General features: G+C 36.9%; 5 protein-coding genes and 2 long non-coding RNA genes across 11 annotated transcripts; 1 reads left to right on the top strand and 6 right to left on the bottom strand.

The window, feature by feature from the left end:
• Positions 1–16,876: 16,876 nt before the first annotated feature.
• On the bottom strand, positions 16,877–19,216 carry LOC149393120 (pentatricopeptide repeat-containing protein At3g22670, mitochondrial-like). Its single transcript, XM_089616379.1, has 2 exons — positions 19,131–19,216; positions 16,877–18,882 (listed from the first exon to the last, which is right to left on the bottom strand). Exon 2 carries the CDS (start codon positions 18,804–18,806, stop codon positions 17,235–17,237), a length of 1,572 nt encoding a protein of 523 aa, XP_089472505.1. The 5' UTR covers positions 18,807–18,882; positions 19,131–19,216; the 3' UTR covers positions 16,877–17,234.
• Positions 19,217–19,314: 98 nt separating this feature from the next.
• On the top strand, positions 19,315–20,820 carry LOC149393119 (protein RDM1-like). 2 transcript variants are annotated; one of them, XM_089617530.1, is made up of 3 exons: positions 19,315–19,402; positions 19,839–20,021; positions 20,305–20,820. In XM_089617530.1, exons 2-3 carry the CDS (start codon positions 19,841–19,843, stop codon positions 20,679–20,681), a joined length of 558 nt encoding a protein of 185 aa, XP_089473656.1. In that variant the 5' UTR covers positions 19,315–19,402; positions 19,839–19,840; the 3' UTR covers positions 20,682–20,820. The 2 variants fall into 2 exon arrangements, with proteins under 2 accessions (XP_089473656.1, XP_089473657.1); XM_089617531.1 differs by having other exon boundaries at positions 19,819–20,021.
• Positions 20,821–24,437: 3,617 nt separating this feature from the next.
• On the bottom strand, positions 24,438–28,010 carry LOC149393118 (uncharacterized). Its single transcript, XM_089617910.1, has 9 exons — positions 26,908–28,010; positions 26,848–26,863; positions 26,505–26,677; positions 26,258–26,372; positions 26,128–26,212; positions 25,010–25,608; positions 24,731–24,838; positions 24,595–24,643; positions 24,438–24,550 (listed from the first exon to the last, which is right to left on the bottom strand). The coding sequence occupies exons 1-9, from the start codon at positions 28,008–28,010 to the stop codon at positions 24,438–24,440; spliced, it is 2,361 nt and encodes a 786-aa protein (XP_089474036.1).
• A 386-nt stretch (positions 28,011–28,396) lies between these two features.
• On the bottom strand, positions 28,397–31,741 carry LOC149393117 (LOW protein: PPR containing-like protein). Its single transcript, XM_089617782.1, has 2 exons — positions 30,149–31,741; positions 28,397–29,619 (listed from the first exon to the last, which is right to left on the bottom strand). The coding sequence occupies exons 1-2, from the start codon at positions 31,709–31,711 to the stop codon at positions 28,657–28,659; spliced, it is 2,526 nt and encodes an 841-aa protein (XP_089473908.1). The 5' UTR covers positions 31,712–31,741; the 3' UTR covers positions 28,397–28,656.
• Positions 31,742–35,284: 3,543 nt separating this feature from the next.
• Positions 35,285–40,447, bottom strand: LOC149393116 (homocysteine S-methyltransferase 2-like). 2 transcript variants are annotated; one of them, XM_089617506.1, is made up of 7 exons: positions 40,110–40,447; positions 38,469–38,525; positions 38,139–38,368; positions 36,124–36,253; positions 35,812–36,015; positions 35,665–35,716; positions 35,285–35,556 (listed from the first exon to the last, which is right to left on the bottom strand). In XM_089617506.1, exons 1-7 carry the CDS (start codon positions 40,284–40,286, stop codon positions 35,534–35,536), a joined length of 873 nt encoding a protein of 290 aa, XP_089473632.1. In that variant the 5' UTR covers positions 40,287–40,447; the 3' UTR covers positions 35,285–35,533. The 2 variants fall into 2 exon arrangements, with proteins under 2 accessions (XP_089473632.1, XP_089473631.1); XM_089617505.1 differs by having other exon boundaries at positions 35,645–35,716; positions 40,110–40,445.
• Positions 40,448–56,328: 15,881 nt separating this feature from the next.
• LOC149393115 (uncharacterized) lies at positions 56,329–56,880 on the bottom strand. The gene is made up of 3 exons (XR_016299678.1): positions 56,786–56,880; positions 56,621–56,683; positions 56,329–56,484 (listed from the first exon to the last, which is right to left on the bottom strand). It is a non-coding gene; the product is annotated as an uncharacterized LOC149393115 (long non-coding RNA).
• A 4,620-nt stretch (positions 56,881–61,500) lies between these two features.
• On the bottom strand, positions 61,501–64,855 carry LOC149393114 (uncharacterized). Of its 3 annotated transcripts, XR_016299856.1 has the most exons (4): positions 64,540–64,855; positions 63,739–63,871; positions 63,093–63,185; positions 61,686–62,860 (listed from the first exon to the last, which is right to left on the bottom strand). It is a non-coding gene; the product is annotated as an uncharacterized LOC149393114 (long non-coding RNA). The 3 variants fall into 3 exon arrangements; XR_016299857.1 differs by lacking the exons at positions 61,686–62,860; positions 63,093–63,185 and adding an exon at positions 61,501–61,520; XR_016299855.1 differs by having other exon boundaries at positions 61,686–63,185.
• Between the last annotated feature and the right edge of the window lie 6,667 nt (positions 64,856–71,522).

The raw sequence follows: 71,522 nt of genomic DNA, 5'->3' as shown, positions 1-71,522 counted from the left end.
CTCGATTATCCTCTCCGAAGATTCTGAGCGCGAGGAAGCTCTTTCGGTCCTCCATAGCCTCCGCCTCTAGGAGGCGGCGATTAGGTCGATGGCGGTCGGAAAGGAATCGGAACTCGTAATTAATGGTGGTTAGATGTTGTTTTTTTAGAAAAATTAGATCTATATATGGGTTAATGGCATGTGTCTGTATATATGCTAATAGAAAATGGCCCTTTTTTTTATTTTTGGTCAATTCCATCCAGTATTGTAAATACGACGTTGAGTTACAGTTAATACCAATTGTTTCATCGTAAATGCATTGTAAATACAAAGCATATTTACAGTATATTCTTGTAAATAAACTGAAAAAATTCTGGAAATATTTTAGACGTTCTAAAATTATGAATATATGAAAGAAAAGAATTGTAAAATTCAAAGATTTTTGCACGGTGATCAAAATAATCACTGAAATGAAAACACATAATATCAATAAATGAAGAATATATTTACAGATTTTATCCATAATGAATTGCCACGAAAATAGAAACTAATTAGCTAAAGTCACCGCTGAAAATTTCCAAATACACGTTAATAATCTTTCCAAATTGGTTAGATTCAAAATTTAAAAAAAACTGCCTAATTCAATTAGCGGGCGTAATTAATAAGGGAAAATGTGTAAAACTAATTCAGTTAATAAGATGCCACGTAAGCAAGATGGCTATTTACGGGAGATTAACGAAAGGTTGGCTAAAACCAAATTACTAGTGTTTAAAATGGCTACGTAGCCAATTATTTGAATAAAAAACCTAAAAAATCCCTAAACTAGAAAACCCATAAATCAAATATCCCCCACTTAAAAATCAAATCAACGATTTGAAGAACAACCTAGAGCACAACGGATTTGAAGAAAAAATCAGCGCATAGCCTTTGTTTCCCCGGCATTCTACGCTCGCTCTCTCTCTCTCTGTAAAAAAATGTCGCGAGGTATTGAAATGTTGAGGAAGAAAAAAATGAACTTCGGTTAGTCTCACCACCGAATGAGTTAATTATAGGAGGTTAACCACACGGTGTATATCCTGTTACATTTTGTCCCAAATTTTTTTTTCTTTTAAAATGATTTTATTTTAAATACAAGTCATAATTTCAAAAATAAGTATAGACTTGTATGATTATAGACTTACAAAAATAAGTCTCACCACCAAATGACTATAGTTCGATAGTTTTTTTTTTTAAAACGTGTGAAAATATTACAAGTTTAGCCGACTTTCTTGAATTATTTTAACAATTAGAGTCAATACTTTTTTTTGTAAAACATTACAAAAATTGATATTCTCGTTGAAAAGTAAATATTTACTATTTTTATATGTTATATAGTAGAAATAATTCATTTTTTAAATATTATTTAATTGCTATGGTAAAAATTTATTTGAATTAAATGTATACTTGTAGATGACTGAAAATCAAGATACACGACCTCCAACAAAAGCAGTATGTGATAATGATGCGGTTGAAATCTTATGGACGTATGTATTGCGGAGATGGAAGCTAGAAATCGACCAGGAACAAGCTTCATCAAAAATATGATGCGAGAATATGGTGAAAAATATTTCCCACAGAACACAAAGAGGATACGATAAAGCTCAGTTGAAAAATAAACTGGAGTTATTGAAAGGTGAATGAAAACTCTGGAAGCAATTGATCGGAAAAGAAACTGGCATTGAATAGAATGGTAACAATAATATTGTTGACGCAAGTGAAGAGTGGTGGAGTAGTAAAATAAAGGTTTGTATCGAAAAATAAATAAATTTACAAAATTTATTTTAAATTACAACTAAGATAACACTTTTTTTTGTAGGAGAATAAAAATTCGGAAAATTTCGCAAAGAAAGCATTTCTCCCGAGTTCGAAGATAAACTAGATATGATATTCAAGGATATAGTTGCAACTGGAGTATATGCATTTTCATCTACAACTAATCCTCGTCATTACGATGGTAGTGAGACATTTCCTAGTGCTGACATCTCAGAAGAAAGAAGTGATGAATCGGAGGATCCAGTATCTCAGCCGAATCCTCAAAAGAGTGAATAAAAACAACAAGAATCCCCTAGACATCAATAATTTTCCAAAGTTTAAAAGGCTGGTGGACGGAGCAAAGTTAGTGGTAGCGGTTAAATTATCTTCTCAAATCGAGCGTCTTGTAAAGGGGACAGAAGAGCGAAGCGACACCATATACGTAGTACGCAAAGACTTGCCTGGTACTAGTATCGCTGAAGTAATGGAAGTTGTTTTGTCACTGTCTGGCCTTGATGTCTGACATCCAACGTGGCTTTTTGCGACCAGACTATTTCAGAATCGCGAGAAGAGAGAAATGCTTGCAACAATGACGGATCCGTACACTAAAAAATGTTGGTTCAATTACGAGTATAATATAGTTTATGGCTCCAAACAACTCGATTTTTTGAATTTTAATCAATCGTATTTAATAAGCGTTCTTATATGAGAACTACATTCATTGTTTTGCAGTTGTTTTTTTATTTTGTTTTACTATAATAATCAAACAATACGAGAACGCCAGTCTCGTTTATATTCCCTGGTTACTTACTATTTTTTTACACATCAGGTTACATATTTGTTTTCAGGAACAAATGGATATGACATCAGATGATGAGTTCGAAATTATTGCCAAAAAGGAAAATAACGAACGCATTGTCCTTATATGGAAAACTGCTCATTTGATGCAAATTTATTATGATACATACATAGATAAAGTTCCTTGTATGGATTAAAAAAAACGGGGCATATTTTCCTTCAAGAGTTGTTGAGTGGAAACATAATTCGGTGACAAAGAATGTTCCATTTTGGAAAACATAAGTTTGTGCAATAACTTGGAAACAAGTTACGGATTCAAAGGTTCAAGACATATAACTGCATTGGAGATTTTAGGAATGACTCTAATGATTCTAGGACATGGTCTAGGAAACTGGTTAGTGCAAGAGATGTTTCAATATTCTGGTGAGACGATAAGTCGATATTTGTCGAAGATGTTGGATACATTATATCTCATGAGAGTCGATGTCATAAAACCTGCAGATCCAGAATTTAAGAGTACTCCCAAAGAAATAGCAAACAATTCAAGATATATGCCACATTTTAAGGTATATAATCATACTTTTGTGATTTATTTTCATCAATATCGTATTACAAAATTTGTATAAACTAATTGATATATTTGTTTTTTTTAAGGATTGCATTGGTGATATAGATGGTGTTCACGTTCCAGCTTCTTTACCTCAAGCAGATCAAGTACCGTTTATCGGTAGAAAGAAGATTCCTACACAAAATATTCTGGTTGTATGTGATTTTAATATGAAATTCACTTTTGCGTATGCTGGTTGGGAAGGTAGTGCGCATGATTCAAGGGTATTCTCTGCCACACTTCGTGATACTGAGATTACCTTTCCAAAACCTTCAGAAGGTATAACTTTTTTTAATAGCTTTGTCTTGTATACAGTTTAAACTAAACCATTATATTCAACTTGATATGTCGCGGGAAAGTATTATCTGGTAGACACTGGCTATCCTAGTTTGCCTGGATATCTTGGTCCGTATAAAGATCAAATATACCATCTGGAGCATTTTCATGCGAGAAGAACTCAACCTACTACAAGCAAAGAAATCTTCAATCGCGCGCATTCTTCTCTGAGAAGCGGCATCGAGTGGAGCTTTGGAGTGTGGAAAAAAAGATGGAGAATCCTGAATGTCATGCCGAGTTATCCATTCAAAAATCAAGTAAAAATAGTTATCGCAACTATAGCACTGCATAACTATATTCGAATGCATGCAAGACAATAGATGGATTTTGAAATATTCGATGAGACAGAAGGAGATGTCGAAGGGGATGCAAACGACACAACTCAAGATCAAGATGAAGATTGTCAAACTTCTTCGAGTAGTATTGACCAGTTACGAAATGAGATTGCTGCAAATTTAAATTTTTGTCAATAATTAAAAAACTTTATATTAAAAATAAAATAAATTTTTACAATCCATATTTATCTAGTTTGTAATTATAATTCATATATATGCATATAAATAATCATATTAATAATTATTATTTAATTTTTAAAAACATGTCTATTTTAGTTTTTTTACTATAATATATTTATTTTACCAAACGCTAAATCAACTTTTGTTACCAGCAACAGCTGTTTTATAAACAGTTTACCAAACACCTGTCAGTTAAAAAAAAACAGTTTTTGAATAAAAACACTTTTTTTAAAAACAAAGCTATGCGAAACGGTGCCATTGTAATTGTGTATATAGGCACAGTTCTAAGTGTACCCACGTTCCCACTTTGTCTTCTTCCATTTCTTCTGTAACCGTCAACTAATTATACACTATTTTTGAATTAAAAAAGAAAAAAAATGGCGGCATAAAAATTCAATGTTTTCGATTTGATACATTTAAATTCTCAAGTTTTAAAAGTTGTGGGCAGAGTACACTAGCTAGTTGCAATTAAATTGGATGACAAGACATGTGTCGAAATCTGGTGAGTTTGCAACAAAATTGTGACATTGGATACTTTGCCCACAACTTTTAAAGCTTAGAAATTTAAGCGCAACAAACCGAAAACAATGTCTCTTTATACCGTCATTTTCTAATATATATATATATATATATATATATATATATATATATATATATATATATATATATATATATCCCTCCCATGCTGAGCACATTGAAGTCCTTATCATTATTCCTTTTCATCTTTTTCATAACTAATATATGCAGAAATATTTATTTATTTTTTCAGCCCGAAGTTTGACACTGCGCTGAAGCGATGTGTATATGATAATGATGATGAGGTTAGTGTTGTATACGTGATAAATTCTAAGGAATAAATAAATATTTCTGCATATATTAGTTATGAAAAAGATGAAAAGGAATAATGATAAGGACTTCAATGTGCTCAGCATGGGAGGGATATATATATATATATATATATATATATATATATATATATATATATATTTCTTCATAGTTTTGGTCAATTGCTTACGCTTGGTATCAATCAAACATCATAACCTATCTAAACACACACAAAAAGGAGACGGCCATACAGTGAGGGAATGGGGTAGTCAAGCCACCGCTTCAAACCCGCACCGTGTTACAGTTTCCCACTGGACTCGCGAAGATGGCTTTGTTGCAGTTGAAATCATGATCGAGACAACGTGATGGCTCCAACATTAGTGCTATAGATAGAGATGTCCTAAAGTTTAGGGGTTTTTTTTTTTTTTTTTTTTTTTTTTTTTTTTTTTTTGTCGAATGTCCTGAAGTTTAGTTGGTTGATTACAATAATGATCGAGTTGTATCTTTCATCAACATATTGTATTGTTTTATTGCAATATTAATCAATTGTATATTTTAAATTAATAGAATGCAATTTGTTTTTGTGTAAATTAACTCAGTGGTAATTCATAAGCGTTCTTAGATGTGTTTTAATATCAACAAACAAATAGATAATGCATATAAAAAACACAATTTAATAAAGTCGACAATAACTACTTAAAAAAATGAGTTCGATATAAATAAATAACATAGATAATATGCCATTTTAAAAAATGTCATTATAAAAACTTCACTACACTAGTTATGACATGAGTGCTATAAGTATATCGTTCAACGACAAGTGAAAAAATGTCGTGAAATCTTTTCCACGATATTATTTACATTTCATTAAAAGTCTTTTAAAAAAAAAAAATCTTGTAGTGGAGGTTGAGCAAGATGTTATGCCTCTTTATTATGATAACATGAATGCTATAAATATCTTGAAAAATCCGTTACATCATTCGAGAACTAAGCACATTGACATTAGGCAACATTTTATCAGAGAATTGATGGAGAAAAAGATCATTGAATTGAAACATATGTCCACACAGAAGCAGTTCGCTAATATCTTTACCAAGCCTCTTGATAGTGTGCACTTTGAAACACTTATATCCTCATAGTGTTTATGTTATTGATAATTAATTTTCTATATGTGTTGTGTCTGTCAACGAGGTATTTACAAGATTTATCTTCTTGTCATTGACGTGGAATTAAGGGAGAGTATCGCTGATTTGCTCTATTGAAGGTTATATTTGGAGTATTTAAGTTAGTGGGTTTTTATTTGATTTGATTGAAACCCTACTATATGACATCTGTGCGTTTCAGGAAAGTGTCATTAAACTGTTCCTGCTTCTTGAGAAAAATACTCATTGCCTTCTTTGCCTGCCTTCTTTGCCCTGTTCGACTCATTCTCTCTCTCTCTCTCTCTCTCTCTCTCTCTCTCTCCTTTCTCTCTCTCTCTCTCTCTCCTTCAAGAAATTTCAGAAACCCCTGTTTTTTTCTCTATGAAATTTCCGGCGATTTCATGTGCTTTTTTTTTGAAACACGATTCCATGTACTTCTCGTTTGATTGTCTGAGAAAATGGTGGCTACTCACGCTCAGAAGCTAGTGCCTGTTCGTCGTCGTGTCATTAGTGGGGCTGATTCTTCATCTGCACCACTCGCTTCTCCTACGAACATAATCGCCGACGTCGCGATCTTGGAGAAGGTTGAGAATGCTCTTCAGAGCCCTCAGTCCGTCAGAGAAGCTTATGCTTCTTATGTGAATCAGGTTTGGCTTAATCTTGATGTTTCTTCGATTGATGCTGGGATTGGTGTCTCTGAACCTGTAATGGGTTCAAAGACTGGTGATGTTGTGCCTGATCAAGCACATGCAACACAGGGGGAGGAAATTTCAGAGATTCCTATCACGGGTGAAGCAATTGACCCTCCTCCATCAAAGGCTTATCAGAAAAAATCCAAGAAGAAATCCACCAAGAAGTTTTCACCCACGAAGAAGAAGGCTCATGAACAAGTGCCTTCTGTTGTTCATGGTCATTCGATTCAAGAGGATGCTTTTGTTGAAGATGTTCTATCGGAGTTTGAACCAATCATTTGTTGGAATTGATCTAGGGTTAAGAAAAAGTTTAACGTTTCGAGCAAGCGGCGGAATTTAAAAATTTTCTTTAAAACAAGTAAAACGATTTTACTAACCTAGACAAAGAGCAAGTACATATAATTTAAAACTATGAACGAGCAATACATGTTTACTAACCTTTGAGAAGCTTGAACGTTGAGAAGCCTTTGGATGGTTGAAGCGTTCGTCTCCCCTCGCAGCACCTCTCTCTTCTTTCCTCGGGAACTCGAGCAACCACGAAAGTTTCTATCACTAGAATCACTCGAGAAAGAAATGAATAGTGTGTGGGCACTTTTAAATACGACGACTCGAGAACAAGTCTCAAAGTCGAAGAGCTAAAACATTAGGTCAAACGTGGACCTAGGTGCCAAAACAAAAACCGAAAAATAACTAGAGAGATAGAGAGATGATCGGCCACCACAAGGTCTAGAGAGAGAAGCTCTCAATCTCTAACTTATGTGGGATGGATGAAATGAGAGGAATAAGGGTCCTATTTATAGGAGAAGGGTTGGCCTTGGAAAGAAGTAGTTTCCTCTTTTTTCAAGCATTCATGAGCAAATCTTATTTTCACTTTTTCCCTTTTGCCTTGCACGTCCAACACCTTTTAGAAGGTCTTGGATTTGTTTCCTCTTTTGCTTCTCCCTTGACCCATATTGGCCGCCCACTTTATTTCCCCTTAGAGGAAATTTGTTTCCTCTTTTTCTTTTGGCAAGTATCTTCATACATTAATGCACAAAATAAATTCCTCTTTCTCTCTATGGTATGCACGAAATTGGCCTTCTAGAACATGCTTCTAGATGTTTCTTTATTTGTTCATGGCAATGTAAGAAAAGCCCATTAAGAATTTTCAAGTAAAATTCTATGGAATGAAATTAATCCTCAAGACCCAAATTCATCAATATGGCTGAGTGGTTTAAATCATTTGTCATCATATGACAATGTCAAAAAAATTATTGACAATCATTTTGTCATATGTCAAAAAGGACAAAAATACCCTTTAGACAATTTTCTTAAAACTTGTCTCGTTCTTGTTTTGATTTAGCTTCTAGTTTAACTATTCCTACTCGATATGATTTGTGACAGTGACCTCATGGATCCAAATGAACAAAGCTTGAGCTAAAATACTTGGACTCAAAAGTTCACAAACCTTTTCCAAGTTTAGCTTATTAATGTCAACTGACTACACTAAAGAGTTGACACTGAGAATCTCTCGGTTCAAATGAATTTATTTTCTACTCAAGAATTCAACTTAATTGTAATGAGTGGATCCACTGAATATTATCTATGTTTACCCTTCATGAATATCATCAGCTAGTCGGGATTTACAAAATTATCATTTTACCTTTCTAGCTGTTATTTCCTCAACTCCTTTGTCGCTTGTGAATAAGTTAGAAACGATGTATTGACGAGGAGCTAACAAGTCACATTGTTTCATCCAAAAGAGTCAGGACTCAATTTGGACACTGGCCAGTTCATTTATTCACATTCCAAGGAACAAAGCATGAGGTGATATACATTGCATTTCAGCAATCTTGTACATGAATTCCATATCTATGAGATCTTCACAAAGTTACTCATGACATCTTCATAACTTAGTACTTCACCAATAGGTCCTGTTCGGAATCACATAGTGAGTCCGAACTCTGACTTTCTCAAATGAGAATACGTAAGCTATGAAATGACATGTCTCATTTCAGGATTAAGGTAAGCTTGATGCAATTCATACGTAGTGACCTCGAGACATAAGAGGTTAAATGGTTTGTTCTTATTTTATCTCTAGAAGTGCACTGGTCAATTCAGTACCTTCGGAAGATACCTAGAAGAACTATAGAGTCTCTAACTCTCAATGTCCCATAACCAGACATCATAGATTCTCCTAACAATTGTACTGAGATCAATAGTCCTTTGATCCTTAGATTGCGAATATATTGTATTAAGCAAACCATGAAGAGTTTGTTCATGCAAATCTACATTTGTCTCTTCATGTGTTGTTAGGTTTGTTTATGGACTAAAGACTAAGGTTTTTATCATAAAGCTTCACACAAGGAATAATGAATGAACGTTTCAACTTTTTATTAATAAATAAGCAATTACTGTTAGGAATATTGCCCACTTGAAGATAATGAATAAATGATTGCTAAATTCGATAATAAGATTACTTTATTAGCATTATATGATTAGTGGGTTGAGTTCTAAACAATTAGAATCAATAACAACTATCTTCCATAGCCTCCGTATCTAACTGAGTCATGTGCTGGGCACCTGAGTTCGGACGGTGTGCTAAAACATGATCGATGACTGATATACGCCTGGAAAGCTATATCTAAAGTCATATATGTGGAACACATAGGTGAAGGCTGATCACTATGTGGGAGCATTCTACACTTGTGGTAAGTGTACGACCTGGACAGGTCTTGGTGTAGATGTGTCGTTTAAGGACCGTTACGACACACTAACCGAGGTCACTATGATGGTCACAGTGAGACTTGATCTAAATCCTGAAGTGATCATGGACATTGGGTTATGTTACTGGCCTCTTTGACTCATTCGCTAAAAGGCTATTCAGGCTAATCACAACTTATGTCTTGGGAGTTTTCTCAGAGCATAATTCGAGTGGGAAGTGATTTACAGATACAGAATCCAGCCTTCCTGAAAGAAGGTTAATGTTCACTCACCTAAGGGTTGATTCCAGAACCGATAGATTGCTAGCACTTTCGAAGTAAGTAACGCTCGAAAGAATCTTTCGCTGGGGAAGCAACAATGCTTAGGGCTGATATGTATCAAGAGAAGTATAACGGAAAAATTGACTTCTCTTGACACGGGTTGAACCTGGAGGATCTTGATCACGAACTGACTATATCAGTGGACACTCGTCACGATGAGTAAATATAATTCTAGTATAAAGGAGAGTTCAATCTTGGCTTACAAGGTGGAGTATTTGACCAAGATTAGACGAATCGATGGACAAAAGAGAAAGGACTATTTCATCTTTTTCATCGGATTTGTTAAGCTCCTATTACTAGGTCCATAGTCCCCGATTCGGCTCTGATAAAGGCGGATAAGAACTTTCGTATAATGATGTCTATCATTATTAATCTCACTTGCTGTAATTGTGATTGACAGCATTAATTCTGGAAAACGGGTATTCGCAGAATTAAATAAATATTTATGGTAGAATTGTTTATTTATTGTTTGATCAAGTAAATAAACAATTATTAATTATTTGTTTATTATTGGACCAAGTAAATAAATAATTAATTGGGTTTTAAGCAATTGGGCCTTGCACAAAATATGAAAATCGAATTAGGGTTTTGGCACTAGGAATTTGCGCAAATCCCCTTGGCCGTGTGCCATCAAGTTCGAAATTTCAATATTGGTATTTACCAATATTTTCTCTTTAGTTGTTTAAATAAAGGAGAGAGAAAATATAAGATATTGTCCTATATTTTCTCCTTATTTAAAGGAAAATATTTAGGAGAATATTTAAGAGAATATTTAGGAGAATAATATATTCTCCTTTATTATCTCACTAAATAAATTATTCTCTATTTAAATAAAAGAATAATATCTCATAGATATTGATCTGATGGATGAGAGAAAAAGTAGGATTCACTTGTTGAGATCCAAGGGCCTAGATTAAATCCTCTAGTCTGAATACAATAAAAGGAAATAAAATATTCTAGAAGATTCCATGAATATCTCCTTTTTACTACTATAAATAGGGGTTCATGAGAAGGCAAAAATTAAGGATTTTTTACCTAATAATTTCGTGCATTCTAGCCTCCTTGGCCATGCGAAATTCTCTCTCTCTTCCCCTCGGAAATTCGTTATCATTCTTAGTAAAATAAGAGCGAGATCTCGAAACACCTAGTTTCGTGATCTAGTGAGATAAAGACTGTGCCCACTCATCTTTCTTATTCGTCTCGGAGATTACGTTTCGGAAGACTAAGGTGTCATCCTCGAGTCCTTCATCAAGACGACTCAAGACGAAGACGGATTGTGAAAGCTTTCAGTTCGTGAGCCAAAAACTGTAAGTATTCATTTTTCGTTCAAATCGGTTGCTTGACTTATATGCTCTCGTGAATTAAATTAATTAAACATAACTAAATCTTGTTAATTATAACCATAATTTAATTAGCTTATGATCAGCGTAATTAATTATTTTTCCGCATTAATATGGTTATATGGTGGAATCATCTCAAACGAGGCGCATCGGAGCGATCGTTCGTGTCCGATGCGCGCTCGATCCCCCAACAAGTGGTATCAGAGCGATTGTTCGTGTATGATACCCACTTGATTCCCCAACAATTACAAGCAAGAGTATTCGTAAGACTTTATTACATCAAATGTACAAAAGTAAAGACTACAACTCTTCTTGTGGGCACCATTGATAATATCATTGTGGTTCAGCCATCTGTTAGAGATGGTACTTCTGAGATTGTAACTGAGCCAGTTCCTATAGCTTAGAATGTAGAGGCTATTGGTGCTTAGATTGAGGAGTCTCCACTAAGTATGTTCCTGAAAAAGTCTCCACTAAGTATGTTCATTTAGAGTTTCTCAACACATGTCAAAGGCATGGAGAACCCAAGAAAAAGACCTCTACCAAGAGAAATGTCCCTTAAGAATGAGTTTTTGAAAGGAATGCTAGTGTTGATGAAGCGGTAAGAGTCCTACGAGATGAGAAAGATTATGAGAGTGATGAAGAACCGTATAGAAGGAAGATAGATTATCCCTCTCGAAAGAAGAAGCCTGTTGCAACTGAGAAGAAGAAGAAGAAGAAGGTTGAACATGTCATTCTTTTGTCCCTGAACAAGTGTATAGCCCCTCTATGGAAAAGAGAAGTCCTTCGAAGAAGAAAGAATTGTGCTGCTGCAAATTAATTTTATAAAAGAGGTGATTGAAAATATCCCAGAGAAGTTTAGAGATGTCACTTGTTAAGACTATGGAATTCTTAAGGTTAGAGGAATAAAGGGAGCAAGACTTTGACAAGATTGATTGTGTGCTGACCAGGAAGGAGAGAACTTGCTGGGTATATCATAATCTGCTTTCTACAAAGATGACTACAAGTGTTTTCATTGCTATATGACATTGTCATAAAAAACTGGTTCACAAATCTTCATATGGGATCAGTGAGCAAATTTATGGGCCAAGTTATGTTCTCTATCGGCCTCAAGGGAAAGGTGGACATTGGTCAAATCATTTTTGATCAAATTGCGGCTCATGGAGTCTCAGACAAAGACAACTATCCCATTAAGTTTCCCTCTCTGATCTATGAACTAGTGATCTGACAACATCCATGGCTGAAATCCTTCGATGGTGCACGTTCTGGAGAGCCTCTACGCTTTAATGCCAATCCCAAGTTATTTACTGGAAAACATGCCAATGATATCGAAAGGGTGTCTGCTGATCCAGATGTTCAACCATCATCTTCCAGTGCAGGTACACCTTTTTTTGTTTAGTCTGCTATGAAACAGAGAAATATCAGGCAGCTGGAGGCTGAGATCAAGGAAAAGACTGCTGAGATCAAGAAGATTACAGTGTCAAGGATGAAGTTGACTGATCTCCTGCGTGACATCTAGTACCCGGTCGAATAATTCATGGATGAAGATGAAAAAGAAGATCCCGTGAAAGAATGTAATTTTTTTTTCATTCTTGTATTTACTTTCATTATATTCAGCTCTTTTAGTTCTCAACCTAGACTTTATTATTCCCTTTTCTTGTCTTTTTGTGGCAAAAACGGCGAGTATTTTGGTTGAGTGCTTTTATTTTGGATTGTAATAGCTAGATTTAAACAATTCTTTACTTCGTTTTTGCTTGAACTGCTATAGTTTTTTTTTTCTTTGCTCGAAGCACTCTGCATAGTGTCTGTTTGTTTTTTCAAAAATTACAAAGTAGAGATTGTTATATCATCTGTGGTATTGTTTAATTTGACAAAACAATTTTATTAATATTGTTCGAGTGAAGCTGCAATAAGTTGTTCAAGACCAGGGTTACTTATATGTTACTGGTCCTCCCGCGCGAACAGAAAAGGAAAGTAATATAATGTTTCCTATTCAGATCTTTATGGTGAGATATTCTTATATATTTTGTTTCCGAGAATAACAGATTCGCGAGAGATTTTGATGTTAATCTAATAAAGCTCATTGTTTGTCGAGTTAGGCCAATCACTCTTGTTAGGTAAAATTCACGCCGCCTTACCCTTGAACTAGTCTCTCTGCCTTGGAGATCATCATCGAAAACTAGTTCTTGGTACTTGCAATTTCAAGATCACTGTTTGATCAGAGTTTGTGTGTTTGCATTGACGTGGTCGATAATTTTCTGGAGAAGATTGGGTGAAACAGAGAGAGGGAGTCTCTAACATACTAAATACTAAACCGAGCCTCCGTGGCTCGGTCGCAATAAATTTTCAATAATTTTAACATGTAAAATTACAATTAACTTAAACTAATTAATCATATTCTAATCATATTTTAAATTAAGTGAAATTAAAATACTACATTTGCAATTTATAATTATTATACTAGATTACAATAAACTTATTACTAATTATTATACTAGATTAAAATAAATATAAAAAAAAAACTTACCTTAAACGCTGAGATTTCGGAAAGCTTCGGTGACTTCGGCGACGAGGAGAGGTGGCGAAGGTGGTGAGGAGGGGTGGCCGTCGACGAGGAGGGGCTGAGGTCGTCGGCGGCGATGGGCTGGAGCGTCGGGCTGTCTCGTCCCGTAGCATTCGGCGAGGATGACGCGCTGGTCAAGGGCGGGGGGCTGGAGTGAGATGATATAGTGATGAGAGAGAGAGAGAGTGAGAAAGAGAGTGAGAATTAGAGACTTACAATGGATGGCGGTGACGGGCGGGCAGCGCTGGTCAAGGGCAAGGAGGGCTGGTCGCAGGCGAGGGGGCGAGGGGCGGCGCGCTGGAGCGTCGGGCTGATCGAAGGCAGGTGGTCGCGGGCGGGGGGCGGGGAGGACGCGCTGGTCGCAGGAGACGGGCCGAGGGGACGCCCTGATCGGAGAAAGAGAGAGAGTGAGATTGAGTGAGAGGGTGAGAGAGAGAGAGAGAGAGAGAGAGAGAGAGAGACGTACCGGATGAGGATGGCGAGGTTCACAGCGGAGGACGGCTGGGGCTGGGTCGAGGTCGAGCTCGCTGGAGACAGTTGCAGAGAGAGAGACGGACGGCAGAGAGTTAGAGAGAGATATAGGTGAAGAAATCGGACGAGGAAGAAGAAGGCTCGGGTATTTATAATACCCCTAAGACTATTTGGTGCGACGCCGTCGCACTAGGCATCGCACCGAGTATGAAATCACACAGCCAAAAAAATTCGAGGGGATTTTCCAGATTGTCTAAAATTTTGAACTGTCGCACCGAATACCACTTAACATTACGAGATATTTAGTCACCTGGATGGGTATCAGATGCGACATGGCGCACCTAATATGTGTTTAGGTGCGACATTTAGGTGCGACATGCGCACCTAATACCCTTCCACACCAGAAATGTGAATTTGTAGTAGTGATCGGAGAAGTCAAAGACGGAGGTGTTTGTGAGAGAGTCATCAAACTTAATATTCCTATTCTTTTGACTGATTGATATAGTGGATTGTTTTCACCTGGACGTATCAGTCCACTGAGTATGTGGTTTATTGCCGAACATGGTTACCATTCTGTTGTGTTTAATGCTTTCTGTTTGATTGTTTGATGATCACTTTGATTAAAAATGATTAAAAACAATCAGTTGTTCAACAAGTTATTTCACCCACTACTTGAACAACCTTCTTAATCACATTAAGTAATTTAAGAAATTATATTACTTTTTAAAAGATAATCATAACATCTTCCCCCCTAACGAATATGAGCAATATCTGCAAGAAGATGTGTTCAACACACGAGGATGCTCATATGTCCAAAATCTATCATTTTCTAATCAATTAAACTCACGAGCAAGTGTAAGGCGACCCTATTTTCCTCATGAGGAACATGGTTGCATATACCACCGTTCGTCTCTTAACATCAACTCGCGAACATTGAAGATTATCCTGTATTGCAAGAAGGCAGTCACTCTCTGTCATTACAACATGAAATCCATGGGTTTTGGTAAACAACAAGCCATCCCGAAAAGCCAAACACTCAATTCCCACCAATAGATCTATATTAACAACTTATAATTATGCACTATTCATAATTCCTTAATATATCGATTCATTTTTGTCCTGAAAATATGTCTTTAGCATATATAATTGATGTTCAACCACAAACGACTGCATGACTAAAATAGCAGCAATTACAATAATAGCAAATTGAGAAGTCCCACATATGATAGCAAATATCAACTTTTGAAAAATCAAAAAATATATAATGGGATGAAATTTTGTTTTGTTTTAACACACCCCTTGCCTATGGTATCTCAAGTAAAGAACGTGAATTGCACTCCAGATTAAAATCACCATGCTATACAATAAAACTTTCAATGCAAATCCCAATAGATTTCAAGAGTTTGAATCACGCTGGAGGGTGTACCAATGAGGATCGTAGCATTAGAGATAACAATATTTGTGAATGCAACAACCTGTGAATGCAACACCCGTAAACAGTGGTTCTGGTCGTCGTATCGTAGGTTGTTCTTGAAAAAGAAATCTAGATATATTTTAGTAACAATCCAAACAAGGAAAAAAAAACATATACTTTTGATAGAAAGATAATGGTTCAAAAAATGTTATTTGATTTTGTTCCCAGCCCTGGTTAAAGGCAGGCCCGGCCCATCTTCTAGGAAGTTAAAGCAAAGACTTTAGGCCTTAAGAAGGCAAAAAAAAAAAATTATATGTATATAATGTGACAATAATAAAATTGATGCTCCTGGAATCAAAGAGCAAATGAACATACATGATTGTATGTGTGGTTACTTTGACTGAATGTACATATGTTATTGGGCCTTTGATTAGAAAAGCCCATTTTACCTGAAGAATAAAATGTAACATAAAGTAAACCAATGATTAAAAAGAAAAGAGAAAAGGAAGTGAGACACTTTCATCTTTGACTTCTCCAAACTCAACATATCTTCTGACTTCTCCAAACTCCACACCATTGATCACTGATTGACGTTTGAAGAACAGCCGCAACCTACATTTTTAATGCTCATGAAAAAGAAAAAAAACTCTTATATTTCAGGTTTTATTCATCTATATTTTTTTTTTCTTTCTCACTTATGTATTGCTTATTTGCTTGTTTGTTTTTTAGATTTAAATTAGTTTGTGATGTGTGTGTGATAGTGTGTTTTTTTTTTCCTTCTTGAAATTGTAGTGTTAATTGCCAATTGTTTTTTGTTTGGTATAATTATGTCAAGTAAAAGCATATTTTTGTTAAAGATTTTTATTATTTGATGATATCGCTATTATGATTTCATTATATTTTCGCTTTAGGCCTCCGATTCTCTTAAGCCGGCCCTGGTTAAAAGCAGATCGAGCATTAAGCGTCTAAGTTTAAAAGAAAAAAAAAAGAGAAACTTAATGTAAAGAAAATATTTTTATTTTGCATTTTATTTATTTATTTGAATCATATCTTGCAAAAAATGTAACCCTGTCTGATGAGTTCTTTTTTAATTTGAAAAGTTGGACTAGTAACTAGAGTATCGTGGTCTTTGTTAATTAGTTTATTTTTGATAATGATTAAGTTGCTATAATTAACTAAGCATTAACAATTTATACAATCAATATTTGTGAATCACTACTTTGCTACAATATATATTTCTTTATTTGAATGTACATTTAATAGGTACAATTATTAAATTACTTATAAAATAATCACATAAATCTGAATGTTTTAACTATTAATATAAATATATAATACTAAATTTCAATACATCATATTGGAACCTTCAACCGCAATTCTATTTAATTAATCAGCCCTAATAAGCACTACGAAACCAGTACACGTTCAACTAAACATCACAAGAACAAGAACAATCAAATAATCAAAGTTTTCAACAGAGCATCAACAAATTCGGATCCAAGCCTTCTAACCCCACATATAATCTGAAACAGATAACAACTTCGTTTCTGAACAAAAGAAGACAACAAATCTAGTTTGAATGTTTTCAAGAACGTCTTTAATTTTGAAAGTGTCATGGAACATTATTTCATTCTTCTGCAAAGTAAGCTTACAAAGTACCAATAATCTAGACAACGTTAATACTTCCTCATGATGAAGATTAGCCTCCTTTTCACCATTAATATCTTCTCGAATTTCTCAGCTATCCAAGGCTCTGCTTAACCCGTGACATCAACTTCTCAATCTTCTCCTTGGCCTCGATCATATTCTCGGCCTCGAGTTTCTTTCTCAGCCTCTGATACTGACTCTCTTCCATGACCATTCCCTTGGAAACCATTTCCTCGAAGAAGCCACAAGCTTCGTCGAGCTTACCGCTCCGGCAAAGCCCGGTCACGATAATCGAGTACGTCCCGACCGTTGCGCTCACGTCGCTCCTAAACATGTGGTCGAGAAGAAACCGGATAATTTTGACCCTCCTCTTCTTGCTAAACATCTTCAACAGAGCGGAATAAGCGTCGATGCTCGGTCCGCACTCATTTTCCTCCATCTTCTTCAGCAGCTTCAGAGCCGTCTCTTCCATCGAGTGCTCGCAGGCGCACGATATCAACGACACGTACGTCTTCGCGTTCGGAGCCACCCCTCGCTCCGTCATATCGTCGAACACCCGGCGGGCGTCTCCGAGCCTCCCCGCTTTCCCGAGCACGAAGATCGCCGAGTTGTAGAACCCGACGTCGAGGCCCGAAAAACCGCTCTCTCTCACTCTCTCGTAAGTCTTCAGAGCCTCGTCCACCTGGACCGCCTTCCCTAGACCGTAGATCACGATCGTCCGCGTCACCGAGCTCGGGTTCAAACCTTTTCCTTTCATTTCGCTCAGAACGGACCGGACCGCGTGGTAATCCTTACCGCGGACGTGCGCTTCGACGAAGCAATTGTAGGTGTACACATTCGGAGGAAACCCGTGCTTTTCCATGTCCTCCATTGTCTTCCTAGCTTTCTCGAGCCGCCTTGCTCTGCACCACCCGTGTATCAACACGTTGAAGGTGTGATCGTTCGGCGGTATCGATTCCTTGGACTCCAAGAAAACTCCTTCGGCGAGCTCGACGTTGTTCTCCTTCACAAGTACTTCCATGAGCACGTTCAACGCGAAGACGTCCTTCGATACGCCGAATCTCTCGAGGCCTCGGAAAGCTTCTATGGCCTCGTCGCACATTCGGGCTCGGACGAGCCTTCTCATCACTTTGGTCATCGTGTGCAGAGAAACGAGCCCTTCTGAGCTCGAATTCCTCATCTCCTCGATCAACTCCCACATGAGCTCGAATCTCTTGCATTTTCCCAAGATGTCGACCATCGAGTCGTACAGCTCGGGGGTGTGATTGTAACCCTTTTGCGATCCGGCCCATTTGAATACGCCGAAAGCCGAGACCCAATCGTTATCGAACCTCTTCAAAACCCGTTCCAACGCAGCGTTCGGAAAAAGCTCTGAGCCGCGCCGGTCCAGAGCGATCGCCGCGTCTTTTGGCGAGTCGTACTTGTTCTCTTTTAGAATTTTGCTGATCTTATCAGCGTCCGATTCTGAGGTCTCGCCGAGCCTATGGCTCTCGAGCCAGTTAGCTAGCGAAGGGACCACGAAATCGTCATCTTCGGCTCCGCTCGCTGCTCCGATTTCGGGCGATTCGACGGCCGTGCATAGCGGGTTGATCGAGAGATTTCTTAACGCTCTCACGTCGATTTTCTGAATGGGACAGTGCCGAAAAGCCCGTAACTTCAAAAGCATATTGGACGTGGAAAGTCTGGTTTCAAATTCTTCTGAGACTATTGTATTTCACTTAACAGTCCAACAGGCAAAAGAACTGCAAAACCACCACAATATGGCGTGATCAAAACAAAGATAACACACGTTCAATCTAAAGCAGATATCAAGTTTAACGGGAAAGACAAATCTTCGAGAATATGGTTTAAACTTGAGGAACTATAAACTAGACGGTTATAGAGATAGAAATGGTCTCATACTCAGTTTGCCATTACTAATGGACCTGAAACAAAAGCTAACATATGAAGAGAGAGAGAGAGAGAGAGAGAGAGAGAGAGAGAGAGAGACCTGGTTAAGGAGTAGAGATTTGATACGGTCGTCTTGGTCTCCTTAGGCGTAGTACTATGAGGTTTTGGCCGAATTTGGGGAGAGAATTAGAGGGGTTAGTTTTGTCTTTTTACTTTTTTTTTTAATTTATTTATTGATATGATAAACTATATAAATTAAAAAGAAAATAAATTTTTATACAGGTTATATCATTTCAATGGCAACCAAGTAAAAATAAATTTGTAGGTTACTATTTCACATTCTGCCAAGCAAACGAAAAAGGAAAAGAGAAGGTACGATTCTGCATTTCGGAGGGTTTGTTTTCTGGGTTTTGCTGTGATTAGGGCTGTTGGGAATGATGATAGGTCTACCTGTAATACTCATTTTTATTTATCGAAATAAGTGAAATTGTTTTGGTTTGTAAAATATGATCTGCTTGTTAGTGCTTACAATGTGTTTGATGAATTGCTTAATAGAACTTCCAAATGTGTATCTCTTTATACATCGGTCATGCAATTTTTCTTAGGCTTCTTAACCTTTGAAAAAAAGACTAGCTTTGTCATTTTTTGTTTTGTTTTGAGAGAACAATTTCTATGTATCTTGTTCAGACCCTCTTATAGTTTGGTTGTAGTGACTGCTTTAAAGCTTCATTCACATCATAAAAAAGGAAAAAAACAAAATTTGAAGTGCTCTAAACTGGAGATTTTAGTTATTCCTTTGGCTGTTTAGGCATGGATAGAGCAATGTCATCATGGAACGAGAAGGTCGATCTTATATCATCGGACGAATCCTCTTCTTCGGACTCTGAAATGGTAATCACCGATTCCTTTTCGGGGAAAAAGTCAGCCAGGAATGCGAAAGATCAACCGACGGAGGGAACGGACCAAACGGTCAAGCAAATATCATCTGAAGGTATTTTAAAAGTTTTACATTATTTTGTTGACATTGTGTTTACATTATCTCATAGATCATCTTTAGGATTGAAAACTGAGGAACTTCGCTGAATTTTCACCGAAAAAGTCGTTTTTTGGTGGTTATCGCTAAAGGCATTTACTTCGTCTGTTTATAAAAAAATCATCGAAATTCCAGCAAAGATCAGTAAAACCGCCGTTTTAAAATTTCTGTCACCATTCCCAATCATCGATTACCGGACTTTAACCTCAAGCAATGACTTTGAATTCTGATCACCTCTTAGATGCATTGATAAGAAGAGCTGAAATGTATCAAGATTACATGAAGCAAATCCCGATCCCGAGCCGCCGCGGCTCTGTCGTTCCGTTCACGTCGTGGACGGGTTTAGGAAGGTCCATGAAACAGTTGTACGGACAGCCTCTCCATTACCTCACAAACGCTCAGCTGAAGCAGTGGGACCGATTGAGGATCGGGAGCGAGGACGAATACGAGCCGTTGGATGAAATAATCCATCCCTCTAAAGCCGAAGCCACAGTTTGGCTCCTCGAAGAAATCCACCGCCGGACCACCTCTCACCATAGCTTGGCTAAGATGTGGCTATCGGACCCGATGCACCACGCCTTTGTCGATTCTGTTTTCCCAGAGCAAGCAAAATCGTGATGCTTTTTCTTTTTATATTTTTAATTCCTTTCCGGTACTTTTTTGGAACATGTTTGGCTTATATCCTGTTAAAGTACTTCGTTCTAAGTTCCTGCTATTTCTGTAAATTTTGAAAATATAATAGAAGCTAATCTTATCATTCGAAAGTTGATATCTTTTAAAAAAAACATGGTATCTTTTTCTCATTGCTACTGGGATGAAAATGTGTCCTTTTTTTTAAGTGTCCATTAAATATATAGCTCTATTTACAATCTGGTTTGCTATTTAGCCGATCTAGTAAGTTTTGAGTAAATAATCATGATTAAATATTTACACGCATAAATTGACTGAAAAACCTATCAAAACGTTGACTATTTACTTAAAACTTATAAAACGTTGACTATTTTTTCTAAAATTTACAAAACGTTGGCTAATTAGAAATTCCTCTAGTTTTAGGTGGCTAATTTTGCTAATTATTTGTTTTTTTTTAATCAAGCAGGCAAAGTATGATCAGATATGTTCTGTTATGAAAATATCTTCTTATTTTTTACAATAATTAATTAAATTAGGGGCTAATTACTAATTCAAAACTTGCAATCTACAAGAGCAAATTCATTGACCAATTTGGGAGTCACGGTCGGTGTCCATAAGCAGTGCGGTTACACATTCTCAGATTATCTATCTCCTTAATAGCTCCGTTGAGGAAGTAATAATAAAGTTCTATAGCTCGCTCATACCTTAGCACATTGGTAATTTCAGACATGCCTTATCTTTCGATCCTCATCGAGGTTAAGTTCTTGATCCTCATCGAAAATTTTCCTTGTGTTTGTATTCTGTCTCGTGTTTATTAGTATTCTTCTATGCGGGTGACAAAATAGAGTTTTGTGTTTCGTGATCTTTGTAAAAATCACGCAATATTATAAGTGTGTACCAAACACTGGGAGAGTGCTTTGAGTAAAAGTGAAGGGATCTCAAATTCAAAGAGAGACTGAATTGAAATTTACGAGTAGGTTTTCATAAAGTCTATTGATCCAAAGACTTGAAAGGCTGTGATCATGGTTGGACTCTTCCAACTAAGACTCTAAAAGACAAGACGGTTGTGGTTACTCCTGAGAATGATTGGTCAGCTGCAGAAGATGAAGCTTCTGTTGCCAACTCCAAAGCACTCAACGATATCGATAATGAAGTTGACAAAAATGTATACAGACTCATCAACACATGTGCCAGCGCCAAAGAGGCTTAGGATGTTCTTGAAACCTCGTTTGAAAGAACCTCCAAAGTTAAAACTTCTCATCTCCAACTGGTCACCACCATATTCGAGAATGTGAAAAAAGCACCATTGGTGGTGGTGAGCATCAAGTACCTATCACACACTAGCGCATATGGAGTGGTGAAGGACATCGTGACAGCCTTGCCTTTGACAACGAAACGCTTGAGTCCTGCTGGCGTGGTGAAAGACATGTCGACAACGAAGTGCTTGGTCCAGGACTCGGTGACGCTATACTCCTCCATCTCCCAGACCTCACCGTTCGTGTGGTTCTTGTCGGTGGAGAGCATGACGAGCTGTCCAAAGGCCCTCCTCATGGCACTGGCAAAAAAGGGCAGCACCGGCGGTGGCTTAAGATGACGAAACGTCTATGTCGTGAGATCGAAGGCCGCGACATCAAACGTGGACACCGAGACATCACAGTTGCCTTGTTTGTAACCGAGCATGTAATAGCTGACACTTTCCACTTTGTAATCGTGCAATTAAGGGGGCTATACGCTTGGGTTTAAATGTGCAATCATGGGCGAGCATTTTGTAGTCTTCAATGCAATAAACGTTGGCTGAAATATTTGTAAGCGATTATTTGGATCGACTATAAAAGGAAGCCTTAGCTTTTGTTCATGCTCGTTTTTGGACTAACGTTTAATGACCTAAAAGATTTTATCTAAGGCCAGACCCGGTGATCGCAATTAGGCCAAATAGGGTATAATTCCTAGACTCTTTGCTTCGTGCTTATGAGATCGTCCCTCGTTCTTTGAGTGTTCCTAAACAAGGGAGAAAGGTGAGATACAGGGTGCAGGGGTCGACCCAGACGCACTCTCTAATGCTCAAGTTAGTGTGACTGTGATTTCGGTGTGAGAAAGTCTCAACAAGAATTTTGGGTGGTGCTATTTTGGTAAAGTTTCGGGTTGTAGGAAGTGACTTACCTTCTCCTCAGTGGCGAGGAAGTATTTATAGGAATCTAAGCCGACTGGACGTCTAAGAGAAGGCTTGGGCCGTGCCATGCACTACCACAAAACTATAAGTAAACTATAACTTTTTTTAAGACTACATGTTCGATCAAAACAGTAGACTAAATAGACTACGGTTATCAAATTTATGAGATTTATGAGACTTCATTAAATTTTAAAACTGTAGTAATTCAATTTTATACACTATAGTTAATAAAAAAAACTAGTGTAATTTTTTTTTAATGGCGAAATTTTACTGATTAAGTATGGAAGTAGAGCACCGACCACGTTTCAAAAAAAAAGGTATGGAAGTAGAGGGAAATTTCACTCCTCTATTTCAGTTTGGCGATAGAATCTCAAAATGTTTACATTGACTAAGACATTACATAGAACACGATTTTTTTTTTCTTTTCATTGTGCAAAAACCACTCTCTACCCTCTCTCTGGTTTCCTCACTCCACAGTTTGCCTTCACCATCCATTCTTCGTTATTTAGCATTTGTATCTAAAAGCTTTTGAGAAAGAAAAAGTATTTCTCTGATGATTTATTCTGAATGGATTACATCGTTATTTATAGAGAAACCACAAGCGGTTTCAATATATAGAAAGCTGGAAATCAGGAAACTTAATAACAAAATTAAATACAGAATAATGACAATTATAGGAAGATATTCTACTAACATAAATAATCTATACTGACTCCTAATATGTGTAATCGGATATTCTGCATTCAACACTCCCCCTCAAGCGGATTGTACAGGTTGTACATTCCAAGCTTGTGAACAAACTTTTTGAACTCTGGTCTGAATAATGCCTTCGTTACTACGTCTGCTGTTTGATTAGCCGTTGGAATATAGACAACTGTGATGATCTTCTCGCTTATCTTCTCCTTGATGAAGTGGCGGTCAATCTCTATGTCTTTGGTACGATCATGGTGCACTGGATTGTGACAAATAGATATTGCAGCCTTATTGTCGCAGTATATGTTGATAGGATTCCGAAATTGAATTCCAAGCTCTTCTAGTAGCATCTTCAACCACAGAGACTCGCAGATACCTTGAGATAAAGCTCTCAATTCGAATTCCGCACTACTTCTAGATACCACTGGTTGCTTCTTACTTCTCCAAGTTACCAGATTTCCCAAAACGAATGAACAATACCCCGATGTAGATTTTCGATCATCAAGGGAGCCGGCATAATCAACATCTGTAAATACATCGATTCTTGTGTTCTCGTTTTTCTTGAAAAGTAAGCCTTTCCCTGGGGTGCTTTTCAGATAACGAAGTATTCTGTAAACAACGGTCATATGTGTGGCTGTTGGCGCATGCATGAATTGACTCACTCGGCTAACTGAGAAGGCTATGTCTGGTCGAGTGTAAGCAAGATAGATGAGCTTTCCAACTATTTGTTGATATCTGTCCTTGTCCACCGGCTTGTCCCCATCAATAGTTACCAGTTTTCCATTCATTGGAGTGTCCACCGGTTTGCAGCCCATCATACCGGTTTCTTTGAGGAGGTCCAGCACATATTTTCTTTGCGTCACGGAGATAGCTGAGCTATTTCATGCAATTTCCATTCCAAGAAAGTAGCGTAGGTGGCCGAGGTCTTTCATTTCGAATTCCTGGGCTAATTTCAGTTTCACACGATCCATCTCGACTTTGTCATTCCCTGTAACTATTATACCATCAACGTAGACGATTATAATTGCAATTTTGCACCTTGTCGTTTATGGAAAAGAGTGTGATCGGACTGAGTTTGCTTGTAGCCCTGCTGAATAATAACTTTGGTGAATCTATCAAACCATGCTCTTGGAGATTGTTTCAGACCGTAGAGTGACTTCTTGAGTAAGCATACCTTTCCAAGTTTGCTTTCATCATCGAAACCTGGTGGTAACTTCATGTACACTTCTTCTTCAAGATCTCCGTTTAGAAATGCATTCTTCACGTCGAGTTGATGTAGAGGCTAGTTCAAATTTGCGGCAAGAGAGAGCAAAACTCGGACTGTGTTGATCTTCGCGACAGGGGCAAAAGTTTCCTGGTAATCAATACCGTAAGCTTGAGTGAAACCTTTTGCCACTAAGCGAGCCTTATATCGTTCAATTGAGCCATCAGCTTTGTGTTTGGTTGTGAATACCCACTTGCAACCAACAATGGACTTATCATCAGGTCTTTTCACCACCTCCCATGTCTTGTTCGTTTCTAATGCCCGCATCTCCTCATGGACTGCGTTAGACCATTCATTGCTGGCGAGAGCCTCCTCGATGGTCTTCGGCTTCTCTATTTCTGAAAGACTCGAGATAAAGCACTGCAATTCTTTGGACAGGTGCGTGTATTCAACAAAGTTGCAGATTGGATGTTTGGTGCATGATCTAGAACCCTTTCTCAAAGCAATAGGCATGTCAAGTTCATTAATCTCAGTTTCAGTATTATTACCTGTTTCCAGATCGTCATGGTCGGCCAAGGATTCCGAGTCTCTTTCCGTTGTCTCTGTGATCCTTTTCCGAACATAGAATTTGTCAAATGGGCTCAATTTTTTGGAGGTGAAAATAGGCTTTGGATCGGGTTGTGGAGCTGGAGAAGTAGGCTTTGGATCGGGTTCAGGAGCTGGAGAAGTAGGTGGATCGGTTTCTTGGACAACTTCTGGGATTTGTGGTTCTGGGACCGCCAAATTGTGTGGTTTTGAAATTGGTTCCCATGTAAACTCTCCCAAATTTGGATCATTGTGGTCACGACCTGAATATTTCTCCCCCTGAGAAAAAATTTCTCCCCCTGAATATTTTTTCTCCCCGTGAGGCAAGATTTGGGTATAAAAAGGAGTATTTTCGAAAAAGGTGACATCTTTTGAGATTAAATATTTCCTTTTTTCTGGAGAGTAACACCTATATCCTTTTTGGGTAGTAGAATAGCCTAAGAAGACACATTTATGGTTGCGGGGATCTAATTTGCTACGCTGAGGTGAGTGGTTGTGAACGAAGGCAGAACACCCAAAGACCCGCAATTCTAAATCAGAGAAGAGACGGTTTGTTGGAAAACAGTGTTGAAGGATATTCATCGGAGTCTCGAAGTTGAGGACGCGGGAAGGCATACGGTTTATGAGGAAACATGAGGTGAGAAGAGCATCACCCCAAAAATGTTTCGGAACCTTTGACTAGAATAAAAGAGACCTAGAGACTTCTAATAGGTGTCTGTTTTTGCGCTCAGATACATCATTTTGTTGTGGTGTATTGACGCATGAGCTTTGATGAATCAAACCATGTGTTTTAGAGAAAGTGTTTAGACTAGTGTTGAAGTATTCTGTTCCATTATCTGATCTTAACACTTGAATTTGAGATCCAAACTGTGTTTTAATCATTTGATAAAAAATTTCGAAAATAGAACATACTTCAGATTTGTCTTTCAAAAGGTACACCCAACATGCTCGAGAATGATCGTCAATGAACGAAATAAACCATCTTTTATTTGATAAAGTGGAAATACGGGAAGGACCCCACAAATCACTGTGAACAAGAGCAAAAGGCTTAGAGGAACAATATGGCATGGGTGCATATGAAATTCTAGTATGTTTTGCTAATTGACATACGTCACATTGAAGAGTATCTGAAGAACGAACAATTTTGGGAAACAAACACCTGAGGTAGCGTATACTAGGATGGCCTAGGCGACGATGAAGGAGAAGGAGAAGGATCTGTTGCTGTCTAAAATCAGAATTGGATGTGAGACATATCTCTCTTTGTGGATGCGGGAGATAGTAGAGACCCGAATATTCCTTAGCACGCCCAATCGTCCGACCCGAAATCAAGTCCTGAAAAATACATTGAGAAGAAGTGAACAAAACTGAGCAATTGAGAGCACTAGTAGTCTTGCTCACAGATAATAAATTACAGCCAAACTTTGGTACATGCAGTACATTGGCTAATTTAATCTCAGGGCTGAGCACAACTGATCCAATACCCAAAATTGGAGAAGAATTACCATCGGCGGTTCGAACCTGCCGTGGAATTGTGCTAGAGACATATGAAGAAAAAAGCTTACGGTCGCCGCTCATGTGGTCGGTGGCTCCCCGAGTCGATGATCCAAGGACTCGGGATTGTATTTTTTGTGATGGAAGCTAAGTCTGTTCCCGTATGAGCAGATGACGTTGCAGGAAGGCTTGTGAGGAGCTTTTGAATTTGATCAAGTTCTGCTTGGGTGAAAGACATGCTCGGTGTATGATCCGATGTAGTAGCAGCAATTGCAGCAGCCGGGTTTCGTTTGTGTCGTGGAACCCAATCTGCAGGTTTACCGTGAATCTTCCAGCATTTGTCCTTAGAATGACCAGGACGTTGACAATGATCACACCACAGAGAGTTGCGTCGATTTTTCTGATTACTCTCTCGGGACATCATTGCGGATGCTTCTATGGTTGTCTCGACATGTGTCGGCATCGCCAAACGCCTGGTCTCTTCACGACGGACTTCTCTAAAGATATCGTCGATGGTTGGGAGAGGCTTGATTGCTAGGAGTCGACCACGGATTCCATCGAAGGATGGATGTAGACCTGCGAGGAAGTCGTAGACTCGTTCTCTCGCGATGAGACGACGATAGGTTGCAGCGTCAGTGTTATCCACCCAGGTTGGTTGAATGTAGAGGTCGAGTTCTTGCCATACTCTTTTCAGTGATGTAAAGTACGCTGTGATTGAGCCTTCTTCATGACGAATCTGCTGAGCTTTCATTCGCAGCGAGAAAAGCTGAGATGAATCTTCCAGATCTGAGTAGGCCAAGACGACTGCATCCCAAATAGCTTTCGCTGTGGGATACATGAAATAAACCTCGGCAATTGCCTCGTCCATTGAGTTGATCAGCCATGTCATGACCATGGAATTTTGGATATCCCAAGATGTAAATGTGGGATCGGATTCCTTGGGTTGAGGGACTGACCCATCTAAGAAATCGATTTTCCCTTTACCTCGAATCACCATTTGGATGGATCGAGACCATGGAAGAAAATTTCGGCCATTCAATTTGAAGGAGGTGATATTTAGAGGGGTTGAATGATCAGAGGAAGGAATGACCTGAGTCGAGGTATGTTCTGAGGTCGTTGAGGATACCTCGGAGACATAGGCTCGGCTGAGATCGGGAAAGGCAGTTTTAGCCATAGAAATCTCGAAGCTTTTTAATTTGCTCTGATACCATAAAAGCTTTTGAGAAAGAAAAAAAGTATTTCTCTGATGATTTATTCTGAATGGATTACATCGTTATTTATAGAGAAACCACAAGCGGTTTCAATATATAGAAAGCTGGAAATCAAGAAACTTAATAACAAAATTAAATACAGAATAATGACAATTATATGAAGATATTCTACTAACATAAATAATCTATACTGACTCCTAATATGTGTAATCGGATATTCTGCATTCAACAGTACCTCTCTCTCTCTCTCTCTCTCTCTCTCTCTCTCTCTCTCTCTCTTCATTATCAAACAATTTCTAAAGTCGAGTCGTTGGATGAAATACTCCGTCCCTCTAAAGCTGAGGCCCCAGTTTGGCTCCTCGAAAAAGTCCACCGCCGGACCATATCTCACCATGGATTGGCTAAAATGTGGCTATCAAACCCGATGCACAACACATTCGTCGTTTATGTTATCCAAAACCGTAACGCATTCATCGATGGTTAGCTGGGACTGTTTTTGTAAACTTGGGAAAATATAATAGAAGCTGATCTCATCGTTATAATTAGACATGTTCTGCTATGTAAATATCTGCTTTCGTTTTCATTTTTTATACATTAAGGACTGTTGTCTTACCAGTAATCGCGACAAGAACAAAACCCATTTCTGAAAAAGTGAAACCTAAGGCAATCTCGAACAACTATTTCCCGGTCGTAAATTCGCGAAATGAGCTTCGCAAATGAGTGGCAATCGGAGCACATCCTGAGATTCTTAGTGACGCGAATCGGCTCTCCTCGGGCTTTGCCCACAAGCCCGAAAGCAATAGCCAACTTCTCGCTGTGACGGCCGAGCAAATACTCCTTCTCGCCCTCGTCCACGTCGAGCAGCACGTTGGCGAGATCGGGAACGTGACCGGCGTCTCTGAGCCGGCCGTTCATCTCCTCGAGCATCGACTCTATGTCGCTTCTCTTCGGGTGACTCTCGTCGTTCGAAGTGAACTCGTGAATCACTCCGTCCAGCTCGATCAAGCTCGTCCCGGGCTTTTTCCTGATCCCTCTCTCTTTCAGCCTCAGCCTGACTTCCGCGACCTCGTTCCACCTCCCGGCGGAAGCGTAAATGTTCGACACGAGGACGTGGACCCCGCTCTTCTCGGAAGTCAACTCTTTGACCCTCTCGGCCGCGTAATCCGCCATCTCGGCGTCCTTGTGGGTTCGACAAGCGGACAAGAAAGAGCCCCAGATCACGTCGTTTGGCTTCATCACCATGGCTTCGATCACATCACGAGCCTCCTTTAACATCCCGGCTCGGCCCAGGAGATCGACCATACAACCGTAATGGACGATTTCCGGGCTTGTCCCGTGGATCCTCTCCATCGCCTCGAAAATCTTCCGGCCTTGCTCGACGAGCCCTCCGTGGCTGCAAGCTGTCAAAAGGGCGACGAAGACCACTCCGTCCGGTTTCACTCCGTGGCTGAGCATTTCTTCGAAAAGCTCGACAGCGTGCTCTCCGTTCCCTTCCATCGCCATCGCTCCTATGGCTGCGGTCCAAGCCGAGACGTCTTTCCTCGGCATGCCCTCAAAGACCCGCATCGCGGCCTGAAAAAAAAGTGCACCTTTGGGTAACATTTTATTTTGATTTTTAACCGAATAAAATTATATATGGTTTGAATTAGCCAGAGTATTTTTAGTTGGTTAATTTAAGGGCTAAGTGGGTTATTGAATATAGACACAAATTTTTAAAAATTAAATAAAAATCCAGTTATTTTTCTTTGAAATTTTGTTACTATAAAGCATGTTTCCGAAATAGGTCTTTACTAGTGAAAATAATCATGTCATCAAGATAACGAGTTATCCATTTTTAGTACACTGGTAATTGAACTTGTAATCACATTTCTTACTAGTTTTAAGGTTACAATATGAAAATAAAATATAAAATGCAATAAATACAGTTAATTTTAATCGAAATTTGTCAGTTACCCGAGAAAACGTAACTCAAATTTTTTTAATTCATTTTGTATAATAAAAAACTGCTAATTTTGGTTAACGCAACTAAGATTATCTTCAATTATCGGTCGACAATTAACCAAAAATTTCTGTCAGAAGGTAACCGGAATGAACCTTTTACCTGGGAGTCGCCGCACCTTGCGAACATGTCGACTAAGGCCGTCTCGAGACGAAGGTCACACGTGATTCCATGCTTACGGACGAACAATTCGACCCATTTGGCGAGGTCGAGGGCGCCCAGAGATCCGCACGCTGATGCGATCTCCATTATCGTGACCCTGTCCGCTCGGACTCCCTTTCTCTGCATCTCCCGAAAGAGCTCGACCGCGTCCTCGAACCGACCCTCTCCCACGAGAGCGCCGATCATCGTGTTCCAAGACACGAGGTCTCTCTCGGGCATCTCCTCGAAAGCCCGCCACGCCGATCTCGCGTCCCCGTGTCTGATCAAGCCGGAGATCAACGAGTTCCACGACACCGGATTCTTGTTCTTCATCCGATCGAAGACTCTACGGGCCGTCTCTTTCTTCCCGAACTTCATGTACATGTCGATCACCGCGTTCGAGATGCTATCCCAGCTCTGAAGATTGTTCCTCAGAGCATAGCCGTGGCAACATCGACCCGAATTGCTGTCGCTCAACTGCGAACACGCCGATATCGCTGACAAGATCGTGATCCTGTCGGGCCGCGGGCCCCGCCTCAGCATTTCTCCGAGAATAGAAAGAGCCTCTCTACCGCCTTTCCCTTGGCGGACAAAATTCGACATCATTGTGTTACAAAGAACCAAGCTTTTTTCGGCGGAGGCCTCGAAAATCCGTTTCGCGGAGTGTGAATCTCCGCATTTCAAGTACATGTCGACGAGCGCGTTCACCATGAAGTCGTTGAGTTTCGTTCCTGATTCCTCGATATAGCCGTGGACCCTCTCACACACACTGAGGTCGTTGAGCTTCGAACAAGCTGAAATCACACACACCATCGTAACCGAATTCGGCTTGACACCCTCACCGACCATCTCGAAGAACAGCGAGACTGCCTCCCCGGGAAATTCCCTCCTCGCATAGCCACAGATCAAACTGGTCCAAGACACGACGTTTCTTTCAGGCATTTCATCGAACACCTTCTGTGCATCTTCCAACTCCCCACACTCGGCATAGAAATGAATCAGCGAATTCCTCACAAACATATCTCCGTCCAGACCCATTTTCACCGAAGCCCCGTGAAGCTGAGCCCCCTCGGAGAAGGCCCGGGATTTAGCGCAGCCACTGAGCACAAACGGAAGAGTATAATTATCTGGCGAAATTCCCTTCACAGTCATTTCGACGTATATCGAAACGGATTCGCGGCCAAGCCCAGCGGAAGAGTAACCTCTGATCAGAGAGTTGTACATGAACAAAGTTCCGTCGCTCCGTTCTTCTTCCTTGAAAAGCTCGAAAGCGCTTCTTGCGTAACGCAAGCTCTCGCTCGTACCCATCTCGGCGCATTTGAGGACGAGCTCGGTGACGTTGGCGAGTCTGTGGTTGAGGCCTCTTTTCGTGAGGTCGCAGTGAAGTTGCTTGAGTTCGTCAATGGTTTTGGAGTTTGAGAACGGACCGTTTGAGTTGGGTTTGGACTTGTTTCGTTGGGACAGAGTCTTCGTGTGGATTGGGGAGGCAGAGACTAGAGGAGCCGAAAGAGAAATCGCCGCCATTTTCGCGACACTGGGATTCGGATGCGTGGTTTTTATTTCTCTTCTTTTTTTTTTTTGTTCCGTATGAAGAAAGATACAGGAAATAAAATAAAAATTAGTTAGGAAGGGAAAAAACAATATAGTGATATACCGATTTCCATTTGAAATTGACCGTTAAATACATTAGTCCATATGAAAGGTTTGAAAGTCCGTACAAACCGGATGGAAATCGGGTTTTTGTAGAGTACCGGCACCAATTCATACAAAATCGGAATTTTCATTGAATTCCGTGGTAATCCGAATGGGAACCAAGACAAAACCCGATTTATGAAAATCGGCTTAGTGCAATTGGTTTTTTCCAAAAAAATCAAAGGTATAAAAGACGGAACTCGGGACCAAAATCAAGAAAACATCAGGAAGTTTTAGATATTTTTTCTGCTCGACTGAAGACGATTTGTCATTATTTACCGTGAAATTCCAGGGATTTCTTCTTTTTCCGATAGTCTGAATCTGAATCTTTCATGTGTCCCGACGGAAAGCGAGCGTAGTCACTGGTTGGTGTTCAAATGCCGACTGATATCAAACCTTGATGAGAAATATAGTGTTTTTTTTATTAAATTGTTTTTGAGTTTTTGATGATTAGTTTAATTTCTTAGTTTCTAACTTTATTATTGTCTTTATTCTGAGTTTGTATCCAAAAAATTTCAATTTTTTTTGTTAGATCCGAAAATAGGGTTTAGATTTTACTGTGATTTTTGGTTTTTGTTAAATTAATTGTGAAATATGAATGTTTATGTATAATTAGTAGGTTTTCAACATGAAAATTGTCAATATTTTGATTTTGTTTCTAAATTTTTTTAATTTGTTTGTTAAATCCGAATTTAAAATAATTTTAAATAAATATTGTGTTGTTATCTTTGATTCTAGTGTTAGTATTTGAATAGTATTCATTTTGTGAGTTTAAATTTATAGATTGTTATGTTATTGATTTAATGTTATGTTAATTGTTACGTTAATTTCTTAATTTGTAGGTTTGAAGAATGGCGCCCCTCGACCTAACAAGGAGGTATTGTCCGCACATTCTTGGAAAATCCAATGCGCGCGCTTGTACTGTATGTGGTCACATCATTGGAGATGATGGCATCAACAGAGTGAAAAATTACCTGGCAAATTTGAACGCTCAGAAGAGCGTGAAATTGTGTGATAAAGTCTCTCCTGAGGTAATGGAGGAGATGCGAGCTTTACTGGTTGCTAATATTGAAAAGAAGAAGTAGAAACATACTTTGGACGCAACAATTTGCAAGATGATAAATTAAACCGTTTACAATGACGATTCAGACGATGATGGTGATTACGAAGTCAAGTTACGAGGAGTGATGAAGACGTCACGACAAGAAGCGACTAAGACAAAATGGGAGGCTCGTGTGCAATCGGGTTCCGGAAGAGGTTCGGCAACAAAATCTCCACTTCCGTCATTATATAAGTCAAAAAATTCGAGGCTACAAAAAGTTGACGAGATGATCTTCCCGTCTTGGAAGATAAAACTCGTAAGAGTCGTAACCAAATTCCTTGTTCACCAGCACGTGGCCGCGAGCAAGGCGAATTCAAAAACATGATAATGACTGCTCAAGATATAGGTAATCCTCATCACTTATAGTATTGCATATTTTCCCTTGAATTCTTCATTTAAAATTCTAATGTGATGTTCATCTATATTGCAGGTCCAAATGTTCCTCTACCATTATCGTATAAAATTCACAACAAGTACTTCGGTATGAAAGTTGCATATGCAGAGAAATACGTGGACAAATAAAAGAAGCCATGGACGAAGTATGGATGCACAATATTGACTGGTGGCTGAACAGGGCCGACCATAATGAGCATCATCAACATCATAATTTATTGCGCTGGTGCGACAGTGTTTTTGAGGTCTATTTTATAATGCTACAATACTTTGTAATTGGACTCCATATAAGTTTAATTACCTACAATAGTTTGGTATTAAACTTAATTCTTCACATACCTAATATATACGGTACAGTTTTATTTAACTTTTTAATTTATTTAAGTTTCGTGTAGTTTTTTTTTTCATTTTGATAACTTCATTCAGAATAAGGGTAAATAGTTAATTTCTTTTAAATTAGCTATTTATGAAATATTTGAAAAATGTGAGATATTCTTAAAATTACTATGGACATGCAGACGCACAAAAGTCTGCCCATCACTTAAATTTATATCAAGCAGAATATTTACTTGGATTTTTGGCAATGGCCACATGTCTTGAATTTATTGGCAGTTTTATAATTTTGTTATAGCAGATCTTCTTGTAATATGAGCAATGTAATAAGCTCTTTTGGTTAATGAAAAACTCTCCCCCTCTCTAATCTTTCCTATCAAGAGTTTCTCTCTCATTTTCGTTGTTTTCCTTTTCTCTCTCATTTCCCTTTTCTCTCCCTAGAATTCAGGCTGTTGAAGCATTACGAGCGGAAAGCGAAATTGAAGCGGTTCGGCATAGGATACTAGATGATCGATGTTCACGCCAACGATTGTGTCGTATTCTGAAAGGCATTGAAATCGCTGACGTCTGCCCCGTCTGCGAAAAAGTAGATGGGTAGTTGGGAAGAAAGTACCACGCAAAGTTTTGCGGTACTTTCCAGTGAAAGATCGATTCAAGCGGGTGTACGCATTCTACACACGTCTCTCGAAATGTAGTGGCACGAGAAGGAACAAGTGACTGAGGAAGGCGTTCTACGGCAACCTGTGGATGAGAAGGCATGGAAGAACCTTGACGAGATGTATCCGGACTTTGCTGCGGAGCTGAGGAACGCTCAACTTAGACTTGCTGCCAATGGTTTCAACCCTTTCCGGAAAATGAGTCTGGCGTATAGGATGTGACCGGTGATGTTGACCGGATACAATTTGCCATCATGGTTCTGCATGAAGTCCGAGTACTTGTTGATGCTTCTGATTCCAGGCCCGAAGTCGCATGAAAAAAACATTGATGTGTTCTTGCAGCCACTCTTTGAGGAACTGAAAGAGTTGTGGACAACAAGCGTCCGATTGCGAAATGGGACCGAAAACAATGAAGTCTTTCGATTGCAGGCCACACTCCTTTGGACAATCAATGACTTTTTGGAATGGGGCAGTTTATCAGGATGAAGTGGACAATGGTTTCTTGCGATCCTCTCGTGCGTCAAAGACACGCCAGCGTTGCCCATCAAAAACAGAGTCGTGTATTATGACCATATGACCATCATCGGTGCTTGCCATATTCTCACCGGATGATAAAGTGACAAAATGCGCATCGAGAAAAAGAGGCTTCCAAAGAGGTTGACCGCAAGTCAGATAATCGAACAGCTGAACAATCTTCCTGATACGACACCAATCAAGAACTCTCGGGGAGCAAGGAATCTAATACGATCTTATCAAATTTATCTTTATCTCCTCGTTCTTGGAACAAGCTCGGCCTGGGATCGAGACTTAGAAGACTTTTCAAGTTTGTTTTTATATGAGTGTCCGTTTTAGTGTTAAAATATACACAAATGTGAGACATTACTACGAGAAACATGAAAACGACACAAAAGCCTACCACTATACGAGAATAGGATGTAAACTTGCATAAAATTTGACCACGAAAAAGAAAAGAACTGAAGAGTTAAATTAACACAACAAACATTACATGTGATTACTTGACAAGTAATTATTTATTTATTGGTAATGGCATAACATTTATCAGAGAGAGCCTTAACAATGCCCTTGATAGTATTAGGTGTAGTTCTACAGCATCCACCAATTAAGGAAGCCCCTGCATCGTTCCATTTTCCCACGTACGACACAAAATCTTCATCTACAACCCCACTTGATTTCTACATTAAATCAACACATCATTAAAAAAACATTACAATAAAACAGTTTAGATGACAATAAGAATAATATACGCTGAAATAAACTTACGATCCATTGCTTGCGCTCACCGTCGTAAGTCTCTCCACTATTCGGATATATCACGATGTGTTTGGTAGAGACCTGAATTTCAACATTTAACAACGAACTTATCTTTGTTGAACCAATTATGGTCAATAATAAAAAAGAAAATATGACCGTGTGAATTAATATTTCACCTTCTTAATAGAGGCAATCAAGGCATGGATAAACCTAGGTGGTGTGCAATTAATTCCGACCGCGACGACTTTTTCGCAAGACTCTGCGATCAAAGCGCAGTCAAAGATCGAGTCGCCGCTCACAACGTTGATTCCATCCTTTGAATTGAACGAAAACCAAGCCGGGATGTTAATTCCTTCTTCCTCGAGAAGCTCTACACATGCCTGTTTTTTTCATTAATACTTAAATTTGGACTATGGTACATAAAATGTGCAACCACGAAAAATATGTTATAGTTAAAAGAAGAAACAACAAAACAAAAAAAACAAAACCTTGGCTTCTAGCTTGTTTGGAATTGTTTCAAATGCAATGAGATCGGCGCCGGAGTTGGCTAGAATCTGAACTCGTCTCCTGTGAAAGTATTTTAGCATTTCTAGAGTCACCGCATCGCCGTAGTTCCCACTATTGGTTTAAAAAATGGAAAAATTAGTACAATAACGATAAGAAAAGCTTGAAAACCACATATAAAACATACTTTATTTTGCGCTTTATTAGTTTTCTCATTCATAATGTAGGAAAGTCTAGTAAAAGTTAAAGTCCAGGCAAGGAGGACAATCCATACGAAAGACTACAAATGTAGGAAAGACTACCAAGGAGCCGATGACAAAAATACAAAAATGAACTTAAAGAAGAAATTGACACTTCCAGAAATGCCACAAAAATAGAGGAAAAAAAAAATCAGTTGATGAGCTTTATTTATGATATATGAAGAAACCAACAATCTTATAATATTCCAAAATAGGGAATCAATAAGGCTTTTTAGTGCAAATAGTTGTTGAACTATTATTAGAGTGATATACAATCTTCAAACTATATTTTATGAACAAATTGTCCTCGTAGCATTCCAATCATTTATACATTTTTATAGAAATGTTAATTTTTATTTGTGAAATCCAACACCTAAATAACTTCAAATATATTTTTAAATTTTAATCATTTGTTTATAACTTGTAAACGTATCACTAAAACACGAACTTACTCTATAATAATTTTGTATAGTGTTTTTAGGATTCTTTATAAAAATAACAAGTTATTTAAGTTGAAAATGCATTTGTTAGGTAGATTTCATTAAATAATTAAATATTTTTTAAATTACTAAAATCGTACAAAAATCAATAATTTGAGAACTATGTTACTAAAAATACAATTGAAAAGACAATTGTCTTTTTAGATCTACTTTCTCTCTCTTCTTTCTTTTTCTCTCTACAAATAAACTTAAGGTTCTTTAGTTCTCAACTGCCACCATCCTTCTAGAGAGTGAGACACCATTTTTCGGTGTTCTCTGACCTAAGAGAAGATAGAGTTTTGGTCATCTTCTCTAAACCATCACTTTTTGGAGTATTTCACGCCCATCTCGCTGGATTCCACATTGCCCAACTCGTCATATTCTGCCTCCCTCATCGTGACGGTGCTCAAATTCGGTCTCACATTTGTCACCTCCTTCTCCGACCCTCTCGACAGCAATGTTACGGTCATCCTCTCCCTCCGCCTCCCTTGGCTCCTTGACCTGTTCCGCCACGACTCCCCTCGTGCGTTGGTGGTGTTTGGTGTTTCTTGTGGTGTGGTTTTTTTTAGAGAAGATGTTAGTTTTAGCATAGTTTATCTTTTATATTTAGGTTGTTTAAACTTTGATGCTTTGTCCACTATACTATGGTGGTTTTTATGTTCCAAAGATGACTTAGTCATCATTATGGTTCTTAGTTCGAGTTTTTTCTTGTACTTTAGCGGTGAAAACCCCGTACGTCCTCGAACACTTTGGTTCATTCACTAACCTTTGAAGATTTTTTGAAAGAGCTAATGAGTTGCTCGAATTTTAGTTTGATATATATTCCGGTTATATATCGGAAGTTCCCACACAACGTGCTTTCATCCGATTCTAGAATTGAATCACTGTTGTTTTGATGTCTTATTTAATCTTGTTAAGAGATGTAAAATGTTTGTACTTTTGAGTTTTATACCCATTATCTATTGAAAGCCTTTGGATAAAAAATTAGGCAAATAGCCAAATAAAACGTATAGAATTGCTATAATACCGACGTTTTATAATTTTTAAGTAAAAAAACATAAAGATGACATAGCCTAATAAATGACTGTGATTATTTATCAAAAATTTACGTCTGTAAATTTATAAAAGCGACTATTTATCTAAGATTTACGAAATATTGACTATTTAGCGATGTCAAATGTGACTATTTACTTAATGGACAAAAAAAAAATGAAAGTATTGTCCAATAATTCATGTGTTATTTATGCAAAATAGTGAATTAGTAAAGTAGAAAAAACTTACTCATACTCGGAGCCATCAGCCAAATAGGCACCATAACTACCAATTGAAGCTGCAACGAGAATTGGACGTCTCGAATAAGATCTCTCATTTTCAATGAAGTCTAGAGTTTGTTTGGTGCTTCGGTCGTAATAAATCTCTCGCGCTTCGCACGCAATAGTTACGCTTTTCCTAAGCAAACTTTCACTTTCCTCTCTAGAGAAACCTTTCGCCTCAAAACCTTGGACTGTTGCCTATGAGTTTTAACAATAATAACATAAACAAGGTCAATAATTGCCAATGCCCTACGTATTAAGGTGATTTTTTTTTTTTAAATATGTGTAAAAGGATTACCTGATAAGATCCGCTAATTATAATATTTGCACCAGCATCAAGGTAGTCCAAGTGAACCTATAAATAATGAAAATGTCGATTTAAATTTCATAATTATTTTAAGAGAAAATCATATGGCATTAGCAATATCACATATTTGAAAAAAAAAATTATTAAAAAAAGAACTATGTCAATGTTTTATAGCCCCCATAAAGAACAAGCTAGCTATTTTACTTTTCTAATAGCTATAAGGATCACTAAATTTCCTAACATCAATCCCAGTTAATGAAATTGAATAATTATGGCACATTTTATTTGAATTAGGTATTCTTCATTTTTTTTAAGCCCATGTCAATTTTCATGGCACCATTAATGTTGTTTATCAACTAATTAACATATATAATAATACATTATAGTTGGGTTGAATCTAGTTCAACCATTATCTTATCTTATCTAGAATTACTTCATTGTCTCTGTGAATATTTTAATATTTTTCCGCATGAAAAAAAAAGACAAATGTTTAACAGATCAAATCCCACAAGATTAATGGGTCAGCATGTATACATAATTTCCGTGACCGTTTGGCTATATATATGCTATGACACGTCAATTGTCAGAATCTCAGACGGAAGTCGGAACAAATAGATCGACTCAATTTTTCACGTGTTTCGCTTATTTTAATCATATAAATAAATAAATAAGTCCATATGCGATGCTCATGGAAATCAACAACCGGACCGAATTCATTTTTGAAAAACTCTCGACAATTAATTTTTTTTTTAGAGAAACTTTGACAATTATTATAAAACTATAAAATAGGAAGAGAAGAAAAAAACTAAAGCGGGAAAACGTAGGGGTTTAAAAGAGAGGGAAAATGTAAATCCTACTCAATTTATAATAATAATAATAATAATAATAATAATAATAATAATAATAATAATAATAATAAACGTCGTGTAACTTGTGTTATAACTTGTACTATAAAAAAGAATATACTAATATAAGTATTTTATCTCGATCTATTGTTTTTCAAACATAAAGAAACAAATCATTAACTGTCATGGTCAAATGAAACTCCCTAATTATATATATATAATATAAATACATATATATATATATATATATAGATCAAGTTATTTCCACACCTCCCTAAATCACATACACATGTACAATTGAACACTAATTTATTCATTAAGTTTCTAATATCCTTATTTTCGATGGATCTCCTTTCGTCGAATCTTTTCATTTTCATTTAATGACACAACAAATTTCATTAATACACACACATCTACATACATATATCAAGGTAGTCATTTAATGACACAACAAATTTCATTAATACGCACACATCTACATACATATATCAAGGTAGGGCCTGTAATAAAATTTAAAGGGGGCCAAATGTCATTACTAATTCTATAAGGGTAAGAAAATTAATTTGATTAACACTAATAATTATAAAGAAATTTAAGAGCCATCATTTATTAATATTTGTCATAAACCATTGTAAATCGAAGATATACAAAAAAAAAAAAAAAAAAAAAAAACCCACCATCAAACGGCTTAAAGATAAAAGTATACAAAATATAAACGCAGGTATGTATATATACAAAAACACGTGTATATGTATGGAAAACAGGAGAGGATTGAGAAATAGCGTACTCTTCGAACAAGGTGAGGAGAGGTAAGGAGACATTTGGCGCTCCAAAGAGGGTCGTTTAAGTCCGCACCGTGTCGTTCCAGCTCGGTCGCGAAACCGCCGTCCACCACCGCGAATCCGCCGCACTTCTCTAGGAACTCCGTCATGAAAGAAGAAAACGTCGTCGTTCCGAACCCCATTCTGATTCTCTTCTTCGATCTGTTTATCTCTAGTTTTGCACCCTCTTGGTTTTTACTTTTTACTACGTCGATGCTTTGGAGTTTGAAAGGCGGAGAGTCATTATTTTTATAGGACTGGTGATAGGCTTCAAATACCACAACATGGATGTATACATAATTTCCGTGACCGTTTGGCTATATATATGCTATGACACGTCAATTGTCAGAATCCCAGACGGAACAAATAGATCGACTCAATTTTTCATGTGTTTTGTTAATTTCAATAATATAAATAAATAAACAGTAGATCATCGAAACCATAAGTCCATATGCGATGCTCATGGAAACCAACAACCGGACCAAATTCACTTTGAAATACACTCTGGCTCAATAAATGAAGTAACTTCCCGCATAAATAATGATATTTTAAAAAAAAAAAAAATAATAACATAAAGACAGTAATAATAGTAAAGTAACTTTGACAGTTAATTGTTTTTAGAGAACTTTGACAGTTATTATAAAGCTATAAAATAGGAAGAGAAAAAAACTAAAGCGGGAAAACGTATAGGGTTTTAAAATAGAGGCAAAATGGGCATAAAAAAAAAAGAGGGAAAATGTAAATCCTGCTCAATTTATAATAATAATAAAGGTCGTAAGTCTAGCGTGTGTTATAAGTTATAACTTAGAGCAATTTATAATGCTCACTCATGAGTCATGACACATAATCATAAATAATATATATCATTTTTATAATATTAATAAAAGATTTTTAGATAAAATACTCTAATGTGAGCATCTTTAAAATTTGTCAACTATAATATTATTTTTATACATATTATTTCTTTATTATTTATTTTATTTAAACTTTATATTATTCTTGTATAAAAATAATAGTGAGCATTGGTGTCATATATGAGCATTATTGTCATAATTATTATGACGTTATAAGTTGCCCACAATACATGAGCAACTTAAGTTGATTTTAACTTATAAAGCTTCACCTAAGCATAAGCATCCACCATTAGAGTTGCTCTTATGACTTATACTATAAAAAAGAATATACTAATAAAAGCATTTTATCTCAATCTATTGTTTTTCAAAAGTAAAGAAATAAATAATTAACTACCATGACCAAATGCAACTCCCTGATTATATATATATATATATATGTATATATAGGTCAATTTATTTCCACACCTCCCGGAATCACATCCAACACACATGTACAATTGAACAATAATTTATTCATTAAGTTTTTCTAACATCCTTACTTTCGATGGATCTCCTTTTGTCGAATCCTTTCATTTTCATTTAATGACACAAAAAATATCATTAATACACACACATCTACATATACATATATATATATATATACATATATATATATATATATATATATATTTCAGGGTAGGGCCTGTAATAAAATTTAAAAGGGGGCCAAATGTCATTATTAATTCTATAAGGATAAAAAAGTTAATTTGATTAACACTAATAATTATAAAGAAATTTAAGAGCCGTCAATTATTAATATTTGTTATAAGCATCTATAAATCGAAGCTATCAAAATACATAAATAAAATATAAAAATGATCAACTAAAAAGATATACAAAAAAAAAAAACCATCAAACGACTAAAATATAAAGATATACAAAAATATAAATACATGTATATATATATATATATATATATATATATATATATATATATATTTTAGAAACAATACATGTATATATATGTATGGAAAACAGGAGAGGAGAGAGAAATAGCGTACTCTTCGAACAAGATGTGATGAGAGAGGTAAGGAGGCATTTGGCGCTCCAAAGAGGGTCGTTTAAGTCCGCACCGTGTCGTTCCAGCTCTGTCGTGAAACCGCCGTCCACCACCGCGAATACGCCTCACTTCTCTAGGAACTCCGTCATGAAAGAAGAAAACGTCGTCGTTCCGAACCCCATTATGATTCTCTTCTTCGGTCTGTTTATCTTTAGTTTTGCACTCTCTTGGTTTTTTAAGCCCATGTCAATTTTCATGGCACCGTTAATGTTGTTTATCAACTCATTAACATGTATAATAATACATTATAGCTGTGAATCTAGTTCAACCATTATCTTATCAGCTTATCTAGAATTACTTCATTGTCTCTGTGAATATTTTTATATTTTTCCGCATGAAAAAAAAAAAAAAAAATACAAACGCAACAGTTTCAAATCCCACAAGATCAATGGGTCAGCATGTGTACATAATTTCCGTGACCGTTTGGCTATATATATATATATGCTATGACACGTCAATTGTCAGAATCTCAGACGGAACAAATAGATCGACTCAATTTTTCATGTGTTTCGTTTATTTCAATAATATAAATAAATAAACAGTAGATCATCGAAACCATAAGTCCATTTGCGATGCTCATAAAAATCAACAACCGGACCGAATTCACTTTGAAATACACTCTCGGCCCAATAAATGAAGTAACTTCTCGCAAAAATAATGATATTTAAAAAAAAAATAATAACATAAAGACAGTAATAATAGTAAAGTAACTTTGACAATTAATTTTTTTAGAGAACTTTGACAGTTATTGTAAAGCTATAAAATAGGAAGATAAAAAAAAAACAAAAAAAAAAAACAAAAACAGGAAAACGTAGGGTTTTAAAATAGAGTGAAAATGTAAATCCTACTCAATTTATAATAATAATAATAATAAACGTTGTACGTCTGACGTGTGTTATAACTTAGAGCAACTCCAATACTAAGTAATACTAATGATGAAAATTCGGTTAAACTAATCTTTTTGATTTATTTTTTAACCTAAATTAACCGGTTAAAATTAACCGAACGGTTAATTTTAACCGCGATTTCGGTTAAAATTAACCGTTCGGTTAATTTTAACCGGTTAATTTTCGGTTAACCTAGGTTAACCTAGATTATAAGACTTATTAAATAAAAAAAAATAAAATATATTATTTTTCAAATTAAATTAATTAATTATAATTAATAATATCTATTAACAAAATTTAATTTAGTTAAACTGAAATTTATTAAAATTTATATACGAATTTATAATAATTTTAAAAAAATTAATTATATCAATGTACTAATTAATTTAATTATAATGAAATTAAAGGCATTAATTTCTTAAATAAATTTAAATATTAAATAAAATATATTAAAATAATTCGTTTAATTCGGTTAATTTCGGTTAACCTAATTTAAAAAATCGGTTAAACGGTTAACCTTTAACCTAAATTTTCGGTTAAAGGTTAACCTAAGTTAATTGAATTTTCTTCTTTAAGTGATACTCACTCATAACACATAATCATAAATAATATATATTATTAAATATTATTTTTATATTAAATTAATAAGCAATTTTTAGATAAAATACTCCAATTTAGTTTGAATGATCAGGTTATTTAATATTTCACCTTCTTAATAGAGGCAATCAAGGCATGGATAAACCTAGGTGGCGTGCAATTAATTCCGACCGCGACGACTTTTTCGCAAGACTCTGCAATCAAAGCGCAGTCAAAGATCGAGTCTCCGCTCACAACGTTGATTCCGTCCTTTGAATTGAACGAAAACCAAGCCGGGATGTTAATTCCTTCTTCCTCGAGAAGCTCTACACATGCCTGTTTTTTTCATTAATACACTTTAGACTATGGTACGTAAAATGTACGTGCAACCACTAAAAATATGTTATAGTTAAAAAAAAAAAAAAAAAACCTTGGCTTCTAGCTTGTTTGGAATTGTTTCAAATGCAATGAGATCGGCGCCGGAGTTGGCTAGAATCTGAACTCGTCTCCGGTGAAAGTCTTTTAGCATTTCTAGAGTCACCGCATCGCCGTAGTTCCCACTATTGGTTTAAAAATGGAAAAATTAGTACAATAACGATAAGAAAAGCTTGAAAATCACATATAAAACATACTTTATTTTGCGCTAGTTTTCTCATTCGTAATGTAGGAAAGTCTAGTAAAAGTTAAAGTCTAGGCAAGGAGGACAATCCATACGAAAGACTACAAATGTAGGAAAGACTACCAAGGAGCTGATGACAAAAATACAAAAATGAACTTAAAGAAGAAATTGACACTTCCAGAAATGCCACAAAAATAGAGGAAAAAAATCAGTTGATGAGCTTTATTTATGATATATGAAGAAACCAACAATCTTATAATATTCCAAAATAGGGAATCAATAAGGCTTTTTAGTTCAAATAGTCGTTGAACTATTATTAGAGTGATATACAATCTTCAAACTATTTTTTATGAACAAATTGTCCTTGTAGCATTCCAATCATTTGTACATTTTTATAGAAATATTAATTTTTATTTGTGAAATCCAACACCTAAATAACTTCAAATATATTTTTAAATTTTAATCATTTGTTTATAACTTGTAAACGTATCACTAAAACTCGAACTTACTCTATGATAATTTTGTATAGTGGTTTTAGGATTCTTTACAAAAATAACAAGATATTTAAGTTGAAAATGCATTTGTTAGGTAGATTTCATTAAATAATTAAATATTTTTTTAAATTACTAAAATCGTACAAAAATAAATAATTTGAGAACTATGTTACTAAAAAACAATTTAAAAGACAATTGTTTTTTTAGATCTACTTTCTCTCTCTTCTTTCTTTTTCTCTCTACAAAGAAACTTAAGGTTTTTTAGTTCTCAACTACCACCATTCTTTTAGAGAGTGAGACACCACTTTTCGGTGTTCTCCGACCTAAGGGGAGATAAAGTTTTGGTCATCTTCTCCAAACCATCATTTTTTGGAGTATTTCACGCCCATCTCGCTGGATTCCACCTTGCCCTACTCGTCGGATTCCGCCTCCCTCATCCTGACGGTGCTCAAATTCGGTCTCACATTTGTCGCCTCCTTCTTCGACCCTCTCGAAAGCAACGTTACGTACGGTCATCCTCTTCCTCCGCCTCCTCCTTGACCTGTTCCGCCACGACTCCCCTCGTGCGTTGGTGGTGTTTGATGTTTCTTGTGGTGTGTTTTTTTAGAGAAGATGTTAGTTTTAGTATAGTTTATCTTTTATATATAGGTTGTTTAAACTTTGATGCTTTGTCCACTATAGTGACTATACTATAGTGGTTTTTATGTTCCAAAGATGACTTAGTCATCAATAGGGTTCTTAGTTCGAGTTTTTTCTTAGTATTTTAGCGGTGGAAACCTTCGTACATCTTTTACAACGGTTGTTAGTCCTCGAACACTTTGGTTCATTCACTAACCTTTGAATATTTTTTGAAAGAGCTAATGAGTTGCTCGAATTTTAGTTTGGTATATAATCCGATTATATATCGGAAGTTCCCACACAACGTGCTTTCTTCTGATTCTAGAATTGAATCATTATTGTTTTGATGTCTCATTTAATCTTGTTAAGAGATGTAAAATGTTTGTACTTTTGAGTTTTATACCCATTATCTATTGAAAGCCTTTGGCAAATACCCAATTAAAACGTATGGAATTGCTATATAAATAATGTTTGTAATTTTTAAGTAAATAGTCATAAAGATGACGTAACATAATAAATGGTTGTGGTTATTTATCTAAGATTTACATCTGTAAATTTATAAAAGTGACTATTTATCTAATATTTACGAAACGTTGACTATTTAGCAATGTCAAACTGTAAATGTGGCTATTTACTTAATGGACCAAAAAAATGAAAGTATTGTCCAATAATTCATGTGTTATTTATGCAAAATAGTGAATTAATAAAGTAGGTGAAACTTACTCATACTCGGAGCCATCAGCCAAATAGGCACCATAACTACCAATTGAAGCTGCAACGAGAATTGGACGTCTCGAATAAGATCTCTCATTTTCAATGAAGTCTAGAGTTTGTTTGGTGCTTCGGTCGTAATAAATCTCTCGCGCTTCGCACGCAATAGTTACGCTTTTCCGAAGAAAGCTTTCACTTTCCTCTCTAGAGAAACCTTTCGCCTCAAAACCTTGGACTGTTGCCTATGAGTTTTAACAAATAACATAAACAAGGTGATCAATAATTGTCAATGCCCTACATATTAAGGTGATTTTTTTTTTAAATATGGGTAAAAGGATTACCTGATAAGATCCGCTAATTATAATATTTGCACCAGCATCAAGGTAGTCCAAATGAACCTATTAATAATGATAATGTCGATTTAAATTTCATAATTATTTTGAGAGAAAATCATATGGCATTAGCAATATCACATATTTGAAACGTGGGCAAGACCACGCGGAAATATATTAAAACTCTCACGTATGGCGGAGGAATACCGTGGTTACATCACCGGAATATCGATAAAAACACCACGGACGGCACAAGGCGGGACATGCCCCGACCAACGAACCTCCGAGTTAACATCAAGAGACCAACGGGCCAAAACATGGGCCACCACATTACACGACCGAGGGATGAAGAGAATACTAAATTCATGAAACCCGAGCATACTAACCTTAATATCCTCCAAGATAGTACCGAGCTCCGTAGCCGGAATGATTCCGTTCTTAACCGCCCAAACTACTTGGAGGCAATCGGACTGCACCACTACCCGGGAGCAACCGAAATCTCTAGCGAGAGCGAGCCCCCTAACAATGGCGGTCGCCTCCGCAAGAGGAGCGTCGAAACCATGAGGCTTGGCCGAGACTTCCGACGCCACCACCACCCTCATATGGTCTCTAATCACACATCCGGTGCCGTATCGGTGTCCTTTCACGTCGGTGGCCGCATCGACGCTCACCGCCATCACTCCGGGAGGCGGGGGCGGCCACTTGTCAAGCGCGGGCTTGCTGCCTTTGGCGGAGACTCCCTTGTTCGCCGCTTTATACTCCTCGAGGAAACCACCCGACCACTCCACAAGCGCTTCGGGGGACCACGACGGATTACCGGCAAGGACGTTGTTCCTATGGTTCCAAATCTCTCAAACCAACACAACAAAAAAATCAATATTACTAACCTCGTCGGACTCAACGGTGTTTGGCGAAAATGTTTATCGCCTCCCCTCCGTGGATTTCCTTCAACATCGTCCCGAAGCGAGAAAGTTTCCACACCTTTTTAACCCACCGACACCCCCACAAGGCATGAATGACGGTTTCCGGGCTCTCACGGCAAATGGGACATTGGGCATCGTCGGTAATGCGGCGGCTGCGGAGCGTCATGTTAACCGGGATCCACCCTTTGCAAACTCTCCAAGCGAAGAGCTTGATTTTGGGCAGAATCTTAAGCTTCCAAAGTGTGTTCCACCACGAAGCATACCCCGAATGAGTAGACGAACTAGCCATCGGGAGGTTCACTCTAGCCCGCCAATACCCGCTCTTCACCGAGTACTCCCCGTCTTTGGAGAAGTGCCACCGAAGAATATCGCCCGAACTCACACGACTCGTCGGGATGGCAAGAATGGAGTCCGCATCCTCCTTCTCAAACATGTTTCGGACCAAGGCTTCATTCCACCCCCCTTCATGATTCATAAGCTCCACCACCCGCATGTTATCCGGAATAAAAGGGGGGTCGATAAGCGAGAAATTCTCGGAACGAGGAATCCACTTATCCTTACTCACGAACACGGACTCACCATCTCCCACTCTCCATCGAGACCCCTCGACAATAATCATTTTCCCCCACATTAATCCGCACCAAAGGTTAGACGCGGTCGAAGGACACGAAGCCCCAAGGAGGTCTCCCCCCGGGAAATAGCTCGCCCGCAACACCCGTTCGATGAGACTGCCCGGTCGTCGAATGAGTCGCCACACACTCTTCGCAACGAGGGCTTGGTTAAAAATTTCCAAATCCCGAAAACCGAGCCCTCATTCACTCTTATGTTTGGTGAGCTCCTCCTACTTACACCAATGGATCTTCCGCTCTTCCCCACAACTTCCCCACCAAAACTTCGCAACCGCCTTGTGGATGCCGGAAATAAGAGTTTTGGGTAGCCTGAAACAACTCGCCGCGTAGCTAGGGATAGCTTGAAGGATTGACTTAATGAGCACTTCTCTACCGGCTTGGGAGAATCTAATACCCCTCCACGACTTGATCTTAGCCCACACTCTTTCCCGGATATAATTAAATACCTCGATCTTCTGTTTCCCGGTGAGCGTTGGAAGGCCGAGGTACCGTTGGTGACATTCTGTGACCGATACTCCAAGACTCGAGGCGATATCCTCTCTAACCCCTTCCTCCACATCACACCCAAAGCTAATATCGGATTTGTCGAAGTTGACAAGTTGGCCGGACGCGGCGGAGTACGTCTCAAGGCATCCCCGAATCGCCTCACTTTCCTCAAGGCTCTAATAGCTAAAAACAATCCCAGTTAATGAAATTGAAAAATTATGGCACATTTTATTTGAATTAGGTATTCTTCATTTTTTTAAGCCCATGTCAATTTTCATGACACCATTAATGTCATTTACAGCTGTGTTGAATCTAGTTCAACCATTATCTTATCCTATTTAGAATTTACTTCATTGTCTGTGTGAATATTTTTATATTTTTCCGCATGAAAAAAGACAAATGTTCAACAGATCAAATCCCACAAAATCAATGGGTCAGCATGTAGACATAATTTCCGTGATTTTGGCTATATATATGCTATGACACGTCAATTGTCAGAATCCCAGACGGAACAAATAGATCGACTCAATTTTTCATGTGTTTCGCTTATTTCAATAATATAAATAAATAAACAGTAGATCATCGAAACCATAAGTCCATATGCGATGCTCATGGAAATCAACAACCGGACCGAATTCATTTTGAAATACACTCTCGGCTCAATAAATGAAGTAACTTCCAGCAAAAATAATGATATTTAAAAAATAAAAAATAATAAAAAAACCTAATGACAGTAATAATAGTAAAGTAACTTTAACAATTAATTTTTTTTACAGAACTTTAACAATTATTATAAAGCTATAAAAAGAGGAAGAGAAAAAAACTAAAGCGGGAAAACGTAGGGGTTTAAAAGAGAGGGAAAATGTAAATCCTACTCAGTTTATAATAATAATAAACATAGTGTAACGTGTGTTATAACTTATAACGTATAAAGCATAAAAAAAATAAAAATTATAACGTATACTATAAAAAAAATATACTAATAAAAGTATTTTATCCCGATCTATTATTTTTCAAACATAAAGAAACAAATCATTAACTGTCATGGCCAAATAAAACTCCTTGATTATATATATATATATATATATATATATATTAAAATAGAAATCTATTATTAATCACAAACATTCTTGATTAATTACAGACTCTATCGAAGGAGGAAAATCCTCCAACCAAACGAGTTTATCATCTATGTAAAGAGCGTAAGTTACTAACTCATGGACTGCCAGGTTGGCTTCCCTATAGATGTGAGACAACTTTACTCCTGGAAAGTTATACAATAAACTAAATACATCAGACAAAATGGAACCAAACTCATTCTTAAATGAAGATTTCCTCTCCAAAGCTTGCACCACCGCCTTAGCATCTGACTCCACAAAGTGGATAGGCAGAAACACGTCCAAAGCCCAAGGTAAGCCATAGAGGAGAGCGAGAGCTTCAGCTTCTTTGACCGTGAATTCGCCTGGGAGATTTTGAGCCAATGCTGACTAGTCCAGAAGAGTTGCGAATAATAGCTCCAATTCCAACGAAGTTAGAAGATTTTGGAATTGAGGCATCGACGTTGAGCTTGTAGAGGTCGCAACTTGGGGGTACCCATCTTACTTGGGAGCGGTCCTGTTTGGGGTCAGGACCGCTCGGCAAACTAACAGAAGATGAGCGTCTGGATTGGGCAGCCTGAAATTCAAGAAGAAAATTTGACGTCCACGATGTAATTAATCTGGTAAGGGTCCTTCTTAATGTTTTCAAAGATCATTTTATTCCTTGCATTCCATATAGACCAAGAGATACAAAAGAATAAAGAGAAGTCTTTTTTATTAAGAGTAAAGTGGACCGAGTGTATGATGTCATCAAAGTTCAGATTATAAAAACGACTTGAAACTTAGCTTAATGGTAGAGGTCCTCCAAATTTCTTTTGCGAATTTGCAATGAATGAGGATGTGACCTACTGTTTCCCAGGATCCAGAGCATATATTGCATTTTGGTGATTGAATGATCTTGCGTCTGTAGAGTCCAGTGGCAGTGGGTATGGCATTATAATATGCTCGCCAAATAAAAGACTTCACCTTATTGGGGACTGTAATAGAAACACATAATTAAATTAAAACATGATATTTTGTGAAGTTTGAGAAAAAGATTATCGTAATATAATTCCAATAGGCATAGGAACAAGAAGGGATGATATTGTGGGGCGGAAGTTCAAAACAGTAAATTATATGAATTCAGTCACCGAATATGTATTTGGTGTAGAACAACAGTTAACTAAAAAATAAAAAGATCATTAGCACAGTTTGTATTTAATCCTATGTCACAGAGGTCAAAATAAAGCATATCTGGTTTTAAAATTTTTAGAGTTGGTGTACCTTGAGTATGCCATAATGTTTTCCACCATAAGTGAGTTGAGGAGGAGTCCGATGTGGATGCTTCTTGAGGTCTATAACTGGCTAACTTGTAGCCGGATTTAACTTGGTAGTTTCCGTCGATCGTGAAGTGCCAAATTAATTGGTCACTATTATCCCTTAGACTTAAGGGAATAGCTTGAATTCGTTGGACGTCTAACTCGCTGAATAGATGATGAAGCATAGGCGTATTCCATTCTTTATTATCCAAAAGCAAGTGGGATACACTTAGGTTTGGCCCTTCAGGTATACAACTAATAGGTTTGAACGTAGGTGAGGTTGGTATCCATGGATCTGTTGCGATATTGATACGCATACCATTTCTTATCTTCCATCGGAGACCTTTTTGTAATAATTCATTTCCCCATATGATGCCATGCCAAACTATGGAAGGGTGATGGCCAATTGATGCTGATTTGAGGTTGGTATATGGGAAGTACCTGGATTTGAAGATTTTTGCGAGGAGAGATTGGGGATTGTCCAGAATTCTCCAAGCTTGTTTTGCCAGTAGAGCTTGGTTGAAATCTTCGAAGGAACGAAGACCTAATCCACCATCTAACTTTGATCGGCATATGGATTTCCAGTTTTTCCAGTGTACTTTATTTCCTTTGGATGTAAAACCCCAATAAAACTTAGCCATCGCTGATTCAATATCAGAGCAAATATACTCCGGTAATTTGAAGCAACTCATGTAGTAAATGGGGATTGATTGTATCACTACTTTTAGCAAAATTTCTTTCCCTGAAAGTTGTATCGAGACAATTATCAGATTAAAAACATAATATAGATGTATGTAATCAAAGATTCAGTATATGCAATATGCAAAAATAATACCAAATTAGTGTATCAGTGCATTCCAATATTGATAAGAAAATTGTTTTAGTTTAAACGTAGAGTTAAATGTGACAAACCTAAAAGAAAATTACCAAGTAGCAACTATAACCTATTCTAAACTTGATCAGAGCCTATTATCAGAGTCCAAAATCAGTTCTCATCAAAATGAAACTAACAGATCTAGAACCATTATATCAAAGCCAAAGGAAAAAAAAGATATCAAACATTTGCTAATTTATGACGAAATAGAACTAAACATACATATACTACGAATAAGCCTAATACCAGTAACAGCTTCCAATGACCCATAAACATTTTTCTATCTAATGATTTGTCACAACACAGATCTTGTCTCAAAGTCATTATAAACATTTTTCTATCTAAAGAATTATCACAACATATATCTTAGTCTCAAAGTCAGTATTAAAAACAAACACAAAACCTGGGTAAAGAACAGACCGAGTATATTGAGATTGGGCTCAGTGGCATATATTTCTAGAATATTAGAATATACAAGTTTCCAAGTAGAAAGGTGGCCAACAGTTTTGAATAACCACGTAAAATACCTCAGAGTGCAAATAATGCTTATATATAAATAGCATATGAATAGATGGTACCTGCATGGGAGAAAAGCTTTGATTCCCAAGATGATAGTCTATTCCAAATCTTTTCTTTTAAATCAGCAAAAATGATTTTTTTGTCTTTTCCGGAGTAGGATGGCAATCCCAAGTATTTTTCATGGCATTCTCCGATCGTCATATGCAAGATTTCGGAAAAATAATCTTGTATTGACTGAGCAGTATTTTGTGAAAAGGATAGATGTGATTTTTGGTAGTTGATGTGTTGACCAAAACCAACACTATAATGTTTTAAGATGTCTCTGATTGTGTCACAATTTTTTGTTGTAGCTTCACAAAATATTATACAGTCATCGGAAAAAAGAAGGTGAGATATCTTCGGAGCTGTTCTCGCGATTTTGATCCCTGTCAAAGCGGAACTTCTTTCTGCTCTATGTATTAGAGATGATAGTCCTTCAGAGCAGATGAGGAAAAGATAAGGGGATAGTGGACAGCCTTGACGTATCCCTCGAGTCGGAATTACATTTCCTGTGGGGTGTCCATTGATGAGAAAAGAGAAGGATACTGTGGTGACACATCGCATGATAAGGCTGACCCACTGACTGTCAAAACCCATTTTGAGCATTATCCGTTCGATGAAAATCCACTCGACACGATCAAAAGCTTTACTCATATCTAGTTTGATGGCTGTATGTCCTATTTTACCAGAGCGCCTATTCTTTATACTGTGGACTGTTTCGAATGCAATGAGTACATTATCGGGGATTAATCTGTTTCAGAGGAAGGCACTTTGATTTTCTGAGATAGCAATAGGTAGCGCTTCTTTGAGTCTCGATGATAGGACTTTGGCTATTATTTTATAAAGGACATTACATAAGGAGATGGGTCTATAATCACTAATGGTGTTAGGAGAATTGACTTTGGGAATGAGGGTGATTAGGGTTATGTTTATGCTTTCAAAATCTCCTATACCATGAAGTAAGTCTAGGACAGCAGCTGATACTGATGAACCGATAATATGCCAATATCGTTGATAAAACATGGCTGGAAGACCGTCAATACCTGGGCATTTGTCTGCCGACATAGATTTCACTGCCTTTGTAATAATCTCTATGGTGAACGGATGCAGTAAAGATCTGTTAATTTCCTCTGTAATTGTGATGGGGATTGCTCTAAGGATGATATATATATCTTCAATGGATGGTTGGCTAGTCGAGAATAAATCAGAGAAAAAAATTCTGGATTATATTAAGGATTTCGACATCAGAAGTGACTTCATTACCCGATGGCGTTAGTAGCTTCTTGATTGTATTCATCTTTTTCTGTTGACATGCTTTTTTATGGAAGAATTTTGTATTTTGATCACCCTCTTGTAGCCATGAAACTCTAGAACGTTGTTTCCAGTAGATTTCTTCTTGTAAGAGTAGGCTGTCTAGAATTTTTTCCTGGCTATATAATTCTACATTGAAGATATTTGTTACCTCATCAGAGACGGTTAGCTCACGAATAGAAGCTTGAACATCTCTCACTTTCTTATGGAAGCCTCCAAAATTAGTACTATGCCATGCTTGCAGGTGAGATTTATAGCTTTTCATGTTGTTGAGGATTTGAGGTAAGGCTGGATTGCTGGTATCATAAAACCATACGTCTTTTATAATATTATTGCATTCTTCATGGTTTAGCCAGAAAGCTTCGAATCGAAATCTGAAAATTAGTGGACATGATTGTAAGATGAGGAGATGGAGATTAGTCGTGTAACAAGATAATGGTGCAAAAGTAAGATATATACTTCAAAAATGGCAGAGTTGTATATTTTAGCCAGTGGCACAAAAAATTTGATTCCACACAAACAAGCTGAATCCTTATCTAAAGCTACTTCTTGCATATCATTATTCTACCAGTTTTTGGTTGTTTGTGATACTGATTCATAAGCCCTTCTAATTAATAGACAGCTTAATTATTTTGCTAAAAAAGAATATAGTATTAACAGTTGGAAAGAAAAAGATTTTGAAACCTGTTACAAACAGAATTTTTTCCTATTATGACTTATATTTCAGAGAGATAAGAAATAAAAACAAAGCCACTGCTAGGACTCGAGCTACTAAGAAGAAACTCGATTGAAGTAAAATATTCTGCAGCGAGATATATAATGAACATCTTAAATGTAGTAAACACCTTATCAAGAAGGCGATTGTTTTTTTTTTTTTTTTTTTTTTTTGTGTTTCGTCAATTGTGGTTTCGTGATAGTATCAGCAAGTAGAAAGTTTATTGTTTTAAATTTTATAAAAACAGCTTGAGAAACCTAAGAATGCAAGATAATAATTTCCCCTTTTTTAAAAAATAGATTTGAAACTGGGAAATTAAATTATGTTTAAAGAATTATGAGTCTTAACAGATAGAGAATTACCTAGAGTATTTTTCCGAGAAGTGAAAGTTGGTAAATGTATACCAAGTGGAAGTAGTTGCAGAACTCGATGATCTGATGTGAAGAAGTCTAGATGATTTAGCCGCACATCAGGAAATTTCTCTAGCCAGATCGGATTGATGAGACACCAGTCTAGTCTTTCCTTGATGGAATCCGCTGAGAATCGGTTTTTATACCAAGTGAATCTATCTCCAGTAAACTGAAGAGGAGATAAATTTAGAGAGTCTAGGCAATCTCGAAAGGATGACATGAAACGTTCTTGGCGTATGGCACCTTTTGATATATCTTCACTCGTGAGGATTTCATTTAAATCGCCAATTACAATCCAGGGAGAGTCATACACAATAGAAGATAATCTTTCCAGGAGCCATAGACAAATGATATATGGATTCGTTCATCCGGCGACATAGCTAGTGTGGCATGAATATGATTGAGGGAGGTGTCGAGAACTAATAGATTTTGGGATTCTGACCAAAAGGGCATTAAACCTCCTTCTAATGTCTGTCGTGGGACTTCAATGCCCATACCAAGGGGTAGGTTTTGGCTAATCTTTGATAAGGAGTTTTCTGGGAGTCTGGTTTCCATAAGGAAGAAAATATCTGGTCTTATTTGTTGATATAGTAGGGTGAGGTGTCTGATCTTACTGGAATTACCAAGGCCTCTAGCATTCCAGCTAATGATATTCATGATGAGTATTTAGGGAGCTGTAGAGGGGTTGAAGAATAAATTAGGAGCTCTTCATTAATAAGTAAAATAAACAGCCAAAATTATGAGCATAATTCTAATTACCTAAAGTTTATAAAGATAATCTAGAGACCCATGAGTAGGTGATTGTACTGCACGGAGTTTTGAACTTTCTGCAGGAGAAAATAAAAGTACTTAATTTTAGCACAGAATTATTGGTTAAGGTAAGTATGCAAAATATATAAAGGTATATGCGTATAATCAGATCAGTCTTTTGTGAGGGAATGTATAAATTTTTTAGGCTTTGAATTATAGAGAGGTGTGGTTTTTCAATGTAAGTGAGAAGGAATAATAGATAATATGCATTATTTTAAGGGTGAGGTTATAAAGAGTTATTAAATGAAGATAAGAAGAAGGGTAAAAGTTTGATTACTGAAATTTATTTACAGATACGGCAACAACGAGGGCCACAAAGAGGATGAGCAGCGAGTTTTGAAAATTTATTTATTTTGAAATTTTAAGTTTGAACAATGTTGTTGTATACCATACCTATGAAACAAAACGTTTTTGAAGAACACTTATATTGTGAGCAACAAGTTTTGTGATATCACATGCCTTACCCAATACTCAAACGATTCCCAAGGAAGAGGTAAATAACATATCATATATTAAAGAAAAATTGTTTGTTGAAGAGGACACTCTATTTTTTCCAGAAATACCTCATCTAAGAAATTTGATTAAAGAAGAGAGAACCTAATTAAGATATGCTAATATTATGATCTTCGTGAAGGAGGAAGTGACAATTCGCATTAAAATATCTGTTACTTCCAAGTTTCAATCTCTATCCATAAAAAACATCGTAAAATATAAAATAATTATCTCACATTAAAACGATATGAATTGGTTAAAAAAACATCCGTCAAAAACAACCAAATACAACAGATTCTATGCTTGTTTCCTCAAGAAAATAAGTATCTCGATTATAATCCTTAATGTATCGTCACATGTGGGATCAGAGTTGACTAAAAGAGTTATTCGAAACTTTATTCCAATTTAGAGTTGGGTGGTCTTAGATACCTGAAATATGCAGTGCTGTGTTTGTTATATGCTTTCCAAAACCTTCACAGACGCGTGCATAGAGTAGTGACTAAAAGAGTCTCAAACCTTAGATGAATAATTTGCCACCTTGTCGGTTTCTTTAAAGGATAATTTCAAAAGAGAAAATCAACAGTTAAAAAAAGAATTCCCAATTTTCTGTGTTGTTAGATTCTAAAGTAAAAATATTATATATTAAGTAAACAAAAGAAATTATGAATATGGAATTCTGATTACCAAAATTTTATTAATTTCCCGTGAACCACATGAATAGAAGGACGATGAAGATGTTTAGAGTGTCTGCAGAAGAAAGTAAAAAATAATTGTGTATTAATACTAAATTGTTGGTTCAGAGTAAGTAAACATATATTAGTGTGTGAGATTCAGATTCGATCATTTTACCTCGAATAGTAGAGAGAATTATTTATGATTTGGTTGTTATGGATAAGGTATTTGAAGGTTGGTGAAGATGGTTGTGGGTTATAATCTTCAGTAACATATAATTATTATGCGTAGAAAACTATTATGGTTGTTGGTAGGTTAAAGATGATTTGCGTTTAAAAATCATAAGTTTAAAATTAAGGGCAAAAACAATGGGCTTGTTGTGGAAGCCCATAAGATTGTTTTTAAAATTAAATTAGAAGGTAATCTAAATACATCCAGACTTGGGGTGCGGTTAATTTAGTTGTGTTTCATCTTAAGGACTCGGTAAAACTATTTCATATTTTAGTAACTAAATCATTTATTTGTTAAGATTTCAGAGTAACAAAAACAGAGAATATGATTTTTTTTTATTTACTGATTTTTAATTTTGTATAGGATTTCAAAACATTCAGTAAAGGAGAATCTTCCTCAAAATAAAATAAAAAGTAAGAATTGAACCGTTTTCAATTACGGTGTAGTTATGAATTGATGTTTATATAAAGAATTTCAAGGTGAAAGTGTGAGAGGGCATACTGAGATGTATAAAAAACAAAGACATCGAAATTATATCATTAAACAGAACACCCATGTAGTTTCAGGATAATACTATTGAGATACATGATTTAAAAATGTACAAATAGAGTGCTGACATGAGAGAAGTTGGGGATACAAAGGATATTAGGAAGTAAAAACAGAAGCTGAGAGGATACAGATGGCTTAAGAACTGGGAAATATAATCTAAAATTTCCAAAGGCAAGATAACGGTATTGTTTAGTGGTTTGATCCCATAGAAGCAGTTGAATTGGCTGATTGTTTTGTTGACTTCTTGATAGGAATTGGTGGATCTTTGCAGAGATATTCGAGGTCGTCTGGTTTACCATCTTCAACCAGGTTTTTTTTATAGCATTTTGTTCCATGATTGCTTTCCATTTCCTAGTATAGCGAGCTGTTTCGTCGGAGGTATGAGTTCCATCTGTGGTTGTTTTCTGCGAGGCAAATTAGAATAATAGTTAAAAATGAGGTGGATGCGTATAGAAAAAAGAAAATTAAGAATTCATATGGTAGATAGATGAGGAATAAATACCTCAGATGTTGCCATTGTCGTGGATTTGTAATGTTCAGCATGAGATTTTGGAAGGCCAACATGGGTCATTTTTTTATTTGTTTGTAGTAGTACACAGACTGGGGGAGTGGTTTAAAAATGATGAGGTATTGCCAAAGATGATGAGAAAATGTTGTTTGAGGGGATCCTCAGAAGTGTCAGGGGGTGGTATGGTGATTTTATTGAAAAGTGGGAGATCATGTGATTTCCGTCGTTGTACGAAAGGATATGGATTAGAGGAAGAGTTGGGTTATTAAAGTAAGGGCGTTTTGATCTAATAGATGAGTTTGGCGGGTAAAAAGGTTGATGTTTGCGTATCGATTTTCTAGTGGCTTTCAGTCAGAATCCAAAGGGTAGGGTTATGTCAGGAGAGTCATTTTCTTGGTAATCCATGTGATCGATGCATTTAGAGAGTATATGATCCAATTTTCCACAAAAGAAACAGAAGTCTGGTAGTTGCTCATAACGAAAATCTATCCACAACTCTTGTTTTGAATATTCGAGGGTGATGGTCATACCTCTTTGGATAGGGTTACGAGTGTCAAGTAGAACTCTAACACGTAGAAAGGCACTTCCCAAGTGTAGTGAGTTGGGATCGAGATCAAGAAATCTACCCAATTGGCTAGCAATGTCGCGAGTAACCGAAGTGGTTTTGCTATTGATCGGCAGGTTATAGAGTTGGACCCAAAAAGGAGTGTAGATGTAATCTTCTTTAGGTAGTGGAGAGAGATTCGTAGGGATGTCGATGATGAGAAGACTTTTGTCAAAATGCCAAGGCGCTCCTCGTACAACTTTTTTCAAATCTGCATCTTTTTCAAAATGAAACCAGAATATGTTATTTCCAAAAGATTGTATGGAGAAAGTTCCTCGTGTATTCCATGCCTTCGACAGTGCATCAAAGAGTCTATCAATTATGATTTTTTTCTGGGCTAAGATGCATACAACTAAAGCATTGGCTAAGAGGTCAAGATGTTGTACATCTTGATTTTCTGGGAGAATGTGATTGTGTTTTTCTCTATGAGACAATGAGTCTGTTTGGCGGATTGTATTTGAAGGAGGCAACATGTTGGAAATGATGGTTGAGAGAGAAAGTTTAGGTGTTTAGATTTAGAGAAGAGCAGGTACAATATTTTTTATGTAACGGGTTTTATAAGTAAAGAGGAGAGTAAGTGGTTGCCAAAAACCAGCCACGTTGGAGAAAGAACTGCAGAATAATTGTAAAAGAAACTGTAAAAAGAAACTAAAAAAAAACGGCCTAAAGAGCTGAAAAAGGAAACTGCAAAAAAAAAAAAAAAAAAAAAAAAATTGCCAAAAAAACTGCAAAAGAATGACTAACTATTTCAAAAACATTATTCAGAGTATGCTTATTTATATCTAAAGAGTAAACTGTATGGTTGCTATCAGTAGTTTATTCTTTTTATGGGTTCATGAACTAACCACGATCTTAAAAAAAAAAAAACTGTAGTAAAATAAAAATTGTGAAATTGCAAAGTTTTTGATTTTTTTTTTTTTTTGTTATTCTTAAAATTAGTAGCGATTCCTCTTTTATCATAACAACTTATCGAAGTGGGAGAAATTTGAGTGACATATGAAGCGTTTGTTATTTGAGGCGGTTACAAAAGGAACCAAAACTACCACAAAGGGAGACAAAAGCGGTTACAGATTGAACCGATAAAATAAAAAAAGTATATACCATATTTTATGTTTGATTATATAAGTAAGCAACAAAGGAATTTTTCTGACAAAAAACTTAAGGAAGTATGATTACAAATTCCAGAGCAGAATTAGGAAAGAAAAGAAAACAAGCACAGCAAACGTATTGGCAAAGATCCAAAGTTTGAAAGTTGAAAAGATAAAATAATATCAACAACAATTATCGACTTCCAAAAGCAATCCAAGTAGCAAATATCAATTTAACAGTCAACAATATCTGAAGAACTTTCAAAAGCCATCAAAGTAACAAATATCAATTTATCAGTCAACAAAAGAATCCAGGTAAGCGATTTACCTTAAATCTTCTCATTCCTTATTTCATTATGGTCTACTATGTTCATTGCGTGGTGGCTGTTTTTTTATTTCATCCACCGTTGACTAAATAAAAGGTATATGAACAAAAGATAAAAAGTAATTAGTTACTACGAAAAAAAAAAATTCAAGGAATGATCTATTTCCCTAAGGCTCTGTTTTTTAATCAGTTAGTCTGTTTTTTCATCAGTTAATCACTTATTTGCCTAATTCCTATGTTTTTTTCCTGCGGATTTCCCGGCTGTATTCTTTCAGAATCATTCATTCTTCTTTGTTGTTTTATTTCCAGGTGACTATTTTTTATGAATTGTACTTCCTATATCCCTTAATCAGCTCCACTATAATAGCCTACGATTCCACCATCTTCATTACCTATCTTAGAAGTGTTTATTATTCAGTTGCTTCCTATATTACTGTATAGATAACAAACAATTATTCCTCCAAACACAACCAGACTTTTTCATTACCCAAAATTATTCATTCCCGACCACCGAAAGTTCTAATCCTAACGCAACCAATTCGAAGGTGACAAGAATTGTGATGAAGAAGATTTGAAAATGAGAGAGGAATATGGGTTATTTGAATTTCAGGGGCATTTTTGTCCGAAAAATGTCCAAAAGTCCAATTTCAGATATTATTCAACTAATGGGTCTAATCTTGGTATTTTAATAGTTTTTAGGTCTACAAAATGAAATTTCTCTTATCAAACACATGGTGTACAAAACACATAATAACTCGAAGACATGAAGAAAACACTGGATATAGTATATTAATATGCTATGAGTGATTATACACATTTAGACAAAAGTTTTAATAACATGGAACTTAACAAATTCATTACCCACTTATTCTCGAAAGAAAAAAAAGAGAGATCTAAGTTATGCATAATAGCCTAATATGTTTTCAAGAAAAAACCCGAAAAACTTACAGCAATAAGATAACAGATTTCAGTGCCTCTCTCTCTTAGATACATAGATAAACTCAAACATTCAACATCATATTTAGATCCAAACCCAAACAGAAACCAATCGCAACTCCAATCTCAGAAACTAAATATCAAAATCAAGTCAACTAGAAATCTGAAGAACAATTATCAACCATGTAATTCAACAATTCAAAAAAATAATAATAATCAATACCCAAACATCTATTGAACGATTCAAGATCAAAACATGAAAAACACCAATACAATTTTGCTATTTTCGGCCAAATACACCCATTCTCCAGAAATTGAAATCCTACTACCCAAATTCAACGTCCATTCTAACTTAACCTAATCAATCGTCTTCAAGCATATACCTAGTGTTACGCAATCTCATGCCACGGCAGCGATAGGTTGTTTGAGAGATTTTCCGGAGGATTTTCCGGCGAAGTCCTCAGGGTTGTAGACGACGGTGATGTAGAGAGTGCAGCTAGGGCAGCGAGCGATCTCCTCGCCGATACGGAGATCGTCCATGGTGATCTGGAAGAGGTCGCCGCACGGGCACGGGTACGTGTACGATCGGAGCTCCTCGTTCCACTCCATATCTTCGATCTCCACGTCGTCGTATGACATTTTTCTTCTTCTTCTTCAAAGCCCTGTTAAAACTATCCAAAATATCAATAAAACAATAGGTATTCCTTTTCTTTAGGTGCAGTAGTTTCGGTACTCCCTGAATATATATATATATATATATATATGTATATATATATATATGTATATATATTATTATTATTATTATTATATATATATATAAAGAACGCGTTTTTCACTGTTCATATAGACTCAATTCACTGTTTCTTCTACAGTAAACAAAATACCCATTATATTACATAATGTTACACAATATACCATGGTTATTAAATCTAAAACTAAAAATTGACCACTCCAAGATTCTGGAAAAGTTAGCCACTGCTTTCTAAGCCTAGATTATTCTGATACAAGATTTTTCATAGGGGATTCTGCATCGGGGATTGCACACTTCCCGAAGACTGTGGTCGTGGTTGAGGGAAGTATTGAGGCACAATTCCCTGAGACTGTGGGTAGCTTGGTGGTGGTCGATATTGTGGCCGAGGCACAAACGACTGATAGCTTAGCTAACCATAACTTGTCGGCCCATAGCTAGGTGGAACGGAAGTCTGCGGAGGTTGTTGTCCTTGATTCCTCGGACAATTTCGCTTGAGATGACCAGGCTCTCCGCATATGTAGCACGTGTAGCCATACGGGATAGAGCTGCTGCCACCAGACGACCTGTTCGCAAACGTTCGGGTACCACTTCCTCCAACTTGGCTTGCGCTTGCAGCACCACTGGACTACCCCCGTCCAGCTCCTGAACGACAAACATTTCTGGTTGGTCCTCCAGAAGATTCACCTTTCTCAGCCTGCTATTTTTGGTACGCTAGGCTGTCTTGTTCGACACGTAAAGCTGCTGACACGAGTCTTCATACTGAAACACCGTCATGCTTCCTTGGGTAAGTCCGATAAATTCTCTAACCTTTCATCTCGGAAGCTCTGTGGGAAAAAACTGCCTGTAAAACAGCTCTTCAAACTCTTCCCACGTCATGGCGTCTACATCACGTGTCCTCCTCAATTGCCTCCACCATACGCCAACACGATCTTCGAGTTTAGTAGCCGTAAACTCTACGCGATGCTCTTGTGGAGTTCTGATCGTATCCAACTGCATTATAAGATTCTGAAACCAATGATCTGCCACTTGTGGATCAGCATCACCTTTAAATGCAGAGATATGGAGTCGCTGAAACTCTCTCAGACATTGACTCCTTGAAGGAACAGCTGGCACTTCGTTCCGTGCACGTGCGGCCATCTCCCGAAAGGCGCGATACATCGCAACAGCCACATCTTTAGGAGGTTCAGGGGTCGCACGGGTCCTTGTAATGGCGGAACGTTATGTGGTCTCGCACCAGGCGGCTTACCACGTTGTGCCATTCTGAAAGTAAATCAATGGACCATGAGTGTAAAGCAAACCGAGTATGCATTCCCTAAAGGTTCTATAACCTAGACGCTCTGATACCACCCTGTCACGCCCCGGGAAAGGTGGGGTGTGATTATTGAATATAAAATAAACTAATAAACTTTACAAAACTATCCCACGGTGCATACTCAGTTATTTACTTTACAAGTCCAAAGATAAAAGAAAGAAAACGAAAAATAAACCCAACCTTCGACACTTGATAGATTATCCAGCGAAAACCTTCAAAACTCTCTACCACACTTAACTCCGAGGTCTTCCTAACCCTTCTCCTTCTCACATCCTGATTATAAGAAAAATTTGAGAAAAATAGAGGTGAGCCTGAGGCTCAGTAGGTGCTATAGTAATGGTTTGATTTAAAAAAAAAAATCGAAAATAATACTTAGCTTTATAATATTACTATTCTTGTCACGTGTAAATCACCATACACGTACAAGTATACCTTGCAAAAAAGTAAATAGCAGAAATATAAATGACAGAAATTTAAATGTCCCTAGAGACTTCTAAAACGTGTACTATCTCCTTAGCCGCCTGCCAACTTAACCCGTGGCAGTCCTCTGATCAGAGCAATGTGCACTCTCCGCACCGTAAACATGTGTGTATGAAACCGGCTTCTCCAGGATATACGAAATATTTCCTTTCGTAAATACGGGATATATGTATAATATCGAAAATATTCTCAACTTCATTATCGGATATACCGAATTGAAGTTCCGCCACATTTTCTAAAAACGATTCTGGGTTTCGTGGCACGTTCACAAACATTTTCATTTCGAAAATAATATATACTCAAGGCCAAACCATAAAATCAAGAAAGAAGGGTTATAATAACATACCTCGAGAGTAAGTGTCTACGTAGCTCGTCCACGAGACGTTCGCTTGCTCCGTGAACCCGAATGTTCACTAAACCCGAGAATCCAGATGTTCACTTACTCTGTGAACCCTCTAAACGACTTTCAATCGTGAGTCCTATCACGGTAAATCAAACCAATCCGAATCAGAATCCTATGAGTAATTCACGATACTCAAACTCAAACGTACGATTTACGATTTTATAATCGTAGAACCCAAAGACATATCCAACAATAAGAAATCCAAGTTCTTGGAACAAAACTTCAAACGATACGAGATAGTTTAAACTCGTACGAGAAACTACGCTAAATTCCAAAATTTCATTTCAAAATTAATAACCAATCTCAATCACCCACTAATTCATACTCAGAGTTTCAAATCCAATAACACACGGTCAAAAACAACAATTCCACACGGCCAAAGAACCAAACACACGGCCAAGTTCAAATTCAACACCAAACTCGTCCAAAAATCCTATATCAATCCATCACAAACACAACCTCAAGCATAATTTCAATCCGAGAATATTCTAAAATCATCAAAAATCTCAGAATTCCAAAAAGCCCCAAATCTGATGAACAACCCTAGATTTCGGCCAAAAATCCAAGAGAAAAATTCCAAACCCAATTTTAAATCCACAATTTCGAATACTAAACATCACAACAAGCTCAACAAACCTTCAATACCAATAATTTTCTCGAAATTCCTCAAGATAAACAAAATCCCCAATTTTTCATGTTGAACCCTAGATCCCACAAATCCAATTCGGGTTTGAATTTTCTTACCCACTTTTCGTGAGTTTCAGCTTCCTCGGTGCTCACTTTCTCTGTCCCGGTGTCTTTTCCTCGGCGGCGGTCCTTGGTGGCTCGCGGCTATTTCTCTCTCGATCACGGCGGGCGCGACGCGGTGGAGCTCGGAGGCGCGCGCGAGGACTGAAGAAGAAGAAGAAGAAACGAGGTGAAGCAGGTAGTGAATGAGGATCGGCCGACTTGTTTCGTGATTCTTTGGTTGTTGAAGCTTTGTTGTTTTTTTTTTTTTTTTTCCTTCTGTGTAGGTGGGTCGCGCGCGAGAATGGAGAAGAAAGGAGAACAAGAAAGAAGTATCGGGAGAAAAAGAAGAAAGAAAGAAAGAAATAGAAGTGTGTGGAATTTTCTCAAGTTCTGCAAATAAACCCCTACTTGTTTCCATCACTAGAAAACTGACCTCGAATTCAACGTTTTATTTCAAATAACTCCAGAAAACATGACAATTATGTCCTTGTCACAAAATTTTGTGACTTCAACCATAACCGATCGAACCTTTAATTGAATGACTTCAAATCGAGAATTTTCTCGTCCTTGGATTAACTTAATTTAAAAGATTAATCTTAAAACTTCGAGTCGCTACAACTATGTTCATTCAGTGGCGGCTGTTTTTTTATTTCATCCACCGTTGACTAAATAAAAGATATATGAACAAAAGATAAAAAGTAATTAGTTACTATGAAAAAAAAAATCAGGGAATGATCTATTTCCCTAAGGCTCTGTTTTTTAATCAGTTAGTCTGTTTTTTCATCAGTTAATCACTTATTTGTCTAATTCCTATGTTTTTTCCTGCGGATTTCCAAGCTGTATTCTTTCATAATCATTCATTCTTCTTTGTTGTTTTATTTCCAAGTGACTATTTTTTATGAATTGTACTTCCTATATCCCTTAATCAGCTCCACTATAATAGCCTACGATTCCACCATCTTCATTACCTATCTTAGAAGTGTTTATTATTCAGTTGCTTCCTATATTACTGTATAGATAACAAACAATTATTCCTCCAAACACAACCAGACTTTTTCATTACCCAAAATTATTCATTCCCGACCACCGAAAGTTCTAATCCTAGCGCAACCAATTCATGAAAACAACATCCCAAAACGTAATAATCAAACGACAGAGAGAAGAAAGGAGAAGAGATAAAAAAGTGAAACTTACCAAAATACTGGTGACAACGAGAGGATGTGGGGAAGATGAGCAACATGGTAGTCGATTCTGGGTTGCCCTCCATAGCCATGGCTTGGATCCACGAGGAAAGAGTTCTTCGATCGGCCACGTCCCTGACCGGGCGAACCAATCGGTGGCGGAGACTTACTTCGCAACACATGAATGGCTCAATGAAAATTTTAAAGTCGATGACTGAGAGATAAATTCCTTCTAAATTTGGAAAATATAGCTCTTTGCGGGTTGTTTCAAGAGTTGTGTGATAGCAGTAACAAAAAGTTGAAGTTTCCATTGCTTCGCGCAAAACTTTATAAACCCTTTTTGGAATTTTCCTTTTTATATTGCCATTTAAGTTGAAGATCTTTTCAATCAATAATAAAAAATTTGAATTCCAATAAAAGAAATTATAAAAATAACCATGGGTCAGACCTACATCCTAAAGCTCAAGTCAGAATAAGAAAAAAAACACCTTTCTTTTGTGTCGTTTAATTTAAACGACGATCCTCATCATAATACAATTTTTATTTTTCACTGTAGGATTACCTATAATCCAATGGTGTAGAAAAGCTTTAGATTTGTAAAGTAAACCACGCTTCAACTCTTTTATTCCTCTCTCCTCCATATACAAATCTCAAATGTTCTATCCGTCTCTCCCTCTCTCTCTCTCCAATTAGGTTAAAGTTTTTTCCTCCTGTAATTTTTGTTTTTTTTTTGTATTAATTGACGATGAATGAGCTTTCGGCGTATTGGAAAGGGTACGCTTTCCTCTCTCAATTGTTCTCGATTGTCCTCTCTCTTTCGGATTTTTTTTTTTTCGTTTTCGCACTTCTCTCCCTGCCTTTCCTTTTTGGTTTCGTTTTTTTTTTTTTTTCTTTTTGAAATATACAGCTCTGCGAACTCGCCATTACATTTGACGATATCAAGCCGAAAACCTCAGGACCTCAGGCATTGTTTACGTTCGAAATATGTTTACCTATTTGATGAGCTTCAATTCAACCTAACTTGAACTCACTAATTACGTTATTCTTCTCTCTTTTTCTCTCAGAATTCAAGTTATTTTGCCTCCGCTGAGAGCTTTTCCTTGTTTTCCAGGTAGACCAAACATGCAACAGGTAGGATCCGTTTCTATACTGTTTTATATAACCCTTAGAAAAAGTTATGTTTTCAGAAATTCGATTGATTTGGTTTATTTTAATTATTTTTCTTTCTCTTTGAATATTCAGTGATAAAGCGAAGGGACTAAGACCGGCCAAAAAAAAGGGGCAGAGAGAAAAATAAGGTAACAAAAATCCTATGCACATAAACAAGCACAAGGTGAACAAGACAACCACAGGAACACTAACAAACCCAAAAAAAAAACAGTTTGTTAAATTTTTCCTAATGCGCAAAATGTCGAACATATGGTGTACCAAACATAAGTGTCTCGTAGAGAGAACCAGAGGAAAAAAAAACATGAAAACAACATCCCAAAACGTAATAATCAAACGACAGAGAGAAGAAAGGATAAGAGATAAAAAAGTGAAACTTACCAAAATACTGGTGACAACGAGAGGATGTGGGGAAGATGAGCAACATGGTAGTCGATTCTGGGTTGCCCTCCATAGCCATGGCTTGGATCCACGAGGAAAGAGTTCTTCGATCGGCCACGTCCCTGACCGGGCGAACCAATCGGTGGCGGAGACTTACTTCGCAACACATGAATGGCTCAATGAAAATTTTAAAGTCGATGACTGAGAGATAAATTCCTTCTAAATTTGGAAAATATAGCTCTTTGCGGGTTGTTTCAAGAGTTGTGTGATAGCAGTAACAAAAAGTTGAAGTTTCCATTGCTTCGCGCAAAACTTTATAAACCCTTTTTGGAATTTTCCTTTTTATATTGCCATTTAAGTTGAAGATCTTTTCAATCAATAATAAAAAATTTGAATTCCAATAAAAGAAATTATAAAAATAACCATGGGTCAGACCTACATCCTAAAGCTCAAGTCAGAATAAGAAAAAAAACACCTTTCTTTTGTGTCGTTTAATTTAAACGACGATCCTCATCATAATACAATTTTTATTTTTCACTGTAGGATTACCTATAATCCAATGGTGTAGAAAAGCTTTAGGTTTGTAAAGTAAACCACGCTTCAACTCTTTTATTCCTCTCTCCTCCATACACAAATCTCAAATGTTCTATCCGTTTCTCCCTCTCTCTCTCTCCAATTAGGTTAAAGTTTTTTCCTCCTGTAATTTTTGTTTTTTTTTTGTATTAATTGACGATGAATGAGCTTTCGGCGTATTGGAAAGGGTAAGCTTTCCTCTCTCAATTGTTCTCGATTGTCCTCTCTCTTTCGATTTTTTTTTTTTTTTCGTTTTCGCACTTCTCTCCCTGCCTTTCCTTTTTGGTTTCGTTTTTTTTTTCTTTTTAAAATATACAGCTCTGCGAACTCGCCATTACATTTGACGATATCAAGCCGAAAACCTCAGGACCTCAGGCATTGTTTACGTTCGAAATATGTTTACCTATTTGATGAGCTTCAATTCAACCTAACTTGAACTCACTAATTACGTTATTCTTCTCTCTTTTTCTCTCAGAATTCAAGTTATTTTGCCTCCGCTGAGAGCTTTTCCTTGTTTTCCAGGTAGACCAACACATGCAACAGGTAGGATCCGTTTCTATACTGTTTTATATAACCCTTAGAAAAAGTTATGTTTTCAGAAATTCGATTGATTTGGTTTATTTTAATTATTTTTCTTTCTCTTTGAATATTCAGTGATAAAGCGAAGGGACTAAGACCGGCCAAAAAAAAGGGGCAGAGAGAAAAATAAGGTAACAAAAATCCTATGCACATAAACAAGCACAAGGTGAACAAGACAACCACAGGAACACTAACAAACCCAAAAAAAAAAAACAGTTTGTTAAATTTTTCCTAATGCGCAAAATGTCGAACATATGGTGTACCAAACATAAGTGTCTCGTAGAGAGAACCAGAGGAAAAAAAACATGAAAACAACATCCCAAAACGTAATAATCAAACGACAGAGAGAAGAAAGGAGAAGAGATAAAAAAGTGAAACTTACCAAAATACTGGTGACAACGAGAGGATGTGGGGAAGATGAGCAACATGGTAGTCGATTCTGGGTTGCCCTCCATAGCCATGGCTTGGATCCACGAGGAAAGAGTTCTTCGATCGGCCACGTCCCTGACCGGGCGAACCAATCGGTGGCGGAGACTTACTTCGCAACACATGAATGGCTCAATGAAAATTTTAAAGTCGATGACTGAGAGATAAATTCCTTCTAAATTTGGAAAATATAGCTCTTTGCGGGTTGTTTCAAGAGTTGTGTGATAGCAGTAACAAAAAGTTGAAGTTTCCATTGCTTCGCGCAAAACTTTATAAACCCTTTTTGGAATTTTCCTTTTTATATTGCCATTTAAGTTGAAGATCTTTTCAATCAATAATAAAAAATTTGAATTCCAATAAAAGAAATTATAAAAATAACCATGGGTCAGACCTACATCCTAAAGCTCAAGTCAGAATAAGAAAAAAAACACATTTCTTTTGTGTCGTTTAATTTAAACGACGATCCTCATCATAATACAATTTTTATTTTTCACTGTAGGATTACCTATAATCCAATGGTGTAGAAAAGCTTTAGGTTTGTAAAGTAAACCACGCTTCAACTCTTTTATTCCTCTCTCCTCCATATACAAATCTCAAATGTTCTATCCGTCTCTCCCTCTCTCTCTCTCCAATTAGGTTAAAGTTTTTTCCTCCTGTAATTTTTGTTTTTTTTTTGTATTAATTGACGATGAATGAGCTTTCGGCGTATTGGAAAGGGTAAGCTTTCCTCTCTCAATTGTTCTCGATTGTCCTCTCTCTTTCGAATTTTTTTTTTTTTCGTTTTCGCACTTCTCTCCTTGCCTTTCCTTTTTCGTTTCGTTTTTTTTTCTTTTTAAAATATACAGCTCTGCGAACTCGCCATTACATTTGACGATATCAAGCCGAAAACCTCAGGACCTCAGGCATTGTTTACGTTCGAAATATGTTTACCTATTTGATGAGCTTCAATTCAACCTAACTTGAACTCACTAATTACGTTATTCTTCTCTCTTTTTCTCTCAGAATTCAAGTTATTTTGCCTCCGCTGAGATCTTTTCCTTGTTTTCCAGGTAGACCAAACATGCAACAGGTAGGATCCGTTTCTATACTGTTTTATATAACCCTTAGAAAAAGTTATGTTTTCAGAAATTCGATTGATTTGGTTTATTTTAATTATTTTTCTTTCTCTTTGAATATTCAGTGATAAAGCGAAGGGACTAAGACCGGCCAAAAAAAAGGGGCAGAGAGAAAAATAAGGTAACAAAAATCCTATGCACATAAACAAGCACAAGGTGAACAAGACAACCACAGGAACACTAACAAACCCAAAAAAAAAACAGTTTGTTAAATTTTTCCTAATGCGCAAAATGTCGAACATATGGTGTACCAAACATAAGTGTCTCGTAGAGAGAACCAGAGGAAAAAAAACATGAAAACAACATCCCAAAACGTAATAATCAAACGACAGAGAGAAGAAAGGAGAAGAGATAAAAAAGTGAAACTTACCAAAATACTGGTGACAACGAGAGGATGTGGGGAAGATGAGCAACATGGTAGTCGATTCTGGGTTGCCCTCCATAGCCATGGCTTGGATCCACGAGGAAAGAGTTCTTCGATCGGCCACGTCCCTGACCGGGCGAACCAATCGGTGGCGGAGACTTACTTCGCAACACATGAATGGCTCAATGAAAATTTTAAAGTCGATGACTGAGAGATAAATTCCTTCTAAATTTGGAAAATATAGCTCTTTGCGGGTTGTTTCAAGAGTTGTGTGATAGCAATAACAAAAAGTTGAAGTTTCCATTGCTTCGCGCAAAACTTTATAAACCCTTTTTGGAATTTTCCTTTTTATATTGCCATTTAAGTTGAAGATCTTTTCAATCAATAATAAAAAATTTGAATTCCAATAAAAGAAATTATAAAAATAACCATGGGTCAGACCTACATCCTAAAGCTCAAGTCAGAATAAGAAAAAAAACACCTTTCTTTTGTGTCGTTTAATTTAAACGACGATCCTCATCATAATACAATTTTTATTTTTCACTGTAGGATTACCTATAATCCAATGGTGTAGAAAAGCTTTAGGTTTGTAAAGTAAACCACGCTTCAACTCTTTTATTCCTCTCTCCTCCATATACAAATCTCAAATGTTCTATCCGTCTCTCCCTCTCTCTCTCTCAAATTAGGTTAAAGTTTTTTCCTCCTGTAATTTTTGTTTTTTTGTATTAATTGACGATGAATGAGCTTTCGGCGTATTGGAAAGGGTAAGCTTTCCTCTCTCAATTGTTCTCGATTGTCCTCTCTCTTTCGGATTTTTTTTTTCGTTTTCGCACTTCTCTACCTGCCTTTCCTTTTTGGTTTCGTTTTTTTTCTTTTTAAAATATACAGCTCTGCGAACTCGCCATTACATTTGACGATATCAAGCCGAAAACCTCAGGACCTCAGGCATTGTTTACGTTCGAAATATGTTTACCTATTTGATGAGCTTCAATTCAACCTAACTTGAACTCACTAATTACGTTATTCTTCTATCTTTTTCTCTCAGAATTCAAGTTATTTTGCCTCCGCTGAGAGCTTTTCCTTGTTTTCCAGGTAGACCAAACATGCAACAGGTAGGATCCGTTTCTATACTGTTTTATATAACCCTTAGAAAAAGTTATGTTTTCAGAAATTCGATTGATTTGGTTTATTTTAATTATTTTTCTTTCTCTT

This window comes from Urtica dioica, chromosome 6, assembly GCF_054948205.1.
Source record: "Urtica dioica subsp. dioica isolate 48M chromosome 6, U.dioica_male_clone48M_v1_H2, whole genome shotgun sequence".
NCBI classification, from domain to species: Eukaryota; Viridiplantae; Streptophyta; class Magnoliopsida; order Rosales; family Urticaceae; genus Urtica; species Urtica dioica.
The sequence above is the reverse complement of the archived record's forward strand: the minus strand, read 5'-3'. Positions and strand labels throughout refer to the sequence as shown.

Coding starts and splice junctions, on each gene's coding strand:
- LOC149393120 (XM_089616379.1), bottom strand. CDS start 18,806: ATGCTTTTGAAGTTACGGGCTTTTCGGCACTGTCCCATTCAGAAAATC.
- LOC149393119 (XM_089617530.1), top strand. CDS start 19,841: ATGGATAGAGCAATGTCATCATGGAACGAGAAGGTCGATCTTATATCA. Junction 20,022..20,304: donor CAAGCAAATATCATCTGAAG/GTATTTTAAAAG, acceptor ATCACCTCTTAG/ATGCATTGATAAGAAGAGCT.
- LOC149393118 (XM_089617910.1), bottom strand. CDS start 28,010: ATGGCTAAAACTGCCTTTCCCGATCTCAGCCGAGCCTATGTCTCCGAG. Junction 25,609..26,127: donor CACTTTCTCTAAAACACATG/GTTTGATTCATC, acceptor AGAAATATTCAG/GTCGTGACCACAATGATCCA. Junction 24,839..25,009: donor CCATTGTTGGTTGCAAGTGG/GTATTCACAACC, acceptor AATTTGAACTAG/CCTCTACATCAACTCGACGT.
- LOC149393117 (XM_089617782.1), bottom strand. CDS start 31,711: ATGGCGGCGATTTCTCTTTCGGCTCCTCTAGTCTCTGCCTCCCCAATC. Junction 29,620..30,148: donor CAAGGTGCGGCGACTCCCAG/GTAAAAGGTTCA, acceptor CTTTTTTTTCAG/GCCGCGATGCGGGTCTTTGA.
- LOC149393116 (XM_089617505.1), bottom strand. CDS start 40,286: ATGGGGTTCGGAACGACGACGTTTTCTTCTTTCATGACGGAGTTCCTA. Junction 38,526..40,109: donor CTCCTCACCTTGTTCGAAGA/GTACGCTATTTC, acceptor CATTATTTATAG/GTTCACTTGGACTACCTTGA. Junction 36,254..38,138: donor GCTGATGGCTCCGAGTATGA/GTAAGTTTTTTC, acceptor TTAAACCAATAG/TGGGAACTACGGCGATGCGG.